The sequence below is a fragment of the Biomphalaria glabrata genome, chromosome 3, assembly GCF_947242115.1.
Source record: "Biomphalaria glabrata chromosome 3, xgBioGlab47.1, whole genome shotgun sequence".
In the NCBI taxonomy this organism is placed as follows: Eukaryota; Metazoa; Mollusca; class Gastropoda; family Planorbidae; genus Biomphalaria; species Biomphalaria glabrata.
The window spans coordinates 48,380,079-48,443,096 of record NC_074713.1 but is presented as its reverse complement, the minus strand read 5'-3'; the positions used below and the strand labels follow the sequence as shown (position 1 = coordinate 48,443,096).

Genomic DNA, 63,018 nt, shown 5'->3' with positions numbered 1-63,018 from the left:
ATTGTTTAAACATTAGCAAAAGCGCAGAAATATTTTTTTTTTACAGTTGGGGGCAGTGGCGTAACTAGGGTGGGGTGGGGGGGGGGAATTTGAAAATCCCCACTTGAGGGGGGGCCCAAATGAGTGTTCTATTCAATTGAATATTACACAAAATACAGGGGCCCCCACGGTGGTCAAGCCTTCGGGCCCCCAAATGATGGAAAATTCCTAGCTACTCCCCTGGTAGGGGGAGGGGGCAATCGTGAGAATTGTATCAAAGGAGTCTTGGAATTAAAAAGGTTGAGAACCGCTGTCTGATATAATCACAGAGTGTGTTTTCATATGACGGTTAGGCCAACAAAAACAAATACACTTATCAAGGCTTGGTTCAAAACAAGGGAGACAAACATTTTTTTTAAAGAAAACAAGAGAACTCTTAAACTTTGTTTGTCCCAATTTTAATACATGTATAATAGATCCTCATGTCAAAAAAAAAAATTGACACGTACTAGTCACATAATCTTGAGCGTCAGGGGAGCTAAAGAATCCTTGACTCTAGTATACATGACCCATTACGTCTTTCCAAATTTGCAGCGACCTTTTGAACAGTTATTCTGATTTACATTGATGACTTCAATTAACTCTTTCTCTCCTAATCGACGCTACAATCAATCATAAATACATACCTCATTAAATTAAATTAATGTTTAATTTTTTAAACTTGACTTTGAATTATATAAAAAGAACACGCATTCCACTTTCATTCTAGACCAAATACAACATTTTCTGATAACAAACAACAAAGCTATTGAAGCCCAATCATAACAGGGGTAGTGAGATAGTAATAAGCAAAGTGAAGAATTTCTTCAAAACGTGGGAAAATAATTACGGAGAGAAAGAGTTAAGACTAGAACTAATATCCAAGACCGCTTGTCTCCCCACCAGCAAAAAGGAGCATATACAATTAGAATTCTGTACTCTAGAATGTAGGAAATAGATAGCAAGGGTTCAAGACGCGGCAATGGAATACAGATTAACAAACATATTTTATATTTTTAAAATTAATTTTCAATTAATTATGTTTTTTTTTTAATTTTGTGGCTTGAATTTTTCTTAAGTAAATGTTGGCCTACCAATTTGATACAAGATTAAATTATGAAACAAGAAAACTAACGAGAATTACAAGTAGGTCAAAGAAAGGCTATCTTTCGCCCTTTTCACACTTTAGCCTATAAACTATTTTCCTAGCATGAAATTAGTCATGATTACACCTTTGTCTTAGTCCAACTTTTCATAACAGTACTGACTTTTACTATCTCATTTTTTAAAAGTTATCTTCGTTTCAGAATACTCTGTTGTGTTTTTTTTTTATGTTGGTCTTGTCTTGTTATGGACTATATTTTGTTGTTACTAATTCGTTATCTAGATCTAAGTCGACTATCTTTTGTAATGGGAAAATGCGTTGTTTTCAAGGATCGGCCATAACCTTGATCTTCATGGTTTATCGACATTAGATAAACAAGGTTTTTATGACTCGTTATATAGAAGGCAGTAGAAGAGCCGCTGAGGAGGTCCACTTTTAATGTATACTGATTATTACTGATGTATGCAATTGCGACATGAAGTTCTTCAAAATCGACACTAACAGTTGGAAAAAAAAAAAGGAGGGGGCGCTAGAAAGATGCACGTGGAAAGCAAACATGAATGTTACTGTATTGCATGCAGTCTTGTTGGCCTCCTTCAGTCGTAGAACGGCTATTGGTTCATCTCGAACACTTTTGCATGTGACTAAGAAGAACTGATGTGTAGATTAGTTTATAAATAGAATTATTATAAATTATAATTAATCACATTGCTGTCGTTTTAGTATGTAATTATATATATAGGATGTGGGTGTGGCGAAATACTACCGATGAAAAACATTAGGAATCAGAATGGTCGAGTAGTTTATTCGAAAGGTCATGTCTAGCTGTTAGGCGGTGTTGTGGATTAGAGGGCCCATTATTTTGCTAAGTTTAATTGATCTATATAAAACAGGGCCGGTTTTAGGCCGATACAGCCTATGTGGCCGCCGTAGGCCCAGCACTTTCATAGGCCCCGCACTAATTCTAGGTGTATATTATTAAATAGGCCTAAAACCATTATATCTTATATTACTGGGTTTCCGCGGCCTCCTGATTTTCCACGGGCTCATTGAAATCTGAAATCATACAAATCTCCTGAATCTCATTCAATTACTTGAAGCCAACAATTCACGAAGATATATTGAACGATTTGTCAATACTTGCTATCTTATCTTATTAGACGTTACTTCAAAAAAGAAGATGATTACGTCCTACGCGTTATGCAACTTAACCAATGACTTAAATTCTGCCAAGTCACTGGTTTTCTTGGCTGACTCAGGCAACCCATTTCATGCTCTAATAGCACTAAGGAAGAAGGAGCGTTTGTACAAATTCGTCCTAGCATATGAAACGAGGAATTTGCCTTGATATACTGTAGGACTTCGCTTCACGCAAGGCTCGTAAATTTAACTTGATCTGACTTGATCTTGATAGTGTTCTTAGTATAAATTAAATAAATGCAAACACAATTTTTTTTAATATAAAAGTTTAATTTTCATTTATTATGCTTATCACTACCCAGACTGGGCCCCACGCAATCCGTTTCTCATAGGGCCCCGCAATTGTTTGGACCGGCCCTGTGTGTCCATCATTAAAGAGTGTGTCTCTAGGGCGGACGTTATTTGACATGCATGTAACATTCATTGTTTCAGCATTTAGCTTCAAATTGGATGTTATGTAAATATGTGAATAAGGGAGGTAATTTTTAAAAAAAGGCTTTTATATATCATCAACCATAGACATAATAAATATATACTGGCCAAAGGAAGTAACTTCATGTAACTTGAAAACATTTATATCTATTCTATTCGGATTTCCGAATTATGAAAAATGGCATGATCTTCATTCTTAGAGATTAAACAAAACTACACTGCCTCCTTATTAACAATATATATAGGTGTGTGGCTGAAATAGATATGAATACTTAACTTTTATACTGCTCATAAATGCTGTATAATAAAGTACACAAAATTGCAAGTCACACATTTTCGTTTCATAAAACTCTTAAATCGGCCAGTCTATATTTATTTATGTCTATGTCATCAATCTAATGGGAGGTAACAAAAAGACCTAGGGGCGATACAGCTGTGGATATGGTCAGAGGATAAATGAATTCGTTTCCTTTAAATTACTTTTTTTTTAGGATATCTCATCTTTTTAGCTTTTGAAGTCAGTTGTCTAGCTGTTTACATCTTATAAATCCTTGGGCTATTGGCCTCTTTATTGGGCTTTTTTAAAATATATTTTTCTTTTAGTAAAAAGGTACAAATAAAATAGTTACAATTTGAAATAAATTAATTAATGTGTGATCAAACATGGAAATACAAATAATTACATTAAGGTTAATTTGTCATAGCATTTTATCGTTATAAGTTGCAATCTACAGGTTATTCATCATACGACATTTAAAAAAAAAGATTATTGAATAGAACAATCAAATAGTAAAAGTAATATACATTAAATGATATTTAAACATTTTAAACTCATAGTCACATTTTTTTTTTCAATTTGTCTTTATTGCTTAGGGTTTTCCCCCTTGTATTTTTTGCCCTATTAAACCAGTGCTTTATATTATCTTTTTTTAAACTTGTAGACTCTATATATAAATATTTCTTCTAACTGCTTGAGTTGCCAACATTCAGTTTTAACGTGAGTTTTTGAATCTGATATACATTTTCTCGAATCCTATGAGATCTAAATCTTTTGTTAATCAGGGGTTGGAAATAGGTCATTCGTTCATGGTGATTCTATGAGTTAATCCCTCAAGAATTTCTATCAAATTATGTTCTATGAAAATGTTAAAAGGAACCGAAGAGAGAATATGTATTCTAAGTCTTGCAGAACTCACATGGATATCTTAAATTAGTTTATTTAAAAACGGGCATAAAAAAAAAAACAAGTTAATTGTTGGCAAATTAAGTTTACATAGAAGAATGACGCAAAGAGAGGAAAATGCTATGTCCGATCGCCTTCCAGACTGATGTTAGGAGTGTAAGCTCATAATCTTCCTACTAGATCTATATAATTTCGAAAGGGCGCCTTTGATTTCTACACCATACAACAGGTTGTAACTTGAGTCTTAACTGAATAGCTTCTCTCGGAAATAGATGGCACGCTTTTTTTTATATCCGCTGAGTTAACCAATAGCACGTAAGCCGGGAAGTAAAATTTCAAGATGGCCGTCAAAACAAAAGAAGTTTGATACAATTCTAATCATATAATGTAGATCTAGTAGATTTATACATAATACGTAGTGTAACATAGTACGATGGAGGAAACTAAAACGAAAGAACAAAAGACGTCTTGGGCCAGATTACTTAAAAATTATGTAAATAAAAATGAAGGTATGCTAATGATAGTTAAACTTTAGATCTGTCTGAGACTACTGAGTTAACTGAGTCAGTAAGTGAGTGTCTCAGTCTCATCATCATGTCTCAGACACTGAGATAGTGTCTGATACTGATAGTGATATTCACAGTCATATGATGATTGATGTCAATGATGATGATCATCATTGATCATGATAATGATTGGCATGATGATCATGTCCATGATGATGATCATCATTGATGATTGATCATGCATGATGTCAACAGTCAAAGTCAATCAATGCAATGTGACAGTGATGATGATGATATTGACATTAATTATTAATTGATAATGATATTGTCAATATTGATGATAAAATAAATCTACTTTACTTTTTTTTTTTACTAATTTACTAGAGTAGTTTATTATGCTATTCGGACACCTATAGCTGCACTATAGGCCCAAATTTGAAAGTTTGACTTTGACAGCGCATTATTTAACAATGGTTCGACACATAGACATAGAAAAGAAAATGAAGTGTATCAAAATCTTCTTTAGTTTAAGGAGAAAAAGGATGACTACTTATATTTGCACCCCTAACCTATATTTGTTATTATATTTAAGGTCAAAGAGGCCGTGTGTTTTCATTTAATTCGGACTAATTTGACCCACATTATTTGATTCCGGACACCATAAAATTTATTTCAGACAGTCTCTATATTTAGGCATCAATAAACTCAGATTTTAATTTTATATTAACATTAACTAAATTTTAAGATCCCCAGGCATAGGCCCTCACATTAAATCATTAAGATGTTTTGAAATGATGCATAAATACGAACACAAAAAATAAAAATATGAACACACTTATTCTACCAAAATTAGGTCACTGGGATACTGACTTCTATACAGACTTTTAGACTTATTTAATGTTTGCATGATTAGATGTGTGTTGAATGTTTGTTTTTTTTTTGTTTATTAATTTAATAAATTTCTATTACAGATGATCTTTTGTAGTATAGTACAGGTTAGGATAGCCATTCTTGCCTAACTGAATCCTCTAGATCTATATTATATTCTCTCTATATAAATCTAGATCTATTAGTAGGTCTAGGTCTAAGCATTTAACTTCATTCAATGTACCAAGCTCACTCCAAACATTTGCCCATTTATTCTCTTATTAAAAAAAACAACAACAAACGAACAAATATTATAATATTTAAGATCATTGCCTGAGATCTCTTTTTTTCTTTTAAGTATAATTTTTATCACATACTGTCCTCATTAACAAAATATTAACAAAAACAACAACAACGAAATTAAATAAACTCAGATTAGACCCGATCTGTAGCAATTTTTTGTTTTTGGAAATAATAGCTACAAAAGTTTTAATGTAAATAAATTAAATACGCGACGAGAATATATAATATTAACAATATGTTACTATCCAGTGAACGATTTGTCTGTGAACAATTTGTCCGTGCCGTGAACAAATAGTCGCATGAACGATTTGTCACGTGAATCAACTGTCGATGAACAAGTCAGTAAGCGATATGTCTGGTGAACGAATAGTCGCGTGAACGATTTGTCGTGGAACCATATATAATATATAGATCTATTAGTTAACAAAGAGAGGTTTAAAAAACAAAGGTTTAATGAATCGATCAAATAATGATATAATATGGCATGACTGATGAGTAAATACATAATACTAAATACAAGATCAGAGTGTCTAAGTTAGTTTAACTTTTATACAACATATCTAGTTAACAGGCAAGCACACCTTAGTCACAGGGCAAGCAGTCCAACCTTGTCTCGCGATGCCCACACCCCAATGCCATGGATAATAGCCAAGTAGGGTCTATGCAACTACACAGTCTACAGATCGGGCTTGACTCCAGTCCCAAGCCTGCGTCCCTAAACAAGAAAAATATGCATTCATTATGACTGCCATTCACATTATTATAATCAGGGTTCATAGCACTTCTTAAATATCTTAAAAATGAAAATTTTCTTAAATCCTAAAATTCTCCTAACAATTGCCAGAATGCTCCTAAAATTTTATCCACTCCTAAAATTTTTACCCAATATTTAAAAAAAAATATAATTTTGCTTATATATATATATCATACATTTCCTCCTTAAAAAAAACTCTAAAATCTAATAAAATTTTGTCAAGGAAAAGTGCAACTAACCCTATATAATGACACTGACTTTAAGAGCTACAAAATAACAAAGAAATGAAGAATAACCTAACTTACCCAATACTGGGGAAGAAAAAATAAACAGAGAGCTCCAGCCAAAGATCTGCTACCCAAGCAAAAGAAACAGAAGCAATGACGCCAACATAGTGCGTTCTTGTTGACTGCGCACAAACTATTATGGTGCACAAAAGAAACCCACCTAGCAAAGAAGCAACTCCATATGCACATGACAATCATAGATAAGATTTACTAGATCTAGATTCTAGATATCTACTTATCTAATCTTGATCTAGATTAGTATCTAAATACCGGTAATCTATTTGTAATCTATGATACTTTTCCAGAATAGATCTAGATTAGGTACGTTGATTAAAATTTCAAGTTCAATGTATTGTAATGAAACTAATATAGTTAGATAGAGCTTTTTAAACTGAGTTTATTGATACCTCATTTATGTTTCAGAGTTAACTAAAACAGTTGACAATTTTAGTGTCAATATATTTTGCCTTGATATTAAACAAAAATTTCAACCAAAACGGGGAAATTTTAAGATGAAAAATGCTATAACTGTTTAACCCTTAAAGATAAGTGAATGAAATTTTCATCAGCATTGCATAAATATGTCCTGTTATTTATTGTTATTTCAAAAATGTGATAGACAGTAACATAATTTTTTTTTAAATTTTAAGTGGGGTTACATGTCAAAAAGAAACATAGACAAAGAAGTACTTTTGCACAGTTGATTGTCTGTAACATTTGAACCATATGAGACAATTGAAGACAATTTTCAACAGAAATGCGTGATCATCTGTTGATACTTAAATTTTATTTTTAAACCATAGATAGAACTTTAATGGAATTATTTTTATGTACAGAAGAGGGACTTATCGAAAAAAAAAATACAGAAAAAGTAGTACTTTTTCATGATTTATAGGCTGTAGATATATTTTTATAAATAGAGTTTATCTATATTTATATAGATCTAGATTAGAATTAGATTTTCTAGAATTAGAATCTAATAATATAATAGATTAGATTCTAGATCTAGATCTAGATTAGATAGCTAGCTAGTGACGGTCAGTAGTCCTGCCAATCTAGAATCTAGATTTAGCATAGAGTGTAGATCAGTGATGCTCAGTTCTAGATCTCGATGACTAGAATTATCTATCTAGATTAGAATTAAAATGATTAGATTATTATTATAGTAGATAGGTAGTTTAGTAGATGAAAGATATATATAGATCTGTAGCATTCTATTTCTACTTTACTAGGTCTAGAGTCGACTATATACTTCTGAATGATGAATGTGAATCTTGATCTATCTTAATATAATAACTATAAACTATTTATAATTAGAGTTTACTAGAGTCTAGAATATATCTTCCAAAAAGTCTTAACAGTCTATACATAAACCATATAAAAGAAATACATTTTTATATACAGCTAAACACTCACAAAATTCAAGGGACGGAGATGAGATAGAAATATTTACAGAACTTTATAAAAAATGCAAAGGTTTGAACGGCAGTCATAAGATTGTTCCAAGTCTTTACTCAAGGGTAAGAAGTTAAAATTCAACTAATAAAAAAGCATTAATTATCTCTCTCAGAGGCTGAGTGGTAAAGCGCTTGTCCCTGATTTGAATCCTGGTGATGACTGGGATTTTTAAATTTCGGGATCTGCTCAGCTCTAATGAGTACCTGACATTAGTTGGGGAAAAGTAAAGGTGGTTGTACTGGCCACATGACACCCTCGTTAACCGTGGGCCACAGAAACAGGTGAACTTTTCATCATCTGTCCTATAGATCACATGGTTTGGAAGTGTACTTTACTAATTTATCCTCTGGAATGACGGTAGCATCAATGATGTGAAACTACCTATTTCACTGTATCAGCACTCTGATCATTGATGCTTTTAAAACTAATTTGTTTTTTATCTTCCTAAATGTTTTTAATGTCTTAAAATTATATCTTGAATAGTTTTCTTTTGTTGAACATATGAATTTTTTTCTTTTATCAATTTCGGCCGATCATAACATGATTGTCAATTACAACAGGTAAAGTGAATAATTTTGTCACAATGTGGAAAATAATTTAGGAGTAACATTGCTTAGAGTATAACCTTATATTGAAATCACGAATCTTTATAATTTTATAAAGTGCTGTTGTTTTTTGTTTTTTTTTGCATTAATTATTTTTAATTTATAATGTTTGAAAAATGTTTAAAATATTTATTGCTGTGAGTTTGAAATCTTTAGTAATTATGATTTGCAGGTTCCAACAGAAGAAGAACCATTGTTGATGAAACTTAGGGAGGAATCAAGGTATACTTTTTAAATTGCTATTACTATAGTTTTGATTTTGTAGTGTGGAGGTTTAATCCAAAGATCTAGAAATGGCAACTACAAATATTTGTAACTGTTTATATTCTATTGATTCTCATAGTAATTATTTAAGTTAAAACTACACAACTATTTGGAGAAAAAATTTATAAAGCAACTTATAGTAACTAACCACAAACCATCATTTAGATTCTAGGGTGCATGTTCATATAAAACAGGTCATTTTACAACTCGTCACTCACAAGACATCCTCATCAACTTGTTAGTCTATTCAGCCACCACTCAGTTGACCAATCTCAGCAATATGTTAAATATTAATCAATTATATTTAAAGTAAACATTAAAAAAAACAACAACTTGTTTCACTCAACAATCAATACAAAAGATACTCCCTACAGAATTAGTTTCATGCAGTGGTCAAAATTTAAGAAATCCTGGGGAAACTAGCGATACTCCTTCCCCTTTCCCCTATGTCTGTATTTGAAACAAAGACTATGGATTGAAATCTGTTTCTATGCTATCATTCTTCTTGGGTTGCAGGTTGTTGTTTTTTCTCTCATTCAAACAATTTTACATGTATCTGATCTTGAGTGGTAACCTGATTGTTTGGTATGTTCCTCAGACTGTTATCACAATGGTCCAGAGATCCAATATTGCTCACTGCCATTACCCACAGTCTTGCTAGAGTTTTTGTTAGGACTTAATATTCATTAGATACTTATAAAACAAACTACAAGCCTTGCCCATTTTTTTTTGTCAAAAAATGTGTAAAAAAAAAAGTAAAGTAAATATAAAAAGAAGCTTGCCATTTTTAAAGTTGTACAATTGTTTTTTCTAGTCTAAGGCTGTCAAACATGTCACCTTTCAATTGAATTTTCCTTATAAACTTTTCAGTTGCTTTTTTAATTATCTGCTTACAATTTTATTTTGAATCCAGGGCTTTATTTCTTCAAAGACGAAGCAGAGAGTTGCTAGACAATAATGAACTTCAGGTTAGTCTTTTTGAAAATGAAAATATTGGGCATTTGGGCTGATATTGTGGCAAAAGTTTTTCTTGTCAAATTGAAATAAATGCTGAATGGTTACTTTCTTGGATTCAAAGCTAGTTACATTAAAATTGGATGAACTGATATATATATATATATATATATATATATATATATATATATATATATATGGCTCCTTCTGTCTCGGAAGACAATAGGTGCATCCAGAATAGTCACTGGCTTTGGTTTCATCTTGAGATGGGGCAGAATCTGGAGTGACTGATCAAGCCAATTCTGAAGCGGTAGAGTTTGCCACAGTTTGTACTTGTATATGTATCTGTCCTAGGGCTGGCTGACAGGGCAGCTTTCTTTTTCTTTGGCTCGACTGATGCAGCTTCATTTCTTTTACTCTCGTTGAAGTTGGTACTGGCACATAGTCTCTCCATGCTGTCCAGTCTTGGACAATCTCCTCCCACATAATTTGATTGATGCCTGTGGTCTGACTCCCTCCGCAAGCTGGGCGTATAGGATGTCTTTAGGGATTCTTCTGTGAGTGACATGTCCGAGCCAGCGTAGTCTTCTCTGTGTCAGAATAGCTTTTATGCTGTACATATTGCCTGTTTCAAAACGTCTTGTTTGCAAACATGATCCCTACAGGAGATGCACATTATGTGCCAGGCAGCGTAGTTGGAAGCTATTTAATCTATGCTTAGAACACAGGCATTGTTGACTAGGATTTTGGTTGCCGAAGTCCATTTTTTGGTATTTTCCCAGACGCGAGTAGAGAGTTTTGCCATTGCTTTTTTAGCAGAAGCCTTTCCTATTCTTTTTGTCAGCTCAGTGTTAAAATCTAGGTTGCTGGCTATTGTTGTTCCCAAGTAGGTGAATTTCTGCACCACCGTAAGTGTGTGATTTTCAATATGTATCGCTGGTATTTCTGCAACATCTTGTGCCAGGTTTTCGGTCTTGAAAAGGCATATTGCAAGGCTAAACTCTTGACAAGCACTTGCCAGAGTATTCACAATTATCTGTAATCCTTCTTGTGAATGAGTTCTAAGTGCCACATCATCGGCGATCAGCAGTTTTGGCTTTAAGACGTGCCAGGTTAAAAAGCTTTCCATCGGATCTACTGTGGATATATACTCCATCTTCCAGGTATTTAAAAGCGCTGGTGAGTACAACTGATAAGAAGATGCCGAATAGTGTTGAAGCCAGAACACATCCTTGTTTTACTCCGCTCTTTTATGGAGAATGGCCTAGAGGCGGAACTGTCATACTGAACAGTGCCCTGCATATTTTTGTGAAAAGCTGATACTAGTTTCAGTAGCTTGTTTGAACAGTTAATTCTCTATAATACGGCAAATAGACTGGTTCTGCTGGCAAGGTCAAATGACTTGGTCAAGTCAGAAAAGCTATAAAGAGGGACTGTCTTTTGTTCTCTGCTCTTCTCTTGTTGCTGCCGCAGGAAGAAAATCATATCTGTTATGGGTCTACCAGCTCTAAAGCAGCACTGAGATTCTGAGTAAACTCGTTCTGCCAAGATCTGCAGCCACTTCAGTGTTACTCTAGCATATATTTATATATATATATATACTTTATTTTAATTTATACTTAAATTGGAAAATTCCTTTTTTTCATTCTGAACAAGTTTCAGTTGTTTTGCTAATATTATATAGAGTCTAATAATAAATGAAATTTCTTTTTCTTAGAAGTTTTATTATACCAGCATGTTATTATGGCTATTTTTTTTATTGATGTATTGAATTTTCCTCCATAGAAACTTTGGTTCCTCTTAGACCAGCATCACACGCAACCACTACAAGCAGATGAACAAATGATTAGCTATGATGATTTCTTGCTAGTCAGAGAGGAGGCCGGACCCAAGTGCAAGTTAGTATCTATAGTTTTAGAAATAGTTGTGTAATATGAGGATATGATTGATATGTAAAACCTTTTATACCTGTTATGTTTAGCGTTAATTTTAGTTGAGTTGAGGCTGGGAAGAATTAAGACATTGATAATTAGAATGCTATAAAGCATACTGGAGTCTTTGGGGCGCAGTGGCTCTTGATCCTGGGGTCCTGGGTTTGAATCTCAGTAAGACTGGGATTGTGGATTTCAGGATTTTTAGTGGGGCACCTGAGTTCACCCTACTCTAATGAGTACCTGACTTTCATTTGGCAAAAGTAAAGGCAGTTGGTCAGTGTGACATGACACCCTGCTCATGAATCGTTGGCCAAAGAAATAGATGACCTCAACATCATATTCCCTTAGATCACTAGGTCTGAGAGGGGAACATACTGGAGTCTAGTTTGAGTTATTTTGATGAAATATTTTACAATCAAGTTTTATTTAAACTTCCAAGTACAAAGGTCATTTTTGAAATTTGATACATGAATTTATTAGACATTAAGTTGTAGAAATGTGTAGAATTGTACTAGTCAATGAGTACATTCACTCAGTTATTAATGCATTCATTCTTAGCACCCTAACAGTCTAGGCTCATTGTTGAGAACTTAACATTTACAGTGAAACACTGTTGAAACAATTGTTTTGAAGCGCCTTTTTTTTATAAAGACAAATTATTTTGAAACTTGGTTCCACTTTTATTTTTACTCTACATAAAAATTTAATCAAAATAGAACTCAGGGTACATTATCATTTTCTTTCTAACAAGCAATTAACTTCACTGTGTTGCTAAACATCTTAAAATCCGGAGTCAGATAGTCACATTTCAGGACTATACCCTTAAGCTGGCTGCTTAAACAATTCTAAATGCTGTCACCATGTTCCATAATAATGTTTTTAAAGTGTCAGTCCACTGCATGTAGTGAGCTTTGTAATAATTGTTTGCCATACAACAGTTCCGATACCAGCACCAAACTCTTCAAATCACACAGTGCTGAGCACTACAAATGTTCAAATAAAACATAAAAAGGGGTTGCACTTTTTTTTTTTTTTTATTTCTATTTTATTCTTTTCTCACCATATTTTTTTTTTAATTTCAGACCATTCTTTCAGCCATCAGTATTCTGCAAGCTTCTCCAGAATGATCCCTATGGTAGAATATCTATAATGAAGTTTTTTAACTATGTTATGCGTAAGATCTGGCTACATCAGACCCGCATTGGACTTTCTTTATACGATGTAGCAGGCCAGGGCTATTTAAGGGAATCTGTAAGTAGAACTATCAATATTGCATTTATAAGGTGTTATACATGACATTTATACTTCAATTGACTGAAAATGGACTCATTATGATCATGAAATTTTTCTATCTTCATTTCTAGGATCTAGAAAATTACATCCTAGAGCTTATACCTACTCTGCCTCAAGTGAGTCTTTAACCTTTTTTTTTCTTGAAATATTAAGAAATCATTTTTTTGTGTGTTAATGTTTGTTTATATACTGGGTATATAACCTGTACCTTTCTCTCTGCTCAGTCTAATTTTTAGCATGGCCTCCTTCAGTCTCAAAAGTACTATAGCTCATCTCATAGAAAGGAGGGCCTGGGTATTACCTATGGTTGGAATGATGTCGCCTACACAGCAGTTCTCCTCTTTCCACACAGCTAATCTTTCCACAAAAACGGCAAGTGCTGATACAGTCTAGGATCAGCAGCATTGCAGTCTCTGCCAGGGGTAGCACTGTGTGCTGCAAGCTGCCTAAGGTTTCCCTGGCTCCTGATTTCTTCTTCAGTGTTATCTCCCGAAAGTTTTCCCAAGTTTGGGCATAGCTGCAAAACATTTTAGCTGAGGCTAGGAGTTGGGCATTTCAGAGACTATTTGAAACACATTAACAGATGTGTAATATGAGTTAAACCAAGGTTTACATTAGTTTTAAAGCTGGAGACTGATAATTAACAAGTAGTCTAAATATATATTTTTTTTACCTTAAGATGCATACAAATTATAAGCAAAATAATATTTCTAAAAATATATTGAGATTTTTCTTTTATGCTTACCCTTACATTTGTATGATTTTCAACAGCTGAATGGTCTAGAGAGATCTTTTTATTCTTTCTATGTGTGTACCGCAGTCAGGAAGTTCTTCTTCTTTCTAGATCCACTGAGAAGTGGAAAAATTAGAATACAAGATATTTTGGCTTGCAGCTTTTTAGATGATTTGTTAGAGGTATTGTAATGTTTAAACAAAAATGTGTGTATATTTAGAATCTATTTGTAGAAACTATACCATATGTACATAATGAATAGTTGAATATTATTTAAATGCTTATTTATTTTCATTTCACAACTAAAATGATAGTAATAACAAGTCAACAACCTCCGGTGATTAAGATAATACAATTTTTACAGGGGATTTTATAAAGGAAGCAATGTATTCCAGTTCCTGATCTAAAATTAAATACTTTGTCTTAATAGTAAAAATGTTCATAAGCATGACTTCTTATACAATATCATTTTAACCCGTATGTAAAGCATGAGCACTGATTGACTAGGTTGACCCTGCTAGCTGCACTTAACACTTTTGTTTTAAGAAGAATCAAATGTTATGAAATAGTAATTCTTACAAATGCTCAATAAAAACACATTTTTTTAAATTTGTACCTTTTGTGTATGGTAATGGACTTCATAATCTAGAATTTGTTACACAAGTTTTATGCAGATGTTTGTACATTTTGATTTTGGTCTAGCTGAGAGATGAAGAACTGTCTAAAGAAATGCAAGAATCAAACTGGTTCTCTGCTCCATCAGCGCTGAGAGTCTATGGTCAATACCTGAATCTAGACAAAGATAGAAATGGTATGCTTAGCAAAGAAGAACTCGCCAGGTTGGTTGCTTCATGCTATTTTTTTTTTTCTAAAAGCATTGACTATTCATTAGCTGTTAATGAGTTTGAGCATTCAGTTCTTCATTGGGCTAGGGTCTTGGTATACTGCACTATTCCCCAAACGTTTTCCTTAATGGTGCACTTGGCACATTTTGAGTATTTAGCAGAACACTTTGCTTATTTTTTTTAGAGATTAATTCATGTGTTGGCCTTCTAGTTATTATACCAGTAATTCGTGGATCACTAGGTTTCAGCGCAATACAGTTCAGGAAACACAGGTATACTGCTCTCATAACGTCATCACTTGTTTTGATTATCATTTTGTACTTCTAAATTTGCTTTAACATTTTATTTATAAATATTTCATTAGGTATGGCACAGGGACTCTAACTGATGTGTTTCTAGACAGAGTGTTTCAAGAGTGCTTGACCTATGAAGGGGAAATGGTAAGAATTAAACTGAAGACGGTGAAGTTTCTTTTCTTAATTACACACACACACACATGCAAGTTAACTTTAGTATGTTAGTCTCCTGAACTCGGAAAAACAACTAAGGCTTAAAACTCAAAAACCTACTTTTCACCTTGTTCTATTTTAGATTTTCTGTATTTTATTTCAAAACTAAATTTAAACATTTTAAAAAAAATTTGTTTGCAGTTGTTGAAGAAAATTTAAGCCATTCATGTAATGTATCCATTTCTTTATTGGTTTGCTCAAGGTGTTGCACATCTGAGAGTAGATCAATAACTTGTGAAATGACTTGACATGGGGGTTAAGGGGTTGCAGATTTTTACTTATCAAAAATCTAGCTTAGTATAATTATGGACTGAATGTAATAACTAATTCTATTTTGGATTATTAGCTAACTAGAGATACTGTGATTCAAATTTAAGATTAGGCGAACATTTAACAATAAGCCATGGTCATCTGAGTAAAACATTGATGGAACCTAATGATACAACAGATTCTTGATTGATTTAATATACATCTTGGCTCTAATGTTCCCCTTTTCTATTCTTTAGTGGACTTAGAATTTGTTAGGGAATAATACTTTTTTTTTTAGTCTTTCTTTCTTCTATAAAAAATCTAGCTCCTCAATTTTTTTTATAGCTAAAGAGTGAAACAATATTGAATAATGTGCTTTAGATGGTAGTCAGTGATTGGTTCAAACTGTTCCAGGATTACAAGACATACTTGGATTTTGTGTTGGCCATGGAGAATCGCAGGGAACCCCAGGCTCAGAGATATCTCTTTAGAATACTGGATGTTCAGCACCATGGATATCTGAATGTATTCTCACTTAATTTTTTCTTTAGGGTGAGTATGCAACTTAGTGTGATTTTTTACAAAGCTTATATAAACTCCGTCTGTGTGACTGTCTGTCTGGCCAAAAGTTAGTACACATTATTTCTCAATCTCGGATCAAGAATCAATACAGAAAATTAACCAATCAGTTAATTAGCTATTGATAATAAATAACTTCATTTGGTATCTTGAACAAGGGAAAGAAGCTTGACTTACCCTTTCTTTTTCTTTTTTTTGAATAAATTTAACAAATGACTGATCCAAACTAATAGATACACATTAACATAAGCTTTGTTTATTAAAAAGTATTTTTTTTTGTATTTTGCTTGTTAAAAATCAAATTCTTGATATCCTGAGCATAGAATTTTGATGCGATGGTACAAAATATCTACATGTATGTTTGACTTATGTTCAACATGCATTTTCAAAATTATGTTCTTAGCTAGTTAGAAATAATTTAATTTATTATAATGCATTTATATGCTATGATAGCATTCTAAGTCTGTTAGTTTCCAATCTCATTAGTGGTAAAGGGAACTCTAGCATAAGTTTTATGAGCAGCCAAAGATAAAACATTCCGCTGGAGTTAAAGTCTAACTTTAAATTTCTCAAATGTTAGGTATTATTTAATGCGTGATCTGGTGAGGATACAGTAAAATACTTAATATGATGTATAAATGATGGCATATGATTTAAACATATCTCAAAAGAGAGTTAAGCAACGGCTTAACATACTTACGCAACTATGTAATAATGTGCATTAAACAGATACCACTTCTGTACCTTGCAATACTATGTCTTCCGCAAAACACCAATGTGATTACAGATATATTACACCTTGCCCGACACGATCTACACTGCACTTCAGCTCAGCCATTACTCAACACAGATTCTAGTTCCGTACTAGTTCACCATAAAACATCAACAAGGAATATATATTCTTATAACCTCAGGCTACTCTATCATGATTCTGTATTCCAGCTCTACAATACCTGTTTTAAGTCATTTAATCCTAAACTAACATCGCTGGAAATTGTAGACTGCTTTACCAAAGAACCAACAACGAATATCACTCAATACCATAAATTACACAGGGTTCATAGCGCTCCTAAAATCTCCTAAAAAATGAAAAGTCTCCTAAAATTCTCCTAAAAATTGCCAGAATTCTCCTAAAATTGTGTCCACTCTCCTAAAAACTTTTAACCAATATTTTAAAAAATATAATTTTGCTTATTACTTGCAAAAAAATAAAGGGGGGTGGGGGAACAACAGCGTAACTAGGCATTCTGATCGCATGACCTTACGGGCTGGCTGTGTTAATGAGCTGACCAGTGACGTGTCTACACCGCCTTTCCCCCACTTGTGAAGGGTGATCTCATGATTGAAGATGACCTTGGCTCAAGCAAGCTTTTAACCTGGCATTATTTTTCTCAAGGCAGTGTAGAAATGATTGTTTCTAAATCTAGTCTGTATTGACTATAATTAGAGCAATTACTAGCCTAATGTGTGGCTACTCCCCTCTTGGCCCTCCATCACCTAAAATCTTCTTGTTGTTAAAGTGACTTCGCGTGGAAAGTCCATAAATCATCTAGCTAGAAATAGTATCTAGATTTAGATATTAGTTAGAATCAGATCTAGTGAAGATAATTGAATTTTACAATGTTTCCAGATTTGTGAGACATAATATCATGGACAAAGTGAATGGAGTTGAGTGAATCAATACAAAATCAAAACATTACTATCAAATTGCACCCATTATCAAATATTGAAAATGCATGTTTATGTGCAATTAAAACTATTCAGCTACCCAAACAATAACGATTGATAGTATTTAATCAAGAGTTTAACAGCCATTATTTTGAAATCATTGATTGATTAACTAAATACTAGTGAAAAAGGTAGTTAAGATGTGCTTGATTTAATGAAATGTTCTTATATTATGTTATCTTATGTAAATATGTAATATATACTGCACTATTATGGAATCTTTGGACTTTAAAGACAAATTTCTTAATATTATTAAAATATATATATATATAATTTTTTTTGTGATGAGGTTATATAGGAAAGAACTCAAGTTTGAAAGTAAAATAATCAGATTACATTTTTTAAAAAAGCTAGCTGTAATGAGTTAGTCGAAAAGACCAATATTAAATTGAAAATAATTTTTTTTTAGCTTTTTTCCTGGTAAAATTTATATTATGAACTTTTTTTGATAGTGACCTTATTTGAAAAAAAAATTTCATACACTCACACCCTTCCTATGTGTGATGTTAGTTAACTCATCTCTTAATAGAGCTATAACATTTTCTGGAGATTTGGTTAAAATGCTTTTGAAAATACTTTGCCAAAGAACGTAATGTTTTTACAAAGCTTATATCAACTCAATTGGTCTGGTAAAAGTAAGTACACATGATTTCTCTCACACCCTTTGGATCAAGCTGAAATTTTGCACAATTATTTCTTTTGCCTGCCAACGCAAGAATCAATAAAATAAATTAACCTAATTAATTAAGTATTGGTACCAGTAATTCTTTATTTTGTTTGGTATCATGAACAAGGTAAAGAATTAGTAATTGACTGAAGTGGTGGTAAAAGCTGAGTTAATCCCCTTTATAGGTCATTGTCTGAGTTATAGTGAACACAAACCTGAAAATAGGACGAAACTAGAAACAATAGATAGCTGCTATACAATCTTCCATGTTCATAAACTTTCCTCTAGCAGAGTGGTTACTGTGTTGACTTGGAAGCCTGAGAAGGCTTGAGTCATGAGTTTGAATTCAGGTCATTCCCCCATTTTTAGCGGCCCCCGTAAGGGGAAAAAGCCGCTATTAGGTTTGTGCAAAATGTCCGTCTGTCCGTCTGTCCGTCTGTCCGTCTGTCCGTCTGTCACACTCAGATCTCGAAAACTAGAAGAGATATGAAAAATATTATTTATCATTAAATCCGGCTTGAAAAGTTTAGGTGCAACGGCTACTTTTGGTTTTCTAAAAGCAAACCGTTTAATTTATAAAATTAATTATGCAAGCGATTTTTTCATAAAAATACACCAATTCTAAAACAATTACGTAAATGTAAGGGAGGCAATGTTACAATATGCTAACAAAGATGGACAATTTTTGTGTATTTTCAGTATCACTAAGTCAAATATATTTTTAAAATGTACAGGAAATGTTTAAAACAAATACAAATAATAGTTAAAGACGTTTTTTCTGGTCAACTAGCTGCTAAAATTAAAAGAAAACATTTCTGTTTGTTTATAAAGGCTAATAATGCACTTTGTATGTAAATATCACGCACATTTTTTTAAATGGACTTTTTATGCAGCGATTTTCGTGCAGTAGCGTAACGTCGCAACATGATCAGGTGCTAAACCAATTCCTTAAACTTTTTTTAAAAATCAGATTTTATTTATTTTTTGTTTAGTGCCCCCATCCGAATAAAAGAAGCTTATTTTTGTGCGTTTTGTCTGTTGGTCGGTCTGTCCGTCACGATTAGATTTAAAAAACTAGAACTCTAAAAGCTATTGAAAATCTGATTTACCCTTTAATGTTCCTCCCATAACATCTCAATAGTTTTAAGTATCTAAAATTGATTGTTCCGGATTTTTTTGTGCAAAACTAATCAACGCCAACAAATGTTTGTTTGCTCTTCTAACTTATATTACATTCAATTTCCATGCTTAAACGTTGCAAAAACACATTATCAATAATATGTTGTTCCGTTTTTTATGTAAATAGCATATTAATGCTAAATCATAATCTCTATACTGACTTATATTTCATTAAGTGTTAAAATGTTCCGGCTATTGTTTTATAAAACATGAATTATGCCTAATGATTGTTTGAAATCGCATAAGGCTTTTAAAAAAAGTAATTTACTAGAATTGATTACTGAAAATTACTTTTTAGACATTTAATTTTCTTGTAAAACATAACATAGAAGTTTTGTAATCGATAAAGAAAGTTCCGGATTTTGTTTCTTACAAATCGTCGCCAGAAATTTCCGAATTTATTTAAAAATCTACTAACGCCAAATAATTGTTTGAACTCCCTCTTCTAATTAATAAACAAATAATCTTCTCATTTACGAAATAATGTTTTTACGGATTTTATGAAAAATATTTTAACTCACTACTCTCTTACAGTACATTTAACTTTCTAACTAAAACATTAAAAAATCTAATTATCGTTAATATTATGTTCCGATTTTTAAGGAAAACAGAATCCAAACACCAAAGTAAGGTATGAAAATCTCTCCACGTGGCTGTAGTACATCTAATTTTTATACGAGACCATCCAAAAAATTTAATTAACGGTATTACATTTATCTGAAATTCTCTTTTTCTTTTACTATTTATACAAACATCCGGAACAATCTATTATATAAAATTTTCAATTGTGTTCATACCTAAAAATTATTGCGATGTTTTGAAACGTAAAATAAAGGTTAATCAATTTTTAATAACTTTTAGTTGTTGTTTTTTTATATCAAGATAACGGACAGACCGACTGACAGACAAAACGCAAAAACGATGTGGCTTTGATCCTTTTTAAATAATATCTATTAGAACTCAGTGCACCAATGTCTATGAACCCTCGTTAAATATCTCGTGTAAAAAAAAACATTTTTTTTTATGGTACCGGTACTAGCCTATTGTGAGGTAATGGAATTTTTTTTCTTTGACGTCATATGAATGGACTCTTTAAATGTAATGTTAAAAGAACGCACTCGGTGCACCAATGTCTATTAACCCTCGAAAAAATTGCTTGTATTAATGAAAACATATTTTAGTCTAACTAAGCCGTGTGACGTAGTGTTTTTTTTTCCTTTGACGTCACATGGAATGAATTCTTTAAATGAAATGCTAAAAGAACGCACTCGGTGCACCAATGTCTATGAACACTCGAGAAATGGCTCGTGTTGATAAAGGTGATTTTTAGTCTAGCTAGGCCTTGTGACGTAGTGTTTTTTTTTTCCTTTGACGTCACATGGAATGAATTCTTTAAATGAAATGCTAAAAGAACGCACTCGGTGCACCAATGTCTATGAACACTCGATAAAAGGCTCGTAATGATGAAGGCGATTTTTATTCTAGCTAGGCCGTGTGACGTAGTGTTTTTTTTTCCTTTGACGTCATATGGAATGAATTCTTTAAATGAAATGCTTAAAGAACGCACTCGGTGCACCAAAGTCTATGAACACTCGATAAAAGGCTCTTATAGATGAAGGCGATTTTTAGTCTAGCTAGGCCGTGTGAATTAGTGTTTTTTTTCCCTCTGACGTTATATGGAATTAATTCTTCAAATGAAATGAAAAAAGAACTCGGTATAGTAATGTTTATTAAGCCTCGTTATGTGACTCGCGTTTAAAAAAGGAATGATATCTTGATTTAGATCTAATCTAGATTTTTTAAACTAGATCTAGATTTTTATTACAGTATATCTAGATCTGGATTTATATTCTAATTAAAATTATTTTAGAGTCTAGATCTAGAATTTCTAGATCTAGTTTAGACTAAAATAGACTAGATTAAGATGTAGAATTTCAATTTCTAAACTTAAAGTGTAAAAAAAAAGTGTAGATTTTCATTTCCAAACGTTTTGATCAATATTGTAATGTTTTAATATACTAAAACTAATCTACTATTTTTTTATTAAATTTAAATTTACGGCAAATGATTCTTTGAAACATTATTACTTTTGACCATCGGATGGCTGCCTGGTCGTGCGGTTTGCGCGCTGGACTATCGTTTAGATTTATGGATGGCCCAGGGTTCAAACCCTGCCCGCTCCCATCCCCCGTCGTCCTGCGGGAGGTTTGGACTAGGAAGTAATTATCTTCAACTCTGAAGGAACATCCGAAACGTGTAAAACATTTTACATCAAAATTAAATCACCTCTTGAATATTATTTGCGAATATGCAGATCCGACAGGGATCCGACTTCGACGGGGGCCGCCTCTGAGTTTGTGTAACACAAACTCTCTTTGTAATCTTGTTTATTTTTATAAATGCTTTTTTTATTATTAGTCTAGATCTAGTACAAATTAAATTGCTTGACTGATCCAAACTAATTGACACAAGTACGCTTAATATATGCTTTTTTTTTTTTTTTTAAAGTATTTTTTTTTTCATTATTTTCTTGTATTTTCTTGTCACCAGGCCATACAAGAACAGATGAAGATTCATGGGCAAGAACCCATTAAGTTCCAAGATGTCAAAGATGAAATTTTCGACATGGTGAAACCTAAAAATCCCTTAAAAATAACCCTCACTGATCTCATACGGAGGTAATTAGCATGTGATGTTATCATGTAGTCAGGCTAACTATCTGTTGTTTCATTTAGTGTTTTGATTTTGCTACCTATGATTAGGTATTCAGTGTATTGAACAACTTATGCTTGTATATGTCAGCTGCAGCTGAGATACTATCACTTATCAGTTCCAGACATTCTTTCAACATTTTAGTCTTCATCTTAGTTTAGGTTATACAAAGCATAGATTCATTCTAAGCTAGCTTTTCAACTAACATGAGATTGAAACAGCTTTTTACAAAGCTTATATCAACTCACTCTGTCTGTCTGGTAAAAAAGTGTGTACACGTTATTTCTACCACACTATTTCTCAAATCAAGTTAAAACTTCGCACAATTATTAGTTGGCATAAACAAGACATGAATCAATAAAAATAAAATAGAACCAATTAGTAATTAATAGCTGGTAATTAATTATTTTGTTTGATAGCAACAAGGGAAACTAATCCATCAGTATTAACAGATATGGCTAAATTTGTTGGGTTTAGTCCTCTTAAATAATTGTTAGCGTCATTTTTTCCCTCATGCATTCTCTGATGAAGTTAATACTTCAAACAATTATTTATTGTGCCCAACAAAACAGGAATCAATAAACAAAAATACCCAATAAGTCAGTTAATTATTGGTTATTAATTATTTTGTTTGATAACAAGTAAGGTAAATGACTTGTACATTATTGATATAGTTTTAAGGACAGAGTTCTTCCCTTTTACATAAGCTTTGGTTGTTATTTTTTATATTTTTTTTTTATATTTTGCTTGTTAATATAAATATAGTGGCTGAAAAAAAATTATTAGTCAAAACAAATTGAAATTCTGTTGACTACAGCTATGTACATCATCATTAGTTCTATAACAATCTAGATGCAAACAAAAACAAGAACATTCAGTGCACTGATGGCTGCCAAAACAAATCTACTTACAGTATTCAGTATAACATATATATGAAACCTTAGAGACGTATGCAGGAGCCAAAATTAGAAAGTAAATTATGTATCGAGAATGGAATTTTTGTGACCTATTAGCTAAGTGTGGTGATCTGTTGTAAATATGTTGAGTCCAATTAACAGCTACTTTTTAATGTTACTAGAATGTACCAGTAGGATCTTTGGTAAAAGCAACTACATTTATTATCTCGAAGGGAAAATTGTTGTCTGTCTTGTGTAGCGTCCAAATCCTAGCTCTCTGTGTCTCTGTAACAGTCATGTCACTTGTTAAAATTGTGGCATCATTTGTTTGCCTTATAAAACAGCTTATTGTTTCCAAATGATCTAACAAAACTTTATTCTGGAGAATCCTTACACAAGATTGTATATAAGTATTCTCTCTTACCATTTTCTTAATTATTATTGTATATTCTGTGTATCTACAGTGGTAAAGGAGACACAGTGGTCAGCATACTGATAGATCTGAATGACTTCTGGACATATGAAAACAGAGAGTTCCTTGTCCCTGACTTGTCAGATGAAGTTTGATTTAGAGTTAGATGTGTCTACAAGTTGTGCTGATGTTTATGTACAGTTTTGGTTATGTATGGTGTTGACTTTTATTGTGCTTGACCATGTAAAATACTTATGAACTCATTGATGTGAACTATTTTTGGACTCACTCCATTCTTTGGTTTTAATCCCAATCAATCTGTAACTGTACTATAATGCTTGCTTTGTTTCATTAAAGTGTATATCAATGGAATTTTTTTTTTTTAATTGTTTTTCTAATTCATTCACATCATTGTCACTATTAACTACATACAATTCACCCAGTCATTACTCCAGAACCTACTTCTCCAATATATCACAAGGACAAATAGAACATTGTTGTTCATGCCATTATTTGTTACTTGTAATCGCAGGATCCTCACAAGCATGGTAAATTAGTCTTTGTATTAAAATCATACTTTTTTGCATCATACGTATGTTTCTTTTTTTTTTTTTTTTATATCAAGAGATTGAGACGACACAGCATGTCAGTTCGTTTTTGTGTGGTTTCAGATAAAAGGGAAAGAAATTGAAGAACTTAAGTCAACAAGATAGGCATGTGATAGCTAAACATTTTTAAGGTACTTTGCTTTCTCAACATTTCGTGTTTATAAAGTTATGCTTTCTCGAAATAGTGTTTTTCAAAATTTTACCAGTGGCGGCCAAAAAAATAAAAATGATTTCAAGAAAGCTTTCGACAGAGCTTGGCATTGGGGCACTCTGGGCGACAATGGAAAAGTGCAATGTAAATAAAATAAAAAAAGAAACTAATCCAGAACCTCAACAAGCAGGCCACTAGTGCGGTGTACTTCAACAATAACAGTGGGGACTGGTTTAAAAGTACAGATGGAGTGAGACAAGGCTGCCTAATCTCAACTCTTTTCAATATCTTCCTTGAAAGGATAATTGGAAAAGCTTTTGAGGGCTATCGAAGGTATTGTAAGCATTGGAAAAAGAATTACTAACTTGGTGCGGACGACATAGATGGTATAGCAGAGATAGAAAGAAACTCTCAATCTCTCTTAAGACAAAGGCCTAACAAATTAATTGCTGGATTGTTTTTGCCAGAAAAGTACGAAGTAAAGATACATGTCTGAGAGCCTTGCTAATCGGATATTAAAACGAGAGAACTGAACTCTTTATTTCTAAAACAGACGAGAGAAATGAAATGTTTATTTCTGAAATAGACAAGAGAACTGAATTTCTAAAGCAGACGAGAGAACAGAACTGTTTATTTCTAAAACTGACGAGTGAACTGAACTGGTTATTTCTAAGACGAGAGAACTGAACTGGTTATTTCTAAAACAGACGAGAGAACTGAACTGTTTATTTCTAAAACAGACGAGTGAACTGAACTGGTTATTTCTAAAAAAGACGAGAGAACTGAACTGGTTATTTCTAAGACAGACGAGAGAACTGAACTGGTTATTTCTAAAACAGACGAGAGAACTTGAACAACCATTTATAAAATAAATAAAAGCACAGTCTGCGTCGTCTCTATCACGTCTGTCTTTCTTCGTCCAGTTCGTTAATTCTCTATTTCCGTTCTTACTTTTTAATTGATCTGTCATGTCACTTTGGAAAAACCCAATTAAAACCCAACTTCTACGAGTCTTTCTATTTCTATTGTGTCATTCCAGTATACTCTAGCTACCAACCGTATAACAGAAAGTGATAAGATTTTTTAGCTGATGTTATGGCTGCACCGGGCATGTACATATCACACTCTTAATTTACAATTGAGTTTTTAATACACTATGTTCTGTGAGATCTGTGTTTTATAGATACTGCTGTGGTTTCTTAAATTTCTTAAATAATTCGTTCCGCAATGAAAAAAATTGCTATTAATTTTGTGTCGTCTGTCTGTCCGTCTGTCAAATTAATTTTTAAAAAAAATTTAAACAATTTCTTTACCTTTAATTTTCTTGTCGGAATGTCCAAAAAACGACAACATGGAAAATATTTTGTTTAGTTTTTTAAAACAATGTTACGACAAAATATTTCTTAGATTCAATCTATTTACTTTTTTTTCTTGCAAAAAGGTCCATGATTTTTATAATCAATAATAGGTTATTCAGTTCGTTCAGTTTTTACAAGTGAAATTCAAATGATTCATTGAAATCTCCATTCCGACTTATATTACCTTTAATTTTCTTTCCAAAAGGTCCCTATGCGACGGCCCTCGTGTATTGCTTGTATGTGTGGCTTGTTAAGGGTGCTCTTTTTCTAGAGGATGATTGTTTGGTTGTGCAAGACACTCGGTCATTAAAGATCAATAGGAAACAGGCAGGCAACAAACAGGCTATAGAAAGAAACAATAATTGATGATTTACTAGATATTTATTGATATAAAATATGAAGACAATGAAAGAGAGGTGATCATATCTCTTAGTACTATCTAATCATCACTCCTTGCACATTATGAGTGAGTGTATGTCACTTTGTCCTCAAACTTATCTAAATGTCCTGTTGACGTTGTAGCTGGCTGTGCTCCTAGGTGGAGGTCCTGAACCTGGAGTTGGCGCTCTAGCGGGTTGAGTGTCGCCGGTGACTCAGTACTTGTGGAGTCTCAATCCAAAGTCACTGGTGTTAGTTGTGGGCACAGTAGGGCGGATGGCAGGATACTGTGATCACGAAGAGCAGAGCTGCTCTACCTCGGGCAGGATTGTGACTAGGATCAAGACAAATTAGGACAGTTCTCTCATGCTAGTAGGTATACCTGATGACAAAATAGCCAAACTGCTACGTATACAGAATAGCGCCGCACGAATAGTACTTAGAAAAACTAGACAAGATTCTGCTACTACGCTCTTGCGCACGCTCCATTGACTTCCCGTGAAAGCGAGAATAGATTACAAGGTCGCCACACTGTCATCAGTGTATATATAACAACGAGATGCCCTTGTACCCAGAGAGCCCTGCGCTCAATGGACTCAACGCTTTTAGTAGTGCCACGTTTCTCCATTAAAAGCTACGTTCTGCGGGCTTTTTCAGTGCACGGACCAAAGGTTTGGAACTCACTCCCCATTGATCTCAGACAGACAACATGCTATACCACTTTTAAGAAGAACATTAAGACCTACTTGTTTAAAACTTTTTTAGATTAGTTTTTGAATTACATTGTTGTGTTTGTGTTTGTAATGTTATTACAGCGCCTGAGCCTACATTTTGTTTGTTAACAGCGCTTTATAAATAAAATTAGCATACAGGAGTTCCTGTATAAACTCCTGTATGCTGATGATGCAGCTATTGCGGCTGATTCTGATATTCAGCTACAGTCCCTGGTTGACAAACTATCTGCTGCTTGCCAGAAGTTCGGCTTAAACATCAGTCAAAGCAAGACTAAGATACTTGTCCAAAACACAAACACTGCACCTCAAGTAAGCATTAATGGCCAACCACTAGAAATTGTTGATCACTTTTGTTACCTTGGCTCCATCATATCCAACAACACTCTACTGGATAAAGACATAAACAACAGGATAGCCAAGGCAATGGCCACCATGTCACGGTTGCAGAAAAGAGTCTGGGACAACATATTGCTGACTAACAGTACTAAAGCCCTAGTCTACCGGACCTGTGTGTTGAGCACCTTGCTGTACGGAAGTGAAACATGGTCAACCTACTCATGGCAGGAAAAAAAGCTGAATGTTTTTCACCTCCGATGCCTAAGGCGGATCTTTAAAATAAGGTGGCAAGATAAGATAACCAATGAGGAAGTGCTACAAAGAGCAGGGTGCCTGGACATCCGCTCTGTTATCAGCAGCAGACGCCTTGGCTGGCTTGGCCACGTTCGTAGATTGCCAGTAGGTCGACTTCCACAAGACATCCTGTATGGCGATCTAATAAAAGGCAGGAGAGCCGCTGGTCGCCCACTTTATACGGATGTATGCAAACGCGACATGAAGCTCTTCAAAATCGACACTGGCAACTGGGAAGAGGTGGCACTGGACAGATCCACATGGAGAGAGAGCATAAAGGAAGGGTCACAGATTGCAGATGTCATATACAACAGAAGCAGAAAGAAGGGTGATAATGCAACGGCGCCTGGTGATCACATATGCCCAACCTGCGATCTCAGTTGTGTATCAAGGATTGGCCTCTTTAGTCACACAAGAAGTTGCAAAGGGAAAAGATCGTCTCTCTCGAGACGTACAATGCCACAGAATAAATAAAATTATTATTATTATTATTATTATTATTATTATCTTATCGATGCCCTCAACCAAGGTGCATTCGTCAGATTGGTAAAATTGCTTTAGCGTACACTGGGGAGATGATGACAAATGGAATAGCTTAAATAGATGGCTAATAGTAGCAATATAACATGCAAGAGCAAAGTAAAGGAGATACAAATCTTATTTAAACATTAGCAAAAAGGGAGCGGTAACGGACAATGAACAATGGAATGAAACGAATGCGCGTTCAAGGGGCGCAACTCTTGTCCAAGCAAAATGGATAAATCGAAATAATTGACTACTCTTTTTTTTTTTTTAAGCGCAGAGTCAGTGAGTTGGATTTTAGATCATCAAGGCGGTCAGGTGAGATAAAGAAAAAAAAATAAGATGTACGAATATATACAAAGTTGTGACAACGATCAATTGACGCAATGTAGCGATAATAATATTAACACATGATAGATACAATATATGTACATGTACGAATGAAATGAGTATGTTTTTCCTACTTACGCAAGTTAGAAATACACGTAATGCACATAGTAAGCATACATGACACAAGTTTAATCCTAATACTATAATCCGGCAAGAAATCAATATAAACACAAAACTAATTAAGATGGAACTGTGATTAAGTTCGGCTTACCACCAGATATTCCACTACAAATAAGGAGGATGAATAATAATAATAATAATAATCTTTATTGTCCGTATGGAAATTTGTCTTACAATTTGTGCATTACACCAAACAAAAAAAAAACATTATAACTATAAGAAACCAAAGTGTACATTCACACCAGACTCACTCATAATTTACATGTGACAAAGTTTATATCAGATTGTTCTTATTTAATGATTTGATTGCCAGTGGAACAAAAGAGTGTTTGTGTCTCTTTGTCTTTGCTATCGGTGTCTTGTATCTCTTTTGTGATGGTAAAATCACAAAATCCTGACACAAAGGGTGATTCTTTATTTCGAGGATCTTGTTAGCTTTTTTAGAGATGTTCGTCTCAAACAACTGCCCAAATGGGGTTTGTTTTTTGCCAATGATTTTGCCAGCAGCATTTAGGATTCTATAAAGTTTATTTTTATATTTAATGCTCAGATTGCCATACCAGGCAGTGATATTGAAACTTAAAATATTGCAGATGTGAGCGTGATAAAACATAGCCAAGGCCTTTTCGCTAACATTAAACGAGGACAGTTTTCTTAGTAATCGTAATCTTTGCTGCCCTTTTTTGCTGATATAATCAGTATTTGCATTAAAATTTAGTTTATTGTCTAGGATAGTACCAAGGTATTTAAAGGTTTGCACAATTTCAATAGTCTCTCCAGCTACAGAAACAATATCATTTTCCTTCTTTTCCCTTCAGAAATCGACTATCATTTCTTTGGATTTTTTTTTTACTTTTAATAATAATACTAGAGTCCGGTCTCGACTGTCAGCAACCTGGAGAAATGACGAGGTATGTCCATTTCTGAATAAGTCGAGTTTATTATAAAGGTCCGGAAGAGATGGGCGAAAAATGGGAGAGGCGAGAGACTAAAGATTCTCTCCCAGTGGATAGATGAAATGAGCCAAGGGTCAAAGTCACACCTAGAAATGTCAAAAGGCGTGTTGACACGGATTATCTCCTTGATCAAAGAGAGACGTGGGTAGGGCTGAAGAAAAGAGCACCCCAAAGAATGAAGTATGTGCGGAAGTACTGTGTGGGTAGGTGTGTGGGCAATGCCCAGATGGTGTCCACTTTGAACGCTAATAATGACAGAAATAAATCAGAGAGTAAATACATCAAAACAAGTAAGTAGAACTTTACCTGAACATTTCTAGTTCTTTCAAACATGACCACAAGTTTTGATTATTGTCTATATTTCTGTGAGTGAGTGTTTAGGACTGTCATTCTTCTTTTCAACTGTTACATTTGCCGGCATCTCCGTCTCTCCTTATCTTATCTTCAACCTCTCTCTCTTTCTCCCCCTCTCTCTCTCTCTCTCTCTAAGACAACGGCCTAGCCAAATAATTGTTGGATTGTTTTTGCCAGAAAAAATAAAAAGAAAAGATACATGTCTGAGTGCCTTGTTTAACAGATATTAAAACAGACTAGAGAACGGAAGTGGTTATTTTCTAAAACAGACGAGAGAACGGAAGTGGATATTTCTAAAACAGACGAGAGAACGGAAGTGGCTATTTCTAAAACAGACGAGAGAACGGAAATGAATATTTCTAAAACAGACGAGAGAACGGAGGTGGTTATTTTCTAAAACAGACGAGAGAACGGAAGTGGTTATTTTCTAAAACAGACGAGAGAACGGAAATGAATATTTCTAAAATAGACGAGAGAACGGAAGTGGATATTTCTAAAACAGACGAGAGAACGGAAGTGGATATTTCTAAAACAGACGAGAGAACGGAAGTGGCTATTTCTAAAACAGACGAGAGAACGGAAGTGGCTATTTCTAAAACAGACGAGAGAACGGAAGTAGTTATTTTTTTTGTTTCTTATTAACACACAGAAAAACTTGGTTGAGAGTCGATGCAAACTTTGAGCTCATGAAAACGTAGATGATGAAGTTGATGGTAGCGTTAAGCTGACACAGATTTATATAACAGCTGCGTAGAAGAAAAAACAATTTATTTGACAAGAGTTTGACGGTGTCTGAGTACAGAAGAAACAGGTCAATGATGACCGTAGGTAATGACACGCAACAGTTGACTACACATACGGTGAGTAGCATTTTCAGGACCTTCACCTCCTTAAACTGCTTGGGCACGCTGGACGACAGCTGGGTCAGAGTGCTCTTGCGCCTTACGGTGATCTTGTAACCGATGACGATGGAGCAGACGATGGTCACGCACAATGTAAATGTAAGCAGCAGGTTTGGTAGTGCCATGTACAAATACTGGCTGATGCTGTCGAAGTGACTCATGTAAAATAAGCTGTACATGTATAACAAGACCGTCTTGTTCGTGATGGGTTCAACTGACCAATACAGTTCCACCAGAAACAGTGTCGGCGCCATGAGAACAATGACGTAGAGGTATATAAAAAGCACCAACCACTTGACGCGATATGTCGTAAAAATCCACGGCATCTGCAAGGGGAAGCACACCGCAACAAGTCTCTCCACTGCTATGAGAGTCGTATGTAAAATGCTTATGGCGACGAAAAAGTCTGGTATATAAAGGAAATAAACTTTGGTGAAGGATTCAATGTTATTAGCTAGTAATGGGTCGAAGTGAGCCACAATGCAGTGCACTTTTCTGATTGGCTGAAAGATGGAACAGAGGAGGTCGCTCACGGACAGTGAAAACAACAATATAGAGGTCGTCTCTTGAAGGCCATATTTGGACAAGATTAGAATGTTTATAATGTTGGTCACTACGCCAGAAACGCTGAGAAAATGAAAGAGGCCGCAGGAAAAGACTATGTCCAGTGTGTCGGATGCCACATCTTGGCCTTGGAAGGAAGCTGTGGACAACAGAGAAGAGAAATACAAAAATGCTTGGGTCAAAAAATGTAAATGTTTACAAAACTGTTTAACTAGCCAAGGGAGTTTAAGCGACCCCCGAAGGTGAAATAGCCGCTATTAGTTTTTTTAAGGTCTGTATGACCGTCTGTCTGACCGTCAGTCACGCTTAGATTGCGAAAACTAGAAAAATTAGAAAAAGATGTACTGGTATTTTTTATATCTTTCAAAGATTGATACAGCTGCTAAAAGTATATTTTTTGAAAGTGAAACTTCTAAGGTTTTAAATTTTAATTATGCAAGCAGTTTTTTTTTAAATTTAAAATACACCCTTTCTACAACTATTTACTAAAAATAGTTAAAAAAAAACAACTACACTGTGACTATATAAATAATAACAGAATATAGTAAGTATTATTTTAAAAATAGATTTAAATTCTTTTTAAAAACAAAGTTTAAATCAACTCAATCTGTCTGTCTGGTAAAAAGTATGTGCACTTTATTTTCTCTCAAACCCAATCTCGGATTAAGCTGAAATTTCGCACAATTATACCTGACAAAACAAGAATCAATTAATAAAAGAAAAACCCAAAATTTAAATTAGTCTCTATTGAGATTATGGCGCTAAACCACTTGGCCAACTCGCCCCCACATTAAACTTAGAATGGGTTATACTGAATCCCATCAAAGTCCGGACAGATCCTATAGAAACGCATCAGACTCATGCTCTATTTGTGAATAAAAATGTAAAAGCATTGTTTCCTTTCTGTCTTTGAACTTCAAACTAGAGTTTAAATGACTAAACGTGTTTCACTATATGGTGAGTTGGTTATAGAGAACACTTCTCTTACACGCGCAATGTCTTTTTCTAATCTGGGGAACTACGATGGCCATGTGTGGTAAAATATTTATTTTAAAATATAGACTTTACTATTTGATATGAAACCAGTTTTATTTGAACTTTTTATAACAGTAAGTCTATTTTATATTTTATATTATTAAACCTTGGCTGGCTTGGCCATGTTCACATAATTCCAAAAAGTTGACATCCACAAGACATTCTGTATGGTGATCTAACAGAAGGCAGGAGAGCAGAAGATCGTCCACTTTTAAAGTATAATGTTGTATGCAAACACGACATGAAGCTCTTCAAAATCAGCACCAACAATTGGGAAAAAGAGGCACTGGAGAGATTCACATGGACAGTGAGCATAAAGAAAGGATCCTGGCAGTGCCGGTCATAGGTTTTCGGAGGCCCTAGACGAAATAAATATGGTGGCCCGAAATTAAATAGAAAAATGAAAAATAAAATGACAGTTTGTGTGGAAACACAAACTCAAAATCGGCTCCCAAAGTGGTCCATCTAGAGTTTTCACCAGGATTCGAATATGGGACTTCCGGTTCCATGTGCTTTGCCCCTCAGCCACAGCAACTCCATATATTTATTTAGCAAACATTTTTTTTTTAAATAATAATTTTTATAATCTAAACATTCAAAATGATTAACATGTTACATGTAGGCCTACTAAAAAGAAATTAAAAAAGATTTAGTATTCTTACCAAATTGGCAAAAATCTAGACTAGAATTCTTATGACTTTAAACGTTTAATATTAAAATTACTAGACCTAGGCCAATGTTACGATCAGGAATAGTAGGCCTATAGGCCTTTTGGTACCGGGTAATGGTGTAGGCCTACTATGCCTTTCCTATCCGATTCACTTCTTAATGTGATTCTACTGTTTACATAAATAATAAATCTGCACCTCTAAGCTGTCAGAAGATAAGTTATTGCCTTAATAACTATATATATATATATATATATATATATATATATATATATATATATATATATATATATATATATATATATATATATATATATATATTGTTATAAACCTGGTGGTGGCACAGATGGGGGTAGTGGTGTGTGTGTAGTCAGCCGACGCAAATCGCCCCAGGCCAGCGCTAGACGAGCGGTCAACCGTGACGAGCTACGACGGTCAGCCAAGTCGAGTGTCAACAGGACAGTTCGGGAAGGATCGCCGTCGTGAACAGAGCTCAGGAGCGTCACGAGAGTTGTAGTCATCTGACCACCTAGAAACGTCCAGCGGCGTTCTGTCCGGTCGGGAAGGCCAATAGGGACCCTATATAAGAGCGGAGGTGTCGCAGTCAAGACGGTTGAGAAAGGAGGTTCAGAGCCCGGTTCACTACAGTCCGGTAGACTACAGCACAGTTCAGCGGTGTGGTTCTGTACGGAGCATTACGACGGTTCAGTGCGGAGTACTGTCAAGTACAGTTGAGACGACTGGCGTCTTGATCTTGGTCTGCGATCGAGTCCGACACAACGAGCCTTGTGTGTGAAGTCAGTCCTGAACTGTTGAACCCAGTGCAAGCCCGGAACGAGACGTAGAGGCCAGTGCAAGAGTTGATACGGCGGTACGGTGTTATCGGAGAGATATTTGTACAGTGTACGTGTTGCCAATTGTACAGTATTGGCTGTTATTTATTGACATTAAAGTGCTACGTTACTTTGGAGCCCCTGAGTTGTCAAGTTCTTTAAGTTGGTGGTGTATGGTGCAGTTTGCAGAGAGCCTGGAATATATATATATATATATATATGGCTTTTTCGTGACGGTAGACACCGGTACCAGTTAGGCAATCAATCACCTATTTTTTTTACAAAGAAAAAGCACTGTATGTATATATAGATTTGGTCTCTATTTAGTCTTTTTTAGACTGTCAACTGTATAATGAGGATATCTCAAAACTGCGCGCTATAAAAGTATTTTTTTTTTTAAACTTACATCCAAAGCGAAGATCGTATAATTTAAAAAAAACAAAAAACAAACATTTTAATCAGTATTTTATGCCATGAGTTAGTTAACAAGTGGAATTTTTTATATAATAATACATTGATACTTTTTCTATTGTGAACTTCAATAGAAATGTTTTGTACCAGTGTGCGAATCTATGAATGAAGCTTGAGTTTTAAATGAAAAAGTCTTTTACCTTTTTTTGAAAAAAAAAACTTACCTACCCTGAAGTTTTTCATATAATAGTGGTGTATTTTTTTTTAACAATCTGCTTGCATAGATATTTTTTAAAATTAAATGGTTCACGTTGGGAAAAAAAGGTAGCCGTTGCATCAGAACTTTGAATGATCTAAAATATTGTGATGTCCGATTTTTATTTTCTCTTCTAGTTTCTGAGATGTAAACGGTACGGACAGACGGACGGACGGACAGACCACAAAAAAAAAAAAATAATAGTCTATTCCCCTTTCGGGGACGCTGAAAATAAGAGCCAAAAATTAAAATTGATTGATTGATTTAAAACTAATGTACTCCATTGGAGACAAGTTGTACTACGTCTTCTTTAAAAATCGATGTGAGTCCTGTGCTAGGCCCCCCCCCCCCTTACCAAACGGAGGCCTAGGTGGCTGTCTAGTTTGTCTATGGCTAAGGCCGGCCCTGGACCCGGATTGTAGATAGCATACACAACAGAAGTAGAAAGATGGGTGAAAGTGCAAGAGCGCCTGGTGATGCCCAACCTGTGACCGCAGCTGTGTATCAACGATTGGCCTCTTTAGTCACACAAGAAACTGCACATGAAAAAGATCATCACATACCACTGAGAGATTTTCTTTAATTTAGCAAAAGTATAATAATAATGCTCAGCAATAATGTTTCAAGAATTGAAGTGTTAAATTTAGAAAATTTAGTAATTGCTTTTATAATTAAAAAGTTTCAATCTACAGGTTCCTGTCACATTAAGGTCCCAACTAGGCTTTTGCAAAATGAAAAGACTGGCCACCAATGTAAAGATGTGCTGGTAATCAATGTACAGATGTGCTGGTTATCAATGTAAGGATGTGCTGATTATCTATGTAAAGATGGTTATCAATGTAAAGATCTTATCTTATATAATACAGACGTTACTTCAAAAAAGAAGATGATTACGTCCTACGCGTCATGCATTTAGTCATGCATATCAACCAATGACTTAAATTCTGCCAAGTCACTGGTTTTCCTGGCTAGCTCAGGCAACGCATTCCATGCTCTAATAGCACAAATTTGTCCTAGCATATGGGACGAGGAATGTGCCTTTATCTTTGTGTCTTTCTGAGTATTTTATTAAACTTTCTTTTTGTATTTGAAGACTATGGTTCAGTGTTTTATGTATAATTGCTACTTTACTTTTAAGTCTTCTGCCCTGAAGGCTTTCTAAATTTAGTGATTTTACTAAAGGTGTTACTCTAGTCAAATGTGAATATTCGTTTGTTATGAATCTCACTGCTCTATTATGTGTCTGTTCCAGTTTCTTAATGTTTTCTTGAGTTGAAGGGTCCCAAACGGAGGATGCATATTATATTATTGGCCTAACCAAGATTAAATAACATTTTAGTTTTATTTTTTTATTTGATTTATAGAAATTTCTTTTAATAAATCCTAATGCTTTGTTGGATTTTTTTTTATAGTTTCATCAATATGTGGATTCCATGACAGTTTTTCATTTATTATAACACCTAGGTATTTTGTGTTTTTAGTCTGTGTTACTGGTTTGCCATGAATAAGATTAGTGGAATTAATTTGTTTTAGTTTTTTTGTTACTCTTAACAACTAACATTTTTCTGGGTAGAAAGACATGCTCCAATTTGATTCCCATTCTGTAATTCATCTAATTCTCTTTGTAAAATATCTGTGTCTTGTGTTGTTTTTATTGTTCTATATATTATGCAATCATCTGCAAATAATCTGACTTTTGTTCCTGAACTAATGCAATTTGGTAAATCATTTATGTAAATTAAAAATAGTAGTGGACCCAAGACTGTTCCTTGTGGTACACTTGAGTTTACTGTTATCGGTGTTGATTTAGAGCCATTTATTATTACAGTTTGTTCTCTCCCTATCAGAAAATCTTTAATCCACTGATGCAGTGGACCATTAATGCCGAAATATTTTAATTTTTTAAGCAAACTATGGTGGTGAACTTTGTCAAAAGCCTTGGAAAAATCTAGTAAGATGGCATCTATTTGTTCACTATTATCTAAACATTTTGAAAAATCATCAATTAGTCCTATTAGTTGTGTTTCACATGATCTATATTTCCTAAAGCCATGTTGGTATGGTGTGAGGACATTATGTTTGTCTAAGTGGTTTATGATGTTGCTACATATTATGTGTTCTAGGATTTTACATGTGATGCTGGTAAGTGATACTGGTCTGTAGTTTCCTGGGTCAGATTTTTCTCTTTTTTTAAATAGGGGGGTGACATTAGCTTCTTTCCAGTCCTTTTGTACTCTGCCCTGGTTAAGCGATGCCTGAAAGAGTATTTAGAACACTGGGGCTAGCTCATTGCTTAGTTCTTTGAGTAATCTAGCTGGAATAACATCAGGTCCAGACGCTTTATTTGGTTTGGTGTTGGTTAATAGTTTTTGAATTCCATTTTCTTGTACTACTATATCTTCTATGTTGTCTTCTTGGTTCAAATTAAGTAATATGTCTTTGTCTCCTGGGGCTGAGAATGCAAAGTATTTGTTTAGGATGCTTGCTTTAGTTTCATTATCATTATGTATTATGTTATGTTCATCTTTTAATGGCGCTATGCCTGTTGTTTCCATTTTCTTAATTTATGTCCTTAAGGTTTTGCATTTATGTCCTTAAGATGTGCTGGATATCAATGTAAAGATGTTTATCAATGTAAAGATGTGCTGGTTATCAATGTAAAGATGTGCTGGTTATTAATGTAAAGATGTGCTGGTTATCAATACTAGTGGCGCGAATATCGTGGCTTCTGGTTTGGGCTGTGTCTAGACTATAAACAAACGTCAATGACAACACAGCTAGTAATTCCTCTATGAAGTGCAATGTGGCAGACAGAAAGTTTTATTAGAAATAAAATAAGTAACAAAATATGCACTAGTGTGCTTCTCCAGTTTCATATACTACTGTCCAATCCGGTGTAGTCACGACACAATTGATGACTAGCAACATTAAATCAGCTCTCATAGGAATTAAAGAAAAACACTAATTTTTACCAAGTTTTGCATTTAGTTTGTTTTTTGAAAGTTAAATGTTTATCGGCCATAGGCTAAAATAATTTTTGTTAAATAAACTTACAGACACCATTGGTCTTAGCGTTCATGATTCAGTTCTAGTAATGTATTCAACGCGAGGAACAAGTCAACGTATTGCTAAGCTGGCTCTGGGATGGTGCCCACTAGGGAGAGAATGTGCATAAGGATAAAACAATCACCGAGGATATCCGTAGAAGAAAAAACGGGATGGAACCAACTAAAGGAGGATGGGGGTAGTTGCCCAGATCGGAAATATATGACAACGGACTGTTGTGGTGCTATGCTCCGCCTGGAGTCCTGTGGAAAAAAATCAAAAAAGTTTGTCAATATATTTAACAGAGACTTTTGATAGTTGTACTTATGTTAGTCATTTCATGTAAATTCTATAGTTTAGATAATTATTGTTTCATATATCCCCATTGTAAGGCAACGTAATGAGTACACTGTACAAGACTTGATAAAAGTAAATAATGGTCTACTTTCTAACAAAGTTCGAAAATTACATATATACCTTCTCATCGTAAATATACAATCGCAAACATTGGTACTCGGATTAGATTCTAATCTCCAATCTAAATTGTTTTTTAAGATCACATTAAAAACAAATCGTGGAAAAAAAGAAACAAAACAAAAAAACAAATCTCTGTAATTTAGATACACTATTGGTATTTCATAGAGTCTACTATTTGAGAACAAAAATTGTTGTGGCTTGCTAGTTATTATGTCTGGTATAATCAATACTTCAACTTCTGAAAGAAATTCTTGAACATAGCTTTCTCTGTTTCATGCTAATCTTGATATATATTTTATAATGTTTAGTAATGTACTCTGAACAGAAAAATTATTATTAATTTTGAAGATATATATTTTTTATGTGTAGGGGATGGGGTATTTAAGTAGTGACTTTGATTGAGCTACATATAGTATCAAAATAATTTCTGTAGCAACATTTTCGCCCATTAATTGTGAATTTCTTTTATATACAGTGAATATTATGAACAAAAAAATGTTTAGACTTAAGTAGTATCAGGGCCGGCTTTAAACAGAGGTAAACTAGGCAGCCGCCAAAGGCTTCCAATTGGTGGAGACCTCGCACTAGACTCAAAAAAATTTATAGAAAAATTGTGAAACTTGGATCAGATTTCAAACATACTCGAGCACTATGACTTTATGTTTACAAGCCTAACTCTGTCTCTACTACTACTTGAGCCTCCAATAACCTTGGTGGTATTTTACTTTGACAAAGAAATATCACTACAAAAGTTTGATTTGAAAAAAGTAAAATCACAAAGTATTTCAATACATGGAGAAATGATAAGTCATTTAGAGTTTCTAGAGAATGTACATCCTTTATGACTTTCTCAGTACAAAGACCTACTCAACTCTACATCTAATTTAGGTCAAATTTAATTTAATTTAAGTGTTGGATTCGGGTACGATTACGTAACAGACTTCAACTGGACATTACTAGCTTCTGGCCTAAAAAGAAAATTATAATAAACCTTTTTTGTTGAATCTTTTTTTTTCCAGTTGGTCAATCAAACGACGAAATGTGACATTCACATACAGCCTCAGAAGATAAAGGCTTTATCTTGGTCAATGCGACATTTAAATACAAACTCAGAAGCGAATGGCCTTATCTTGGTCAATGTGACATTCACATACTACATTCAGATACAGCCTCAGAAGATAAAAACTTTATCTTTGTCAATGTGACATTTACATACAACCTCAGAAGCGAACAGCCTTATCTTGGTCAATGCGACATTCACAAACAGTCTCAGAAGGGAATGGCTTTATCTTGGTCAATGTGACATTCACATACAGCCTCAGAAGAGAACGGCCTTATCTTGCTCAATTTGAAATTCACATACAGCCTAAGAACAGAACGGCTTTATCTTGGTCAAAGTGACATTCACATACAGCCTCAGAAGAGAACGGCTTTATCTTGGTCAATGTGACATTCACATACAGCCTCAGAAGAGAACGGCCTTATCTTGCTCAATTTGACATTCACATACAACCTTAGAAGATAAATGCTTTATCTTGGTCAAAGTGACATTTACATACAGCCCCAGAAGAGACCGGTTTTATCTTGCTCAAAGTGACATTCACATACAACCTTAGAAGATAAAGGCTTTATCTTGGCCAAAGTGTCATTCACATACAGCCTCAGAAGAGCACGGCTTTATCTTGGTCACTTGTGGTCAAATATTTAGCTCGCTGTCGTGTCGTCAGAGCCATTTTAGATTTGATTTGCTATCGTGGATTTCACGACAAACGAAACTTTGCCAAGGGCGCTAAATTGCTGCCAACTACATAAAAATATCTCATTAGGCTACCTATCAGTACTCTTCAAATGGGTACTATTTCTGCAAGCTAGTAACCCATTTGTTATAAATAGGTTTTAAGTAATGCTGTAAAACTCTAGTACTTATAGTGAATTTACTTTAGGCTATCAACGGTAGAGCTTAGAAAAATTGTTTCTGCAGTGCTAAAAAGTACATAAAAATACCTTATCAACACTTCCTTTATTTTGTACAGCAGATATACCAAAACAGCCAGCCATTTATAGTTTCTTGGCTATAATTAAGTATCTTCATTAACTGTGACATGATTGGTCTCTTCAAGATTAGGAAAATAAAGCCTTAAATTTAGCAGGGAAAAAACAAAACTTTCTTTCGATTTACCGGATACAGTAAGAACTTAATTACAAGAGATTTTCATTATTCACAAGCATTATTTATTTACATTTAGTTTAGAGGACAATGATATTTGTATTTGTGCGTGTTGTTTGTTTAACCAGACTTAGCTTAAGTTCAATCGTCGCCTTCTGTGTTAACTGCAAAGGAACGGTTTTTCATCAGTTACCTGTTTTAATGTGCATTCTTATTTCTATACCTGTAGTTTAAATTTCTTGCGATCGTCCATGTGGGATGGATAAAATTAATACGAAATACACATTTCTACTTGATATAACAACTACTTGTATATTTAGATTGCTTCACATGGTGAATACATTTCATTAGCGTTAAGGAAGTAGAGACCCTTATATTTGATCTAAAGATTTTTGTAAATATTGGTCCTTAATGTTCCTTTACTACATAAAATTAAATGAGTGTAGACAGTCAAACAGAGGTATTAATTAACAGACTTCATGTTGATAAAAGTGGACATTAAAAGACATCTTTTTAATACGTCACATCCTTTCAGTCACTTAAAAAAAAATCGCAAAAAAGAATGACGTAATATAAACATTAGCACCTAATTATGGAGATTTAGAACTTCAACTGTTTCTTTGGCCATAGGTTAACGAGCAGGGTGTCATGTGGCCAGCATAATGATTAACAGCGTATAATTTCCTTAACAAGAGTCGACCCAGATCTAATGGGTACCTGACATTTTTGGGGAAAAGTAAAGGCGGTTAGGCGTTGTGATGGCCACATGAAACCCTCGTAAACGGTAGGCTACTGAATCTGATGACCTTTACATCATCTGAACTATTGCCCTATTGACCGCATGGTCTGAAAGGGGAAATTTACTTTTTTACTTTTTAAAGTCAGGTACCCATTAGATCTGGGTAGACTCAGATGTGCCCAAAAAATCCCGAAATTCAAAATCCCTATTCCCTCGATATTCGAACTCGAGCTCTAGTTTCGGAAGCCAAGCCCCTAACAACTCAGCCCACACACCCAAATTATGGAGATTACGTCATTGGTCATTTCATCATTTTAACATAGCTAATATCAAGTCATTTTGTCTGTCTGTCTGGGTGGAATATTTTACATTTTCTTTCTCTGGTCAAAATTTTGCAAAGTTATTCGTTGACGACGACAGCACATGAATATAACAAAATTAATCAATCAGGTCGTAACTAATTAATTTTGTTTTAAATGTTAAAAGTACTAAGCTAATGGGAGATAAACCTTGCAATACTGTGAGTTATGGCAGCGTTTGAAATGTATTTCCCATTCACATAACGTAAGCCATGCTTTTTAAAGTATTTTGGACAAAATTTTGAAATTCAATACTTTTTTATCAAAGGATCAGATAACCAAGGGGATTAAATAAAGTAAAAAGTAAAGTTCCCCCTTTCTGACCTTGTGGTCTATAGGGCAGATAATGTGGCCCACGGTTAACAAGGGTGTCGTGTGGCCAGCACAACTACCAACCGCCTTTACTTTTCCCTAACTAATGTCAGGTACCCATTAGAGCTGGGTGGACTCAGAGGCGCCCGAAGATCCCGAAATTCAGTCTTCACCAGGATTCGTACCCCGGTCCCCGGTTCAAAAGCCAAGCGCTTTACCGCTCAGCCACCGCGCCTCCTAAGTGACTAATTAAGTGACCAGAGGAAAAACGTTAGGGGGATGAAATGACGAATTGACCGGGCACCGTTTTACTAGCTACCAACCGTCTACAATGTCAAGCTCTTAATTTAAAATTGAGTTTTAATATAGAATGGTGTGTGCTGTCTGTTTATTATAGACACTTCTGTGGTTACATAAATTTCTTAAATAATTTGTTGTTGTTGTTATTTTTTATGTTTAAGAAAATAAACGGAACCCATAATTCTAAAAGTAGATATTAAATTTGTTTCGTCTGTCTGTCCGTCTGTGAAATTTAGTTGTTTTTTTTTTAAATGGAAAGGTATTGAAAATTTGATTTCAACACATTTTGAGGCTTGCAAAATTATGGTGCAACCACTACTTTCTAACTCCTGAAAGGGACAATTTTTATTTGAAATTAATAATAGATAATAATTTATTCAACTTATTTATAAGCTAAAATAAAAATAATTACTTTTCTGACTTTCGTTACATTTAATTTTCTTGTCGGAATGTCCAAAAACACCAACATCGAAAATATCTTGTTCAGTTTTTTAAAACAATGTTACGACAAATTATTTCTTAAATTCGCCATATTGACTTATTTTTCTTCTTATGCAAAAGGTCCATGATTTTTATTATCAATAATAGATTATTCAGTTTTTATAAGTGAAATACACATTAAAGTGAAATGATTCATTGAAATCACCATTCCGACCTATCTTACATTTAATTTTCTTTCCAAATGGTCCCTAAAACGAATTATCGATAATTGGTTGTTTAGTTTGTTCAAGATTGGTTTTTTTGAGAGCCCGACACGTATCAGAATGTTGGCAATTTTTCTGATAGTGATAATAATCATAATGTAGAATTAGAATCATTTTGTTGCTATATTACTTATACCAATCAAAACAATACAATTGTTGTATTTCTTGTCTAAGGGCGGATTCATCGCTACGGGCAGACGCTGTACAAAGGGGACTAACTCAACTTATACCACCGCATATGTCAAGTATGATTTCTTTCCCTTGTTCAATATACCAATTAAAATAATGAATCGCCAATAGTTAATTAACTAATTAGTCAGTATTTTTAAAATTGATTCTTGTGTTGTCAGGTTAAAGAAATAATTGTGAAACGTTTCAACTTGATCTGAGATTGGGTGTGGGAGAAATAACGCGAGCAAACTTTTTACCAGACAGACAGACAGAGCTGATATAAGCGTTTTAAGTAGGGTGTTTCCGGACATACCTATGTATATAAGCCTGGGAGCAAACCAACGGGCGTATCCGGTGTGCACTGCTTGTTCTCTTATAAATGACAGACTTTTACATAAAAAGAGAATTCATGTTAATTAGTGACTTTAAATCTGCCAAGTTTTTTTCTGGCTGATTCATCAACCCATTCCATGCTCTAATAGTACTTGGGAAGAAGGGGCAATTATATATTTGTCCTAGAAAATGTAATAAGAAATGTGTCTTTATGTCTTTTAATTAAAGAATATTTTAAGTTTCCTTTTAGTATTTGTAAATTATGGTTCAGTGCTTTATGTATTATAGCTACTCTAATTGTTAGTCTTCTGTCCTAATGGGTCCCTAAATTTAATAGTTTTACTAATGTTGTTACTTTAAATTTACCGTTCAAGCAGATAGGGGATTTTTTTTTTGGTCACCTCATGTGCAGAAAAGTCATAACATTATTACAGGCTAGAAATCTCATTCACTAATTCAATACTGGTCTTTAAAAAAATGCTAAAAATTGCCTTGAGTCAACTTGTGCAATTTTTGCCTTAAAAGACATGCGTAGGACGTAATTATTTTCTTTTTTTTAAAGTTATGTCTGTAATCTATAAGATAAGATAAGATAAGATAAGACATTAACGATGAAAAACAGTTACAAGAGAATGTTTGAGAACAAAAACTCACTTGGACCTACGTCCTTCTCTTACCTCTGAGTCTGTTGGACCATTGGGGCACCACAAATGTAGACCGTCTTTCTCCATTCCTCTCTGTCTTCTGTCTTGGATAGAATCTCTTTCAATGAAAGGCTCGTCCATTCTTTAATATTGTCTTCCTATTGCTTTCTCCGTCTGTTTTTTTTTTCTGGTACTGTTCCCTGAAGGAAGGTCCGATGGACCTTGTAATATCGCCTTAATTACGAAGTATTTTTTTAGCGCTCATATATGCTGATTACCAAGTGAGGCCAATCTCTGATCTGTTCTCTATAATTGGTTTTCAGCAACAAGAAGTTGAATGTGAATAGAGCTGAATAGAGAGAAATGTGATTAATTGATAATTAGCAAAAGAAATAAATACTTGAATAAGATTCGAAGCATCCTACTTGGATATATGCCAGCCAGACGGAGGACACACACCCAAATAAATGTTAATGTCCTCCTTTTCCGGACGTCATTTTACCTTATCCATGCATAAAACTAATATCAAGGTGTTAGTTCAGAGATATTATCAAGGTGATAAGTCAGAGATAATATCAAGGTGTTAGGTCAAAGATAATATCAAGGTATTAAGTCAGAGATAATATCAAGGTGTTAGTTCAGAGATATTATCAAGGTGTTAAGTCAGAGATAATATCAAGGTGTTAGGTCAAAGATAATATCAAGGTATTAAGTCAGATATAATATCAAGGTGTTAAGTCAGAGATAATATCAAGGTGCTAGGTCAAAGATAATATCAAGGTATTAAGTCAGATATAATATCAAGGTGTTAAGTCAGAGATAATATCAAGGTGCTAGGTCAAAGATAATATCAAGGTATTAAGTCAGAGATAATATCAAGGTGTTAAGTCAGAGATAATATCAAGGTGTTAGGTCAAGGATAATATCAAGGTATTAAATCAGAGATAATATCAAGGTGTTAAGTCAGAGATAATATCAAGGTGTTAAGTCAGAGATAATATCAAGGTGTTAGGTCAGAGATAATATCAAGGTGTTAAGTCATAGATAATATCAAGGTGTTAAGTCAGAGATAATATCAAGGTGTTAGGTCAGAGATAATATCAAGGTGTTAAGTTAGACATAATATTAAGGTGTTAAGTCAGAGATAATATCAAGGTGTTAGGTCAGAGATAATATCAAGGTGTTAGGTCAACGATAATATCAAGGTGTTAGGTCAGAGATAATATAAAGGTGTTAAGTCAGAGATAATATCAAGGTGTTAGGTCAGAGATAATATCAAGGTGTTAGGTCAGAGATAATAACAAGGTGTTAAGTCAGAGATAATATCAAGGTGTTAAGTCAGAGATAATAACAAGGTGTTAAGTTAGACATAATATCAAGGTGTTAAGTCATAGATAATATCAAGGTGTTAAGTCATAGTTAATATCAAGGTGTTAAGTCAGAGATAATATCAATGTGTTAAGTCATAGATAATATCAAGATATTAAGTTAGACATAATATCAAGGTGTTAAGTCATAGATAATATCAAGGTGTTAGGTCAGAGATAATATCAAGGTGTTAGGTCAGAGATAATAACAAGGTGTTAAGTCAGAGATAATATAAAGGTGTTAAGTCAGAGATAATATCAAGGTGTTAGGTCAGAGATAATATCAAGGTGTTAGGTCAGAGATAATAACAAGGTGTTAAGTCAGAGATAATATCAAGGTGTTAAGTCAGAGATAATAACAAGGTGTTAAGTTAGACATAATAACAAGGTGTTAAGTCATAGATAATATCAAGGTGTTAAGTCATAGTTTATATCAAGGTGTTAAGTCAGAGATAATATCAATGTGTTAAGTCATAGATAATATCAAGATATTAAGTTAGACATAATATCAAGGTGTTAAGTCATAGATAATATCAAGGTGTTAAGTCAGAGATAATATCAAGGTGTTAGGTCAGAGATAATATCAAGGTGTTAAGTCAGAGATAATATCAAGGTGTTAAGTCAAAGGTGTTTACTCGGAGATAATATCAAGGTGTTAAGTCAGAGATAATATCAAGGTGTTAAGTCAGAGATAATATCAAGGTGTTAAGTCAGAGATAATATCAAGGTGTTAAGTCAGAGATAATATCAAGGTGTTAGGTCAGAGATAATATCAAGGTGCTAAGTCAGAGATAATATCAAGGTGTTAAGTCAGAGATAATATCAAGGTGTTAGGTCAGAGATAATATCAAGGTGTTAAGTCAGAGATAATATCAATATGTTTTGGTCTGAGATAATATTAAGGTGTTATGTCACAAATAATATTAAGGCGTTAAGTCTAAGATAATATTAAGGTTTTAAGATGGAGATAATATCAAGGTGTTAAGTCAGATATAATATTAAGGTGTTAAAACAGAGATAATATCAAGGTGTTTACTCAGAGATAATATCAAAGTGTTTACTCAGAGATAATATCAAGGTGTTTACTCAGAGAAAATATAAAGTTGTTCAAACAGAGATAATATCAAGGTGTTTAGTTAGAGAAAATATTAAGGTGTTAAGATGGAGAAATAATTAATATCGAGGTGACTACTTAGAGATAATATCGTGTTAGGACAGAGATATTATTAAGTTGTTTACTCAGAGATAATATCAAGGTGTTTATTTAGAGATAATATCAAGGTGTTTACTCAGAGATAATATCAAGGTGTTAAGTCAAAGAAAATAATAAGGTGTTAAGATGGGGATTATAATTAATATCAAGGTGTTTACTCAGAGATAATATCAAGGTGTTTATTTAGAGATAATATCAAGGTGTTTATTTTGAGATAATATCAAGGTGTTAAGTCAGAGATATTATTAAGGTGTTAAGACAGAGATAATATCAAGGTTTTTAGTCAAAGGTAATATCAAGGTGTTTAGTCAAAGATAATATCAAGGTGTTAAGTCAGATATATTAAGGTGTTAAAACAGAGATAATATTAAGGTGTTTAGTCAAAGGTAATATCAAGGTGTTTAGTCAAAGGTAATATTGAGGTGATTCAAATGTACCTCGTTTATAATTACATTGACATAAAGGGAGGTAAGAAATAATTATATCATGTGAACAGTAAAGGGACATAACTTGATCACATTAAATATATTGAAGAGAGTAATCTTCGTCTACAAGCCGTAATTGTTAAAAGACGGCTCCAGTTTAATTCGACATTACGTCGTGGCAAGAATTTCCATCACAGGAAAAGACTTTACGTACATCATCTCATCTCTGTTGACCTGTCTTGGGCATAAGCCATCAACCAGCTTCCTTCATGACTCTCGGTTCTGGGTGACTCTCTTTAAGTTTGTCCCCACGTCTTGCCCGTCTGCTTGTCATCTCCTTCCAAATGTCAGCGCAAAAGTATTTCTATGGCGTCCTCTTTCCTTAGGGGCTTCAGGTCTTGTCTTGCGATGTTCGATGCAGACTTGCGAAGGGTGTGGCCTATCCATCGCTGGCGTCTCTGAAGGATATCTATTTCAATGGGCTGGTGCTTTTTTCTATACCACAGTTCCTCATTACTAATCTAGTCTGGCAATCGAATCATAATCAAATCCTGATGCAGGCCCATAGATAAGTGAGCTTATAAATCTTCCTGTGTAGCGTCAGTCTCAACGTTAGCGGTACTGGGTAATGCTATATTTTATCTAATGTTGGAAAATTTCATGATATAAGACATATCAAAGTAATAAAAATTAAATAAAAAATACAATAACATATAAGCAATATTTAATTATATCTAAAATGGTAAAAATGTAGACATTGTTCTACATAAAAAGCAGGAAAATGATACAATCAACAAATGTTTCTGTACCATTTCAAGCTTACCCTAAACAGTGAGAATTACATACGAAAGGTGTAAAAGTTTAGTACATTGTACATTATAGTAACAGTTACTGTAGAATATTTGCGACATTCAGAAAATATGCATAACTTCATATAACTTATATATACATTTATATAGATAGATTAATATTTACTTTGAACGAAACAAGAAAATAGTGGATTAAGGCAAAGAATTAGGTTACTAGGTCAGCTTGTGCTATAATGGATCTGATTCACCAATCGTAAACAACTAACATATAGCCATGTGATTCTCTATCTCTTTTATACAAATTACGATCTAATTTTTAATACACAACGGCTATCACGTGACAGATTTTTCGTTCTTTTATCAATATTATCACGTGACTAAATGTTGTTTGTTTACTATTGGTGAATGAGGCCCATTCTGTTTCTAACAGAAGAATTTGTTTAAGCTTGCTTTCTCATTATTTCTCTCTCTCTCTCTCTCCCTCTCTCTCTCTCTCTGTCTCTCACTTTCTCACACGCACTCTCTCCACCTAAGAAACTCACATAAACGTACAATACAGAAGACCTTTCTTTATATTACGATCTGTAAGATCCGGTTGACATGATTTAGGCTTAGATATAGATATGGTATCTAGATACCAAACTAAGGGTTAAAGTCGCTTATCTTATATCTTTCTCTGCTTATTTACATCCGATTTTTTGTTTATACCAAAAATGAGGTTAATGTCCTCCTTGTGCGGAGTCTGCTCATCCTATCCATTAATAAAAGTAAGACTTAAAATCAATAACATCAAGTTGTTTATTCAGCCATCTTGGCATCATGGTTTCCAGTTTGTAAGAGTATAACTCATTGAATGAGTTACCTTTTACAATATACATATCTCTGGTTTACAAGTGTAAATCACAAACACTGTTAAAGTAAATTATTTTAATGCCAAAACAAGGAAAGCGCACTCATGGAGGTCCTCGTATAACTTGTCGCCACACTTTCATGGAGGACCTCAGAGCAGTGAACACCAGGTGGGAAGAGGCTTCAGACATTGCCAGTGACAGATCTTTGTAGAGACAGCTAGCCGCCCTATGAACCGAAGGATCAACCGCCTTTACTTTTGCCCAACTAATGTCAGGTATCCATTAGAGCTGGGTGGACTCAGAGGCGCCCAGAAGGTCCCAAAATTAAAAATCCTAGTCCTTATCAGGATTCAAACCCGTGATCCCGGTTCAGAAGCCAAGCTTTGCTGCAATCTCTTGACCTCTTTCGACCTTGTTGATGTAATCTCTTGACCTCTTTTGACCTTGCTGATGTAATCTCTTGACCTCTTTCGACCTTGTTGATGTAATCTCTCCATCTGTTTCGACTTTACTGATGTAATCTTTCGACTTCTTTCGACCTTGTTAATGTAATCTCTTGACCTCTTTCGACCTTGTTGATGTAATCTCTCCATCTGTTTCGACTTTACTGATGTAATCTTTCGACTTCTTTCGACCTTGTTAATGTAATCTCTTGACCTCTTTCGACCTTGTTAATGTAATCTCTTGACCTCTTTCGACCTTGTTGATGTAATCTCTTGACCTCTCTTGACCTTGCTGATGTAATCTCTCAACCTCTTTCGACCTTGTTAATGTAATCTCTTGACTTCTTTCGACCTTGTTAATGTAATCTCTTGACCTCTTTCGACCTTGTTGATGTAATCTCTCCATCTGTTTCGACTTTACTGATGTAATCTTTCGACTTCTTTCGACCTTGTTAATGTAATCTCTTGACCTCTTTCGACCTTGTTGATGTAATCTCTCCAACTGTTTCGACTTTACTGATGTAATCTTTCGACTTCTTTCGACCTTGTTAATGTAATCTTTCGACTTCTTTCGAGCTTGTTAATGTAATCTCTTGACCTCTTTTGACCTTGCTGATGTAATCTCTTGACCTCTTTTGACCTTGCTGATGTAATCTCTCAACCTCTTTCGACCTTGTTAATGTAATCTCTTGACCTCTTTTGACCTTGCTGATGTAATCTCTCGACCTCTTTCGACCTTGTGAATGTAATATCTTGACATCTTTCGATCTTGCTGATGTAATCTCTCGACTTCTTTCGACCTTGTTGATGTAATCTCTCGACCTCTTTCGACCTTGCTGATGTAATCTCTCGACTTCTTTCGACCTTGCTGATGTAATCTCTCGACTTCTTTCGACCTTGTTGATGTAATCTCTCGACTTCTTTCGACCTTGTTGATGTAATCTCTCGACCTCTTTCGACCTTGTTGATGTAATCTCTCGACTTCTTTCGACCTTGCTGATGTAATCTCTCGACTTCTTTCGACCTTGTTGATGTAATCTCTTAACCTGTTTCGACGTTGCTGATGTAATCTTTCGACTTCTTTCGACCTTGTTAATGTAATCTCTTGACCTCTTTTGACCTTGCTGATGTAATCTCTCGACCTCTTTCGACCTTGCGAATGTAATATATTGACATCTTTCAATCTTGCTGATGTAATCTCTCGACTTCTTTCGACCTTGTTAATGTAATCTCTTGACCTCTTTTGAAGTTGCTGATGTAATCTCTCGACCTCTTTCGACCTTGCGAATGTAATATATTGACATCTTTTGACCTTGCTGATGTAATCTCTCGACTTCTTTCGACCTTGTTGATGTAATCTATCCACCCTGTTATGACCTTGTTAATGTAATCTCTTTACCTCTTTTGACCTTGCTGATGTAATCTCTCGACTTCTTTCGACCTTGTTGATGTAATCTCTCGACCTCTTTCGACGTTGCTGATGTAATCTCTCGACCTCTTTCGACCTTGCTGATGTAATCTCTCGACTTCTTTCGATCTTGTTGATGTAATTTCTTGACCTCTTTTGACCTTGCTGATGTAATCTCCCGACTTCTTTCGACCTTGTTAATGTAATCTTTCCATCAGTTTCGACTTGCTGATGTAATTTCTACACCTGCTTTGACCTTGCTGATGTAATCCAAAAGCAGCGAGAGTTTGAGATAAAGGCAAGCTCTCTAAGGTAAATTGCCTAAATAGGCTGACAAGGGCCCTCTACCGAAAGATCCCGAAATGAAAGAAGAGTTATAGTGAAGGAGCAAATGAATGAGGCTCTTTTAATCTTCAAAAGAAAAGAGGAGCAGTTTAACATATAAAACTATACATAAATAGATAAATTATGACTTTTATATAGAGCTACTTTCATGCTTATAGCATGCTCAGAGCGCTTTGGTCCAATCTCAGTTGCGGACCAGGTGGGGGAGGGGGGGTATCTAGGAGTTGGTTTTCCGTGCTGTCTTCAGGCGCTCAGTAAACACAACTCTGCCCGAGTCGAGTGTCGAACCTCGATCCCCCTTCATAGCCCCAAGCCAAGCCAAGTTCAATCGCACTTAGCCTCTCGACCACGCTTCCCACTGAACAACCTCTCGCCAACAAAAATAAAATGCCAAACTCTATGAAATAATGATCAGCTTAAGCCAAACAGAAACAAATAGATTCCTTAGTGAGATCCCCAAAAAAACAAAAGTGCCTATCTATTGAAAGAACTATAGTTACTTCTTATTTTTGTTATTTCTACAATGATAAATTTGGTTGAGAGTGGCGGTAAATTTAGAACTCATAAAGATGTAGATGACGAAGTTGACGCTAATCTTAAGTTGACAGAGAATGAAAAAGAAGCCACGTATCAATAAGTAAAGTTTCCCTGAAGATTGAATGAACGTGTTGGAATAGTAAATGTACAGGTCCATTGCCAATGTGGGGAAAGCAACAAAACTGTTGACCACACAGACGGTCAGCAGCATCTTGATGACTTTGACATCTTTGACCTTCTGTGAAACACAGGGTGACAGCTGAGACAAGATGGTCTTACGCCGGACAGTAATCTTGTATCCAATGACGATGGAGCAGCCGATGGAAATGGACAAGGTTGAGGTGCTTAACACATGAGGCAGGCCCAAATACATGTACTGGTTAAATATGTCAAGGTTACTTGTGTATAACTTACTGATCACTATCGTTGCGATGGTCTTGTTTGTGCTGGGGTCAACTATCCAAGATATTTCAACTAGAAATAGTGTTGGCGCTATGAGTACAACAACATAAATGTAGATAAACAGCAGCAACCACTTGACTCGAGATGTTGTAAAAATCAACGACATTTTCAATGGTAACCACACAGCGACAAGTCTCTCCACTGCTATTATAGTTGTATGCAATAAACTGATGCAGATGAAGAAGTCTGGCAATGAAGACAAATAAACATGGGTGAAGGACTGAATGCTGATGGCCAGCAGGGGCTCAAACTGAGACACAATGCAATGCAGTCTTCTAAATGGCAAAAGTATGGAACAAAACAGGTCGCTGACAGACAAAGAAAACAGCAGAAGTGAGGTCGTCTCGTGCAGGCCATATTTGGTCAAGACTAAGATGTTCATGACGTTGGTCACTACGCCGGACACGTTCAGGACATGAAACAGGCCGCAAGTGAAGACCAGGTCAAATAGGTTGATCAGAAAATCTTGAAGCTCTTCGGGTGAAAAAGTAGACAACGGATACGAGGAATTAAAATCTTTTGGCGTCATTACAACTTAAAGGTAGAAGTTATTAGTTGACAGAATGTACATCAACAATATTCAAACTATATTTAAACTGAACATGTGAACAGCAATAAATGTTCAGTGTGAACCTGAACAAAACTAATCGGATTGTTTATCGTTAAAACTTTGATCCTATGTTTTCATTTATAAATGAATATCCATTCTTACTGTACACCTTTTCTATAAATTAAAAAAAATCTTATTTATTGCCATCATGTTGAGCTAAAGTAACCAAAAAGAAAATTAATGCGTGCTTAATGTTCGTTTGATTAACTAGTTAAATAAGATAATGGAACACTTTTTTTTAGATATGTAATTATGATTTGTGTAAGATTGAGTTTAATAACATGAATGTACTACAATATAAAGTTAATTGAAGGTCTACCCTAAACAATCAGGAGTCATCCACAACAAAGGTCAATAAGAGCCATCCAGACAACAAGCCACATTCGATAAAAAGCCTCAAAATAGAAGTATGAAGATGATAGTTGTGTCTAATGACGTAGGTAAATTGTATACTTTCACTTGATACACTTTCATTCAAAAGTAATTGTACGTCATACTATGTAATCTGCATCCAGTGAATCTCAGTTACGAAAAATAGGCCTACTTAAATTTAAAGAGTTCTGACGGAAAACATTGATTTTCAAAAGTTCAGGCTGTAAATTATTATATGATCAATACTTCAATAATCGCTTCAAAATGCTATATAGTTTCATTCTTATAACTTTTATTTAGTATTCTATTATGCCTCATTGGCTTCTACAAACAAGGAGCAACAATTTTTCAAAGTTAAAACTTTGTTTATGGGTCAGGGGGAAAGGGTGACAAGTCTAAGTGTAGCTGTTAATAGTTTGTAATACACTGAAATAAAAATCTAATTAGCTAAAATAATGACTATTTGAATATTCACCACAATTTCAATTACAAAACTAATTAATAAATTCAAGATATAATATTTAAATTCAACATAAGACAACATGCATTAAACGCTACAACATAAACATTGAGTCGGAAAAAATATTTATTTAAAAAAACAAAGAAATGAAAAATTAGCTTTGGATTGATAGAACAATGTGTAAAGAAAGAAAAAGTTACTCTTTAATCTTATTCTATTTTAGATTAGAGAGCTTTTGTTTTATTTTAGTAAGGAGAACAATCTAGGAAATACATTACTGAGTAATGAATGTCCAATACGTGAACAGTCTCATTTTTTTTGTAGGTCTAATTGAAAAAAAAATTTTCTAGACTTATACGAAACATTTAAATATGTTAATTTTTAATTTAGCATTCATGACTATATATTCTATATTTTTTTCCATTTATGTTTACTTTTTAATTTAATGGAGATACGAGTAATTAAACAAACACATGAAGACCAAGACTTTAACAATTTCTGTACAAATAAGTTAATTTACCCATAGATCTATTCTCCCGGCACAGTATCGCCATAATTCTCATGATTCTGGTATCTAATAAAACAAGAAATATTATAAAAAGGCAATTAATAAATATATTAATGGAAACTAATTGTTTTGTTTGATATCAAGCAAGGATAAATAATTGTACTTAACAGATGTAGCGGTATAAGTTAAATTCGCCCCCAGCCCTTTTTATACATAGAGAATTAGGTCGTCGCTTAAAAGTTTGAATCTACCATTTTCTTATGCACTTCGCTGGCACAGTGGTTAGTGTATTGGCTTTCGTGTATAACTTATCCATATTTAATAATAATCAAATAATAATGTGAGCAGGTCAGGCAGGCGCGAGTGGGGGGGGGGGGGCTATTCTTACTGCTGCTCAACATTAAATTTTATACAGTAGGCAGATGTTTGCGCTACTGGGTGGGCTCAATCTGTGACACCTAAAAGAAACCTAACAACAACCTAATCTCAAAAAAATAATGTGCGTCTGGCCACTCAAGCACAGATCCCACTTCTGACACCAAAAATGTGAGCAGGTCAGGCAGGCGCGAGTGGGGGGGGGGCCTATTCTTACTGCTGTAGTTATGTCTACTACTGCCATTAGTCTGCCATCGCCTTCTTGTACCTTTTTTTGTTATATTTTAAGCTTAGATCTAGTGGGTATTTAGAGTTGTTTGGTAACTGATAGATCTAGGTAGTAGTAGGATATTGTAGATGTAGACTAGTTTATTGTAGTGTGTTCAGTTAGTGTAGAATTGTGTAGATCTAGGTCTAGGGTAGTAATTGTAGTGATTTAGTTAGATAGTTGGTTTGGTTAGTTTGTTAGTGTTTGTAGTGGTGTAGATTTAGAGGGTTTTAGTTAGTTGCTGAGTTCAGTTGTAGTGTTAGTGTATATGTTGTATTTTATTATTGATTTATTTGTGTATGTAAATAAAGTTTCTTTTTGTTTTATTTATCCTAAAGTAAAAGTTTCGTTATTGCTTTCTTTTAGTTAGTTTAGTTTAGTCTAGTTGTCTGGTTACTTAGGTGACTCTAGCCCCTTGGTCGTAGACTGAGGTGTCACAGATTGAGCCCACCCAGTAGCGCAAACATCTGCCTACTGTATAAAATTTAATGTTGAGCAGCAGTAAGAATAGGCCCCCCCCCCCACTCGCGCCTGCCTGACCTGCTCACAATAATATATCACAATATCAGGTAGGAGCCAAATGATAAGTGACTTATAGCTTTATGACGATTTAGCGATTATATTGAGACTATGGACAAAACAGTAGAGAGGGGCAGTGGCTCGAAAGCCAGGCGCTTTATCACTCAGCCACCAAGCCTCCATCAATTGTTAGAAGAAGGTATGCATGTATGTATGTATGTATGTATGTATGTATGTATGTATGTATGTATGTATGTATGTATGTATGTATGAATGTATGTATGTATGTATGTCCCGCATAGAAATAAAAACCGTTTGACCAATCTTTATAAAAAATTTGGCATAAATGTTCATTGGGTACTAACTGGGACCGTAGTGTATGTATTGTATGTATTGTAGCCCTAAAACAGACTTAAGACCCTTAAAAAAAAGTTGACCAACTCTATGAAAGTATTATAATTTCATCGATCTAGGCCATGTTTACCATGTATAAATTGAAAGGATCTAGATCTAGATCTAATTTTTAAAACTGCACTTCGCTCAGATAGTTTTTTACTTTGCCGTGTGCAATATATGTCTAGTATTTATATATATATATATATATATATATATATATATATATATATATATATATATATATATATATATATATATATATATATATATTTGAAACATAGCTTTGACTAATTAACTGATTTATGACAAAACCTCTGTTGGATAAGGGTCGGAAGATGCAGAGAATTGGAAGGGGGGGGGCGGCATAATATAAACATTAGTTAAAATATAAATAATTAGTATGTTATTATTGTAAAGTAAATCATTTGTACCCAATTTTGTGTGATTTTCCAATAAAAAATCGACTCACCCCCCACGCCCCTTTTCGTTGATGCGCCAGTTTTTTCTTGAATATAAAAGTTTCAATATATCAATGTGCTTAGAGCCAAAATAGAATCTGCTCGTTTATCCTGATGTTCAAAGGCATACGGAGACTGACATTTATATTATCATCTTAAAAACAGAGCCAAACTAGAATATTCATTAATAATAATAATAATAATAACAATAATAGGAATACAATTAATAATAATCTTTATTATCCATAAGAAATTTTGTCTTACAATTCGTACATTAAACATGACAATAATTTAATCATGTTTTATATTGTTTTTATATTGTTTTTATATTGCAACAAACAGGCTCAATATAACGTGTTAGGCGCAGTGTCTAATCATCCGAATAAAGCAAATGGAGGTAACACTCAACGTAATACGCAATCCAATAACAACGGCCAAAGTTAGTCGACGCTGACGCTGATTGTAGAACAACGAAGGGAACCACCGAATGTCAGACTTTTGACCTTAATCATCTGTATTTTAAAATTTCATTCATTTTTTTTATTCGTTTAATAAATTTTCTATTCAGTCATGACAATGATAAATTTATTTATAAACTAACAAAATATTTTTAGAAAAATTACTTAAAAAGCACAAGGCTTATATAAGGAAAAGAACCGCATAATTACTGCCATATATCTCAATACTGCAAAAAAAAATCAAATTAATTATTATTCCATAATACATTCACTTATAGGTTGATTGGGAATGAATATTTGTGCAAAGTTTAATTTTAATAGTTGGAACTTGAAGAAATAAAGTGTACAAGATTGTCGTGTCTTTGTTTGTATGAAATTACTGAATTAATATTAAGTATTACAAACGTATTAAAGTATCTAGGTATTATATGTGTTTGTTATATTATAGCTATGTAAGAACTTATATTATTTTAGGCCCAAGTTCAGCCCGACAGTCACATCATACACACCCGGTTATACATAAACTAAAAAACGAGGTGTATGATGATTTAAATTAAAATATAAAATTTAATCTAGTGATATATTTACAATGAAAACGATATATGATAAAATAATAATAATAAAAAAAATCCAATTGCGTATATATACATATATATATATATCTCCAATATGATGTGAAAATTCAGTACTTGTAATAGTATTACAATAAATAAACAAACATATTCACCTTAAATTATAAGGTTCAGTAATATTCCCTTTAACAATATTTCACGACAACAACTTCATGACAAGTCCATATATCTCCTATCCCAGATACTGTTCATCCACAATAAACAACTTCATGACAAGTCCATATATCTCCTATCCCAGATACTGTTCATCCACAATAAACAACTTCATGACAAGTCCATATATCTCCTATCCCAGATACTGTTCATCCACAATAAACAACTTCATGACAAGTCCATATATCTCCTATCCCAGATACTGTTCATCCACAATAAACAACTTCATGACAAGTCCATATATCTCCTATCCCAGATACTGTTCATCCACAATAAACAACTTCATGACAAGTCCATATATCTCCTATCCCAGATACTGTTCATCCACAATAAACAACTTCATGACAAGTCCATATATCTCCTATCCCAGATACTGTTCATCCACAATAAACAACTTCATGACAAGTCCATATATCTCCTATCCAAGATACTGTTCATCCACAATAAACAACTTCATGACAAGTCCATATATCTCCTATCCAAGATACTGTTCATCCACAATAAACAACTTCATGACAAGTCCATATATCTCCTATCCAAGATACTGTTCATCCAAAATAAACAACTTCATGACAAGTCCATATATCTCCTATCCAAGATACTGTTCATCCACAATAAACAACTTCATGACAAGTCCATATATCTCCTATCCAAGATACTGTTCATCCACAATAAACAACTTCATGACAAGTCCATATATCTCCTATCCCAGATACTGTTCATCCACAATAAACAACTTCATGACAAGTCTATATATCTCCTATCCAAGATACTGTTCATCCACAATAAACAACTTCATGACAAGTCCATATATCTCCTATCCCAGATACTGTTCATCCACAATAAACAAGCAAAAGTTCATAGTAACACCAAAGCTCACAACTTCGAACTGTATCACCAGGTCTGGACACAGCAACCCGCAGTCTGGAATCTGGAACCTCAGACTCGTAAAACAAACTTGAAACGTCTGACAGACTGAGATGTAAACCTCAGTCCTGTAACCTAAAGCTGAGATCTCAATACTGAGACCTGAGCCTGAGACTGACACTGAGACTTGAAACTGAGACTTAAAACTGAGACTTGAAACTGAGACACTATAAAAAGATAAAGAACAGATTCTTCTAATCCTCTAATCCAGTGATGCCCAACCTAATTCGACATGCGGGCCATTTTAATTTTCAACGCTCGTGTCGAGGGCCAGATACAAAAACGATATCTATTTACCCGAAACTATTAAATTAGAAACGTGCACTAATTAAGTTAGACATTGGAAGTTTATCCTCTTTTTTACGCGTCGGAAAGTGACTTCATTTCTCTACTCTAAATAGCAACATTGTAGCTAGCCTTACCACTTTCTAATTTTTATGTCTCTTTTTGGTAAATAGCCTCATAATTCTTGCAATGTCTAGGCGTAGTTTAACAGGCGCGGTTCAAACCAACAATGCCGTCATATTTGTTTCACAATGCCGTTTATATGTTGTTGTTTTTTAAAGTCACACTTTCTTTACAAATTAAATATATAAATTATTATTATGTTCCTGGTAGATTCTACATTCAGAGTCCCACAATTTTTAAAGGTTAATAGTGAGGGCCCTAAAGTAGGTAAAGATACATTTTCAACATTTTTAATGAAAGAGGCATTTTCTACACTTTGTGCTCACGTTTCGGCGGGCCGGATAGAACTACGTCGCGGGCCGGATGTGGCCCACGGGCCGTATTTTGGACATCACTGCTCTAATCTAATTATAAAAAATACAAAATACGATCAAATCCAAAAAGTAATAACTATACAATATGAAATAAAATTCACCCTAAACAAGGATCAAGAGAATCTTTTAAGAATATTTACCAAGGACAACGATAAGGTTATCCAATATCAGATCCAAGGAGAAATTCAAGAGCTAAACATAACACTGCTTCAGTCTAAGAACATGGCGTGAATGCACCAGACGAAAGTCTTCAATTTACGTCATAAAATATGATGGCGAAGCAACAAGGGGAGAGCAGCTACTACACAAGATTAAACTAACTCGAATTGCGTCATCAAGAGTTGATAAAAGCAGCGCTATTAAATAGTGGAATAATTCCACTATACAACTACATAGATTACTGCGACAAAGATTTGTTTCCAACTGGCAAAGTGAGTAGATCTAAGCTTTGTAAAAACAACAACTGTGGGCGTGTTTCTAGATATAGACCTTTTAAGATAATCTAAGACATATTGTGTCACTATCTGTAATTAATTATGCAAATTAGGTGAAACGTTACACATAAAAAATCATTGATGCTGCGGTGTCAAAATTTAACATATTACCATACGATAGACAGTATATTTATATTGTGATGGATGCCTGTCTGTCTTGTAGTTAACTGTTAATGCCTGTCAGAATATAACAGATTACTCTGCAAATTTAAGAGTTTCTTGTTCGGGTGTATTTCAGTGTAGTTAGGTAACAACACAGACGGACAACATCAATTTAACAGTGAATGGACGAGTCTGAAATCCGTTGAACAGTTTAACAAATGTTTAATCCATGCAAAGGCCACAGTCTATGTGTCTGTTGATAAAATACGTCCTAATCCTATATAATCTTAGTACCAACTGATTTTCTGTCTCTAAAAAGCCTCCAACCTAACTAATCACAAGCGTCACAAGTCACGTTCTAAATCCGTCCACTATGGTGCGTCTCTATATAAATAAAATATAAACTAAGTGTCTAACAATATATATATATATATATTTAAATATATATATATATATATATATATATATATATATATATATATACATTTTTTGTATTCAAAATATCCAACTGAATTGTACAAGTACAAGTAACTAAATGAAATTAGGTTACTTTTTTTAGCGGCCCCATTAAGAGAAAAGCCACTATTAGGTTTGTAAAAAAATGTCAGCCTGTCAGTCTGTCCATCTTTCTGTCTGTCACCCACAGATCTAAAAAAAATAGAAGAGAAATGAAAAATATTATTTCACCTTGCGATGCGGCTAGCAAAGTTTAGATGCAACGGCTACTTTTGGTTTTGTAAATGCAAACCGTTTAGTTTATAAAATTAATTATGCAAACAATTTTTTCATAAAAATAAACCAATTCTAAAACAATACATCAATGTAAGGGAAATAATGTTACAAAAATAGACATTTTTGTGTATTTTCAGTATCACTAAGTCAAATATATTTATAAAATGTACAAGAGATGTTCACAACTAATATAAATATTTGTTAACTGTGTTTTTTTCTATTCAACTAGCTGCAAAAATTAAAAGAAAACATTTATTGTTGTTGATAAAGGCTGAATTTTATAGACATAAACAAAGATCTAGACTAGCATTAGATTGTCTAGGTCTATATTTCAAAAAACCATTTGATTTGATTTGATTGTCGTCGTAAATTAGCTTTCACTTTAGACTTTAGACTTAACTTATGCATTGTAAACCTTCAACTTGATTTAGACTAGACCTTTACAAACAGGGGCGGACTGGGTATCAAAATTGGCCCGGGCATTACCATATAAACCGGCCCACAAATGTCATGTCATATAGTTTCGGTGTGTGTGTGGGATTTTAAACCTCTCCGCAATTTATATATATATATATATATATATATATATATATATACATATATATATATCTATATTATAAAGTAGAATGTGAGGGGTATGTATGTATGTATGTATGTATGTATGTATGTATGTATGTTACTTATAGACATCAAAACCGCTTGACCAATCTTGATAAAACTAGGCAGGAATGTTCCTTGGGTACCAACTTAGACCGTAGTGTATGTATCTTAGCCCTAAAACAAACTTAAGACCCTCAAACAAAATAAAGTTGTCCGACTCTATTACAGCTATAGTATTTTATGGATCTAGGCCATGTCTACAATGTTGACATGAGAAAAGATAGAAAGGATTTAGACCTAGATCTAATTTTAAGAAATACACTTTGCGCAGATAGTTTTTTACTTTGACACATGAAAAGACAAAAGAAGATCCATTGATTTCATTATATAATAAAATTAACCTTCAATTTTGTGTTTCAAAAGCATTTTTTACATTAATTAGTTACTTATATCTGTGATTACAGATTTCCTGACGAACATTCTTTCATTAGACAATTCCGTAATGAATCGCGTACTAAATATTAATTCGTTTAATTGTTTACTTTATAATCCCATCCCTAGATCTAAAACTCTAATTCAACTCTAAGATGATAACACTTCTCTTCGCACAGATAGTTTTATACTTTAACACATTAACATATTAATTAAAGTCCATTCATTTCATATTTTGATCAAATAAACATTCAAATTTGGTTTTCTAAAGCTACATTCGTTTACGAAAGCTGCGAAGCCGAGTTGAGATAGGCCTAGATCTATATTCATTCATGAATCGCGTACTAAAAATTATTTCGTTTAATTGTTCACTTTATAATCCCATTTATTTAACAAAGCTATCGCTCTTTTCGTTTTTAATAGATAAGAATGTATCGACTTCGGGTAAACCCATTTTCGCAAAACTAATTTTATTTTCGTAGCGAAAGAGAAATAACGTAAAAGGATCATTAGCTAAGTTTTACATACATCTAAATCCAATCCACTACATTAGTAAACACAAACTTAGACCCGCAGGCCGCGGGTAATGCCAGGCTAGTATATTATAAAGTAGAATGTGTGGTGTATGTATGTATGTATGTATGTATGTTACTTATAGACATCAAAACCGCTTGACCAATCTTGATAAAACTAGGCAGGAATGTTCCTTGGGTACCAACTTAGACCGTAGTGTATGTATTGTAGCCCTAAAACAAACTTAAGACCCTCAAAAAAAATAAAGTTGTCCGACTCTATTACAGCTATAGTATTTTATGGATCTAGGCCATGTCTACAATGTTGACATTAGAAAAGATAGAAAGGATTTAGACCTAGATCTAATTTTAAGAAATACACTTTGCGCAGATAGTTTTTTACTCTGACACATGAAAATACAAAAGAAGATCCATTGATTTCATTATATAATAAAATTAACCTTCAATTTTGTGTTTCAAAAGCATTTTTTACATAAATTAGTTCCTTATATCTGTGACTACAGATTTCCTGACGAACATTCTTTCATTAGACAATACCGTAATGAATCGCGTACTAAATATTAATTCGTTTAATTGTTTACTTTATAATTTATAATCCCATCCCTAGATCTAAAACTCTAATTCAACTCTAAGATGATAAAACTTCTCTTCGCACAGATAGTTTTATACTTTAACACATAAACATATTAATTAAAGTCCATTCATTTCATATTTTGATCAAATAAACATTCAAATTTGGTTTTCTAAAGCTCCATTAATATGCGAAAGCTGCGAAGCCGAGTTAAAGGCCTAGATCTATATTCATTCATGAATCGCGTACTAAAAATTATTTCGTTTAATTGTTCACTTTATAATCCCATTCATTTAACAAAGCTATCGCTCTTTTCGTTTTTAATAGATATGAATGTATCGGCTTCGGGTAATCCCATTTTCGCAAACCTAATTTTATTTTCGTAGCGAAAGAGAAATAACGTGAAAGGATCATTAGTTAAGTTTAACATACATCTAAATCCAATCCACTAGATCAGTAAACACAAACTTAGGCCCGCAGGCCGCGGGTATTGTCTGGCGAACATCCTTTCATTAGACATTACCAAATGGTTACACATTAACAGTGATCAACACATCTCTCTACTGAGTCTATTCCTAGGCCTAGGTCTAAAACTCTTATTGAACTCTAAGATGATAAAACTTCTTTTCGCAAAGATAGTTTTATGCTTTAACACATAAACATACTAATTATTGTCCATTCATTTCATATTTTAATCAAATTAGCATTCAAATTTGTTTTTCTAAAGCATTTTTAATACATTCGTTCGCTGTTCGCTAAATAAAGCTGCGTAGCCGTGTTGAGATAGGCCTATATTCATTCATGAAAAAAGGTCACGCATGCGCAACACAGAATGAACTCTATACAAGCCTCTAGATTAGTGTAGATTTAGATCTATGTCTACCTAAAGATCTACTTTATACTGTAACACATGAACATACAAAATTAAGTCTATTCGTCTCAAATTTTAATCAAATATATGTAGGCCTACAAGCAAATGTTTT

General features: G+C 34.0%; 1 protein-coding gene across 1 annotated transcript; it reads left to right on the top strand.

The window, feature by feature from the left end:
- Window positions 1–4,234: 4,234 nt before the first annotated feature.
- Window positions 4,235–24,044, top strand: LOC106077279 (serine/threonine-protein phosphatase 2A regulatory subunit B'' subunit gamma-like). Its single transcript, XM_056022400.1, has 13 exons — window positions 4,235–4,447; window positions 8,060–8,175; window positions 8,891–8,940; window positions 9,896–9,950; window positions 11,722–11,834; window positions 12,953–13,121; window positions 13,235–13,279; window positions 13,935–14,078; window positions 14,599–14,735; window positions 15,106–15,181; window positions 15,914–16,051; window positions 22,203–22,330; window positions 23,725–24,044. The coding sequence occupies exons 1-13, from the start codon at window positions 4,372–4,374 to the stop codon at window positions 23,825–23,827; spliced, it is 1,350 nt and encodes a 449-aa protein (XP_055878375.1). The 5' UTR covers window positions 4,235–4,371; the 3' UTR covers window positions 23,828–24,044.
- Window positions 24,045–63,018: the final 38,974 nt, after the last annotated feature.

Coding starts and splice junctions, on each gene's coding strand:
- LOC106077279 (XM_056022400.1), top strand. CDS start 4,372: ATGGAGGAAACTAAAACGAAAGAACAAAAGACGTCTTGGGCCAGATTA. Junction 13,280..13,934: donor TTATACCTACTCTGCCTCAA/GTGAGTCTTTAA, acceptor GATTTTCAACAG/CTGAATGGTCTAGAGAGATC. Junction 16,052..22,202: donor CACTTAATTTTTTCTTTAGG/GTGAGTATGCAA, acceptor TCTTGTCACCAG/GCCATACAAGAACAGATGAA.